Below are 72,089 nucleotides of genomic sequence, written 5' to 3' on the forward strand. Positions count from 1 at the left end.
GCTAGTCATATCCTCCAGTTCCCTTGCGTGGATCCTCTAAGTTGCAGAGGAGGTAATACAACAGCAACACACCTTTTTTTGGAGACATTAAATTTCTCAGTGAATGTAGTATGGCAAGTATGAATGGAGTTTATAGAATCAATGAAATTTCAAGCAAAGTGCAATGGCAGATGTATGCCCAAACTCCATGACTCTGCCAATTCCCTCCCTCACGTGGTTGTATGGAAATCAAATGAACTTTCAAAACAATTGCAATATGAGCAGGTGTTGTGTGATGCAACATGGCTGGTAAAAGTTTCCCCTCTTCCAGTACGTGGCGTGGTTGGAAAGGTCATCGATTCCCAAGTAATTGTAGAAAATCACCATTAAAACTTAGGGAAAGGCTTAGAAATGCATTACCAGGCAAATGTATTTATCCCACATTCATTGGGAAGTGGGGTCTTTTGATGTTTATAAGAAAGGCTTCACACATTCAAAATGTCAAAGCCACAAAAGGCTTTTGACGGATGGTGCCCATTGGGCGTCCAGGTGGACCCTACGCACGTGGGTGCAGATCCCAAGGTGACTAAAGGAGGCTGACAAGTGGCGATAGGTGGACCCCAGGCAAGAACGGATCCTGAGGCAAGTGAATTTTGTAGACAAAGGATGGTTTAACTAGTGAGCAAGTTCAGGACGATCTGACGGTGCGTGCGATTTCATAGGCCAAAGATACTCGCCAGTTAAAGTCCGCGAAATGGCAAAAAGCTCAGCGATGGTTAAAGACCCTACAGGTTCAAGAGATTAGATGGCTCATGCAACTTCACGAAGGAAAGAAGCTCGCTAATTAAGGGCTATGAAATGGAAATAATCCTAGGCCAAAAATGCAGCAAAAGTGAGGATGTAAAGATCGAGCATGTCCGTGAAGATCCAACAGCTCATGTGATTTCGGAGCCCAAAGATGCACGAAACTTACCCATTGCGAAATGGCGAAAGCTAGGTGGTAGTATGACATGGCAGTCAAGCAGGCGGGTCCCATCCCAGTGGCACATAGGTGGCGATGATGTGGCACACACGTGGCGTAGAGGTGGACAGACAAGTGGCAGTGACAAAGCAGAAACATGGCAGATGGATGAGGTGTCATCTAATATGGCGCCCAATCGATCCCATCAGCCAATTAGGTACCGCCACCTGGCAAGGCATCAGGTCAAAAAGGAGGCCAAAAATCAAAATTAAAATCAGTTAAATGTATAGTGCAAACTATATTTAAATTGAAAAATTTAAATGATTATGCACACATATATGATTAATTCGCCCAGAGGTCCATTTTTGGTCAAAATGGCAAGTATAATATATCGCTGAAAAGCTCTCAAGATGAGTAATGCAGATATGGAGTTAATTTTAACAAAGATCAGATATTTTGGGAGCAGTTTTCATGGGAATGAAATTCAGTTAGAGAAAAGGACACTTGGCAATTTCGGTTGCAGACCTAATCTTTTGCCCTCTCCTTCTTATTCCAATTTTCTTCTCATTGTAAGGGTTCCAGAATTTTGGAGAAAATGATCCAGATTTTCATGGCTTCCATTTCTGATTTTCTTGACCCAAACATGTAAGGTTTTATGGATTTGTTCAAGGTATAGATATTACAATGCAGAATTAAAGATGTGTTTTCTAGTTGCAGACTTTACTTGTGTCAGGCACGAGTAATTTCCCACAAGCTTGTCTCTGTGATATGTTTTTTCATTATTATGAATTCAATCCTCAAGGAGGATGAAATTTGTCAATTTCAAGGAGGTTGTGTGATTGTTTGTGGGTATCCTTCAAGGAAGGTTTTAAACTTTGTAATCAGTCATGAATAATGGAATGTGTCCCAGATTTGATGATTTTTGTGAGTGGAACTGAGTAATACTTTAATATAAGGTGTTAATGCAGAGATATCATTTGAGGAGAACCAATTTGTGACTAGGGTGCATATTTGCAGTTCTGTGTGTGACTCTGTTGCCCAATGAACAAGGCACTAGTCTTGCAAGTTTGAGGATGTTTTCAGATCAAATATATTAAAAGATAAATCTATTTCCCTTTATGTTTAGGGGTTCATGTTCCATTATTTCCAAGCTCTATTTCATCTTATTGTTTGTACAAATTCAGCCAATCTGTAGTGTTTCCTAACCTGTTGAGCTTGTGAAATGATCTATTTGCTTCATTGATGTTGTCATGGTGAGTAAATGAGTTTAAATTTTATGCATCAAAAGGGTGTCCCCCCCTAGGTCTAGCAGAACCTGAAGTGTAGGAGGATCATTAGGATCCTAAGTTATGTTGACCAAGCCCTGAAGTGTTTCATTGATTGAGATTGGCTATCTCATAGATAGATTTGCAGGTGTCCTTGGGTTAACCAGATTTGGTGAACAACAAAAATGGCGACTCTGCTGGGGAATTCCTAAATAGAAATTGTGTAATTTCATCCAGTTAGTCTATCCATTGTGTATGCACAGAGTTAGAGAACGTTCCTTGTTCTGGATCTGTATAATGATGTGTTATTTCATGTCATATTTTATAAAGGAGTAATAGTAAATTCAATGTTGAAAGTTGTAAGAAGTTCTTACAGCTGTGTGCAAACTTTTCCCTGATTCCTTATTTGGGTGGCGACTCTGTGGTTCATACCAGTGTTAAATAGCCTAGAAGAGTGTTTATTGCAGTGAGATTGAAAGAGAAACAGAGAATATAAATTTGTGATTGAATGGTATTCTACTGTTCAAAATGTCCTCTATGCAAGAGGTGGCGACTCTGAGGTAAAGACGGCACTAAAATGTGAAGTAAATCTTTAGATCTACAAGTCTTACAGCTGAAAATCTCTAGGTATTTTCAAAGGTTTTAAATGCAAGATATCTCTTCTAAAATTTTGAATGTGTAATTTAGTTTTCCCATTAAGTGAACAACACTAGTAAAGAGGGAAAGAGAGGTTTTCAAATTAGTTTGCATATCTATTCTGCTGAAATAGCCAGTGTTCATGTTCTTCTGTTATAGTATGCAAATTTGGGAAATATTTTTGTCAAGCAATGTTATGACTAGATCAGTATGATGATATGTGCTTGAGAGTTTCGTTATTCTACACAAGATTGCATAATTATTTGTGGGAGTAGGAAGAAATATGTTGTGAACTTTTTCAGCCCCAACTATTTCCACATATGGCCATGCTTAGTGAAATGTCACAACCATGTAATAGGAAGAGTTTCAGTATGAAGTATTATGCTGCTCTAAACTTTGAAGATATTCTGGGTTACCCAAATCCCATACCCACAAAAATTAGAAAATATTTGCCCATATTCAATGGGAAGAAATCAGAATCAGCATGTCAACATTGAAAAGATTTTCAGATTTGATAGGAGAATTTGAAATTTGCCAAGAGGATGTGTGCATGAAGTTGTTTGTTCAGTCTTTGAAAGAGGATGCGAGGGATTGGTTTTCTTTTTTGCCAGTGAATTCTATTACCTCAAGGGAAGAATTGATTTCAGATTTCATAGACCAATTTGGTGAAAAAGTGAGTGATTGTGATTTACTGAATGAATTCACTTATATACAAATCAGGGAAGATGAATTGGTACCAACATTTAATATCAAATTTTCACAAGCTTTGTCTAAAATTTCTAGAAAGTATAAAATTGATGATAAAGTATGTTTGGATGTTTATATGAGTGCATTTGATGAGAAGATGAGTTTCTTATTGAGAAACAAAGAACCCAAGACTTTGTATGAAGCGTTTAACACAACTAGGGATATGGAAAATAACTTGAAGTATGGGATCTCGAAGAGATTCATGTTTGTTGTTGTTTCATGCCAGAGTACCTTCAATGGTGAAATACCATGTGAAGCTGAGCAAATCATTCCTTGTCTACGTGCATCAAGCTTTGCAGTTCCAAATGGTTTTGTTGATGCATGTGTTTCAGATTTAAATGAGAGTCAAGAACCTCTACTGTTAATGTCGGTTGTCTCTCATAGTAATGATGGAATGATTAGTGGGTGGTGTTGTGAAAATGTTGATACAGAGGTAGATATATACAAGGGATATGTACCATTTGATTTATATGCCGGTTATGCTGATTATGTGATTGCCAATTACCAAGTGAATCATGCATCTCCCAAGATTAGTGATGATGAAAACAATGATGGTGATGACCATCGATCTTTACATGTTGCTGATGTATTTGATGTTGAAATACCAAATACAGAGGGATTACCAAGTGTTGTTATTTGTGCAAGTGAAAATGTGCAATATGATGAAAATCAGAGTTGTTTGGTGCAAAGAATAGTTGATCCTCACTTAAACGTTGATAATGTCAATTGTGTTGAAGATGAAGTTAAAGTATTTTCAGATTTCACTTCTTATAATCATGTTGATGATCTTTCTAATTTGAAAGTTATGCACAAAGTTAATTTAGAAAATCTCAATGGTACACATGATTGCAATGAAAGTATAGCACACATGGATGGACAAATTTTTACGGAATCTCATATGGAACAGCAAAGTGCAAAGCAAGCCCAAAAGATTGTAGAACTTAGGAAAGCTCTTGAAGTTGTGGACAAGAAGGTTCAAATGTTGGAGAGCCTTCGAGTTGTTAATGAAGACCTTCTGCAATATGGCGAAGAGGATTCTTCAGAAAAGGACTGTGAACTGAATGCTTGTACACTTGATGAACAACATGCTGATCTAACAGATGGTTTTATGACAGAAAATTTTAGTGAACATGCTGAAAACTCATCAAATGAAGTAAATGGCAGTGATATTCATCTTTGTTCTTTGGCTGATGACGAGTATTCTATTGGTAAAGAAGATCAATTGTGGCAAGATAAGTATGATTATCTTGATTTTCAGAATGATGGTCATAGGATGAAATCTTATGGATGTGAAACATGGAACACTGAGGATTGTTCCAGCCTAGTTTCAATTTCTTCTTTGTCCAATGAAGATATGATGATAGGGCAGATGGTATCTTTAGCAATTTTACTAATGTTTTATTCAATGTTGATATAGATACGGACCAACCACTTTAGTGCCATAATGTTCATAAAGGGATTTTTCATTTGGTTTCTAACCCTTTGTATGAAAAAATAAATGATCAGCCAGATGTTGTAAATGATGAACCAGTCCGTAATGCCGATGAAATTCCAAATAGTAGTAGCATGTGTTGTAAAAAATTACTTCATGTTGAAGGTAAGAGGCATGGATTGTGTGATGATTACTCCAGACCACAGATGGAAGTTTTTCGGGTGGATATAAGTTTTAATGAAGAAGATTTAGCTGAGGATTTTCTTCAGCTAGAGGTATGCATTATTCTTCATGAATGGGATTTTGAGAATGCAGAGGTTTTGAGCTTGATGAACAAGGATGGTAAAGAGTGTGATCAACATAGGGAAGTATCACATCTGAACCAAAATGTTTATGTTCCTTGTTTGCATCAGTTGGTTTGTAGTGTCCCTGATTCTATTGATTTAAATGATAATAAGGTATGTGCTGATGGGAATTACAATGTTGAGAATGAATGTTTTACTTTTGAAGTTCAGCATGATGATGTCCTTGCAAAAGATAGAATTGATTGGGATAGTGAAATGTATGGTATCTTGTGGGAAAGCCTCTTTAGTGAGTTGTCTCATGGTTTTACTTTTGTTGAGATAGTATCCGACCGTAAAGTTCAGAATCAAACAAGAGGTATGCACGCCAATTGTTATAGTGATGAGATAAAAGAGGTTGATTATAATGATTATGCTCAGTTGTTACTGGAATGTGCCTTTGTTTGGATCACGATATCAAGAGATGAAAATCAGATTTTTGACAGAGGTAAATGTTGAGGATAAGTAGAGCAGCTTATGATCAGTTGTAAGTATGTTTATATATTTTGTACAGTTGCTTTGCTTCAATTATGTGGTTTTCAATAAAGTGCCCTGCTGTTTGGGTAGAATAAGGAAGCCCTATTTTTGAGAAGAGAAGAGATGTGATCCATTTTTGGGTGGTCTGCTTAACCATTGATTCTAGATTCTTGTGTTGATCTTGCAATCAACCATCCCCAGTTAGAGCCACTATTGGGACTCATTGAAATTGGGTCAAGTTTAGAGGCCCATTTCAAAATTTTGCTCTGCATGTCAGAAAGGCACCTAAATGAGTTAGATTGAATGGCCTAGTTGGAGAGGGGGTAAAATGGAGCCAGTTGATTTTCAGAGGGTAAGGTTAGAGAAACATTTCCTACACCTTTCATTTGGCCTATGTAGTGATGTGCAACTTTCAAAATTCAATTTGGATCATTTTACCAGGTACCCATTTCGAGGGGTGAGCTGAAAGTGCATTTTAGGCACAAATGCAGATTTTATTGAGTAGCCTACTTTGAGTGATTGCATATTTTTCCCTATTAATCGTCATGAATAATTTCAAAATGGATTGAATTTTATGCATAAATGTGAGTTATCTTGCAAATTTTTAAGTTTTCATGAATCCGTTTGCTCAGTTTTTGAAGATCAATCCATTTACAGTTTGTGTGGTTTGACTAGTCCTTGTTTCAGCTGCTAGTTGGAGCATTGTTTCGCATAAGTGTAAAAGTTACCTCAGTGAGTTTCATGTCACAACATTTGCTCCAGGTTATTGTTGGTATGAATGTTGAGCTATGTTTCAAATTTCAAGCCCTTGCCAATCCGTTTGATTAGTTTTCAAAAGGGTTCATTGAGCCATCATTTTCAGTTATCTGTACTTTCAGTGCTATATCAGTTAAAGTAGCCATTTTCACGAGTGCATTATTTGCACCCAGTAAGACTTTTGGTCGAAATGAGAATTCAAAGATTTAATATGTACTTCAAAGTACCTATGTTTCAAATTTGAGGGTCTACGGAGGTCGTTTGATATTTTTGAGAAAGGCATCATGTGTTGCCAGAACATTGACTTCATCAGGTCCACAGTGTCGACAAAGCCAGTTGGTCATTTTCATTGATTAATATCTCTTCGCTCGGGACTCATCTTGAGAAACCATTTGGTATAATTCATGCTTGTATATCAGAGTACACGCTTGTTAGATGGCAAGGTCCAGAAAGGTGTTTTGACCACTTTGAAAATTACGTCTTCACGGTTAAATGCGAAAAATGTGCCATAATTGCCTGAAGGTTGCAAAATTCAGTCTGATGATCCAAAAATGTTGCCGATCATTTCCAGAGGTGTGTTTGAGGTGTTTGAAGCATTTCGAAGGCCAGTTGCATGAAAACAATTTTTTTTTTAGTCGGACCCACTTTGGGGCCCGACTTGGCTCATGCCTTTGCAGTGTTAATTTTAAAGGAAAAGTGTTCTACATGCATGACAATGCATATCAATGTTAGCTTGGTTTATTTCATGATCCTGTATGTTTTGGTTGATATGCATGGACAAATCAGAGAATGATTTCATTACCAATTGGACAGTGAGGGAGGCAGTGAAAACAAATAGCAAATTCAATTGCTAGGCATAAAGCCCAGACAACTTTATTTCCCCTGTTCGTGGTGCAATGAGTTTGAATTGATGGAAGAAGATGCACTTTGTTTCAAGCCTGAGAAGGGCCTGAAGTTTTTGTGTTCTATGGACAGATCAGATGTTCCAAGACATTATTTGAAAGGTACAAGCATTATTGTCCCAGAACCAGGTAATATCATGGTCGTTCTTGTAGTTTCTACTGTGAATGGGGCAAGGGAAGATAAAAAGTGGCCATTGTGCATTGTATTTGAAGATAGGGACAAAAACAAGTTGTACTTGTTTTTTTGACTCCACATCTATCCTCCTCCGAAAATATTGCAGATTCGTTTTATTTGAAATGTAATTCCTTTTGCAATGGTGTGGTCTTTCCCTCTTGTCGTGGATGGTGCAGAGGCCGTTAGAAAATTTTAAAAAATGCTATTGGTAGTTGTGGGCCAAAACCCATTTCCCTTGTTAGCATCCTTTCCTCCCTACTAGTAGAAGGCATTGAAGCTTCAGCAGAATATAAAATGTTCTCACAACAGCAGCAACTTCCTCCCTACATGGAAGCTAGTGGAGGGTGGAGAGATTTTAAACCAAGTGGAAATTGTTAGCTAGCATGGGGTTTTCAATTTTTTAGAAGCTCCCAAGTGAATGCAAATAGAAAAGGAGTCTTCCTCCTTCCTCCCTATGTGGCTATTTGGAGGCCACGTTAAACATTAAGGAAATGAAATGGGTAAAAGGCAAATGCCACTCCTCCTCCCACGTAGATTTTGGAAGGTGTTAAAATTTCCAACTAATGCAATTTGGCAATTAAATGCCAGTCATATCCTCCAATTCCCATGCGTGGATCCTCTAAGTTGCAGAGCAGGCAATACAACAACAACACACATTTTTTTGGAGATATTAAATTTCTCAGCGAATGTAGTATGGCAGGTATGAATGGAGTTTATAGAATCAATGAAATTTCAAGCAAAGTGCAATGGCAAATGTATGCCCAAACTCCACAACTCTGAATTCCCTCCCTCACGTGGCTGTATGGAAATCAAATGAACTTTCAAAACAATTGCAATATGAGTAGGTGTTGTGTGATGCAACATGGCTGGTAAAATTTTCCCCTCTTCCAGTGCATGGCGTGGTTGGAAAGGTTGTCAATTCCCAAGCAATTGCAGAAAATTGCCATTAAAACTCAGGGAAAGGCTGAGAAATGCATTACAAGGCAAATGTATTTATCCCACATTCGCTAGGAAGTGGGGTCTTTTGATGTTTATAAGGAAGGCTTCACACATTCATAATGTCAAAGCCACAAAATGCTTTTGACAGACAGTGCCCAATGGCCACCCAAGTGGACCCCACATGCGTGGGTGCGGATCCCAAGGCAATCGAAGGAGGATGACAGATGGCGACAGGTGGACCCCACATAGGAACGGATCCCAAGTTAGGTGAATTTTGCAGATAAAGGATGGCTTAACTAGTGTGCAAGTTCAATATGATTCGATGATGCGTATGATTTTGCAAGCTGAAGATGCTCACCGGTTAAAGTCCATGAAATGGCGAAAAGCTCAATGATGGTTAAAGACCCTGCAGGTTCAGGAGATCGGCTCACGTGACTTCGCGAAGGAAAGAAGCTCGCCAGTTAAGGGCTGCGAAATGGTGAAAAGCCCAGGCCGAAAATGCAGCAAAAGTGAGGATGTAAAGATCGAGCATGTCCGTGGTGATACAACAACTCGCGTGATTTTGGAGCCCGAAGATGTACGAAACTTACCCATCATGAAATGGTGAAATCCAAGTGGCAGTATGACATGGCGGTCCAGCAGGCGGGTCCTATCCCAGTGGCGTATAGGTGGCAATGACATGGCACACATGTGGCGTATAGGTGGATAGACAAGTGGCAGTGACAAAGCAAACACATGGTGGATGGATGAGGTGTCATCCAATATGGCACCTAATGGATCCCATCAGCCAATTAGGGACCGCCATGTGGCAAGGCTTCAGGCCAAAAAGGAGGCCAAAAATCAAAATTTAAATCAATTAAATGTATAGTGCAAACTATATTTAAATTGAAAAATTTAAATGATTGTGCACACATACATGATTAATTCGCCCAGAGGTCCATTTTTCGTCAAAATGGAAAGTATAATATACCGCCGAAAAGCTCTCAAGATGAGGAATGCAGCTATGGAGTTAATTTTAATAAAGATCAAATATTTGGGAGCAGTTTCCATGGGAATGAAATTCAGTTAGAGAAAAGGACACTTGGCAATTTTGGTTGCAAACCTAATCTTTTGCCCTCTCCTTCTTATTCCAATTTTCTTCTCAATGTAAGGGTTCCATAATTTTGGAGAAAATGCTCCAGATTTTCATGGCTTCCATTTCTAATTTTCTTGACATAAACATGTAAGGTTTTATGGATTTGTTCAGGATATAGAGATTACAATGCAATATTCAAGATGTGTTTTCTAGTTCCACACTTTACTTGTGTCAGGCACGAGTAATTTCTCACAAAATTGTCTCTATGATATGTTTTTTCATTATTATGAATTCAATCCTCAAGGACGATGAAATTTGTCAATTTCAAGGAGGTTGTGTGATTGATTGTCGGTATCCTTCAAGGAAGGTTTTAAACTCTGTAATCAGTCATGAATAATGGAATGTGTCCCATATTTGATGATTTTTGTGAGTGGAACTACGTAATGCATTAATATAAGGTGTTAATGTAGGGATATCATTTGAGGAGAACCAATTTGTGACTAGGGTGCATATTTGCAATTCTGTGTGTGACTCTATTGCCCAATGAACAAGGCACTGGTCTTGCAAGTTTGGGGATGTTTTCAAATCAGACATATTAAAAGATAAATCTATTTCCCTTTATGTTTAGGATTTCGTGTTTCATTTTTTCCAAGCTCTATTTCATCTTATTGTTTGTATAGATTCAGCCAATCTGTAGTGTTTCCTAACCTATTAAGCTTGTGAAATGATCTATCTGCTTCATTTATGTTGTCATGGTGAGTAAATGATTTTGAATTTTATGCATCAAAAGGGTGTCCCCCCTAGGTCTAGCATAACCTGAAGTGTAGTAGGATCATTAGGATCCTATGTTATGTTGTCCAAGCCCTGAAGTGTTTCATTGATTGAGATTGGCTATCTCATAGATAGATTTGTAGGTGTCCTTGGGTTAACCAAATTTGGTGAACAACACCTTACATACTATATTTTGAGGTTTGATAATCTTAGGTAAATCTCTAACTGCCTTAGTAGTACTGATCTTCACCATGCAATCAAAGTTTACATGACAAAGTCTCTTATGCCATAACCAACTTTCATCAATATGTGCAATTAAACATGTCTTTTCATTGTTATTCAAATGAAAGATATTACTTCTAGTTTGATTACCAGTTGCAATTTCCAAACCAGTTCTATTCATGATTTTGCATTTTCTGTTTTTGAATTGTAACTGAAATCCTTTCTCAACTAATTGACCAACACTCAAAAGATTATGCTTTAATCCTTCAACATAGTAAACATTGTCAGTGTTATGCTTACCATCAAGAGATATTGTACCCTTACCTTTGATTAAACAAGCTTTGCCATCTCCAAATCTCACTAAGCCTCCATTGTATTCTTGAAAGTTCAAGAATTTACCTTTGTCTCCTGTCATATGATGTGAGCATCCTGATTCAATGATCCATTCATCCTTTACTTCAACTTTAGCTGCCAAGGCCTGTTCTACTGTTTGAGCAGTAGGTGTCGGTTGATCTTCTATTATAGCAACAAAAACCCATCCATTATCTACTAGATCCTCATTAGAATCATTAGTCACACCTTCATTAGCAATGTAACAAGATTTGTCTTTATTCTTCTTAAATCTGTATCTTCAATATTTAGGGTTAGGCTTGTATGTTCTTCTAGCTTCTTCTCTTAATCTAGCATGTCTATCAGGGCATCTCGAAGCCATATGACCAATCTTGTTACAGTTAAAACATTTAAAGGGTGCTTTACCTTCATACTTACTTCCAACTAGACCTTTAGGCATTTTACTTGCAAATAGTGATTCAAGTTCTTCAAGTTCTTCATTTTCTTTCCTTATTTCTTCAAGTTCTCTTGCATAAAAGGCTTTCCAATCAGGTTTGTCAAATGATGGAGTAGATGATGTTGATACTTTAAAGGCCAAATCTATCTTTATAGTAGCAACAAGACCAAATTCTTCAATTTCAAAAGCTGAAAGTTTCCCAATTAATGTATCCCTAGTTACTAATGTATTAGGCATTGTTCTTAACTCATTTATAGCAGTGACTTTCATTTTATATGCTGGTGGCAATCCTCTTAAAACTTTTGAAGCAATTTCATCCCTACTTAAGGTTCCTCTACAACATTTAATACCCAAAACAATCTCATTTACTCTTTCCATAAAAGAAGAAATCCTTTCATCTTCTTCCATTTTCAGATGTTCATACCTGGCCCAGAAGCTTTCAAGTTTTGCAATTTTGACTGTGGAATCTCCTTCATTCACTATTTCCAAATGATCCCAAATAGCTTTAGCAGTAGACCTATCTGATAGTCCCATGATTTGATTATCTGATAATGTGCTCAAAAGTGCTTCTCTTACTTTGCAATCATTTTCCTCATCTTTAGTCAAGTTGGGTGGAGTGGGGTGACTCTGAGTAGGAGCAGTATAACCATTCTTTGTAACATCCCAGATGTCTTTTCCAATGCAATTTACATGTGTCTCCATTCTGATCTTCCATATGCCATAGTTGGTTCCATCAAGTTTAGGACTGTCCTTCTTGAAATAGTTAGTAGACATTAAATCTCCTCAAGCTGTTAAACTTTTGCAAAAAAGGACTATGCTCTGATACCAATTGTTAGATCCCAGAGACAACTGAGAGGGGGGGGAGAATCAATTGTCAAATAAATTCAAACCAAAAACAACTTAACCAACTTAATGCTTAATACCGGTAAACCAGTTCAATATATCGGTAGACAGTATTAACAATTTAATTGCTATATCGGTAAGGATTAGTGCATGAAGCATAAAGACAAAGTCATCCACAACACATAACACCAATATTTGTATGTGGAAACCCTGTAAGGAGAAAAACCATGGTGGGAAACCTTACCCACAATGAGATGATACTACTGTAGATAGTAAGTGTACATAAATGGGGTCTGCACATGTAGAAAGGCCAAGCGCCTAGAGCTCACTACTCAATCACAAAATGGGAGTCACACTAACTACAGTTGGATGGTTAAATCCAATAAGAATGTACCGCACAAAATAGCATCTTCATATGTCAGATTCTGTACCGATGTAGTTCTGATTGTCTTCACGAAAACCCTTCTTCAATCTTCAAATGATGCTTGTGTGTATAGCTCTGCTTATTCTCGCATATACCTTCACACAATCCTTTTTCGCATTCCACACCTGATCTTACAAATAAGATCTTACATTTATACCATAACCTAAGGCCAATTTTAGTAGGTTAGCTCTACAAGATATTACAATAAAAACAATTTACAAACAATACAATATCCGATGCAATAACTGATTGAACATGTTGGCTTAATGCATTTACAACAATAATTAATCATCTCCATAGCGTGTCATGCTGATCTGGAAAAGATAAACCTACCAGTGTAACCCTGGACCTATTTGCCAGTAACAACAAATATGCGAATGCTAATGTACCAATAAACAAAACTCCAAAACAAAGTGTCCACACAATGTCTTCGACATAACCAAGTGTTTTCCATATCATTCCAAGTGTCAGTGATCATTATATCTTGCCAGTGTACCAGACACCAGTGACTGTGCATGAGTCACTTGCTTGCCGATGAATGTTGTTGATTCTCCAAAGTGCTAGAGTTGATAAGCGTTTAGTAGGTGTTGGCATCAATGACAAAACCATACCAAAATACCAACACCTGCAATTCCTGCATCACCAAGCCATGCATGTATATATATATATATATTCAATAAAAGTGTTAGCTCGGGGTCAGTAACACATAAATCAAATTAACAACTAATCATACATAAGAATTAATGTGTAATCAACATTCATTGTTACACACATAAAGCATAATACTTGAATATAATTTCATAACATGGTATATCAACCATCCAAGTAAGCCACTAAAAGCCAACCAAGGTCAAATTGGGTAAAAAAGAGTCTGATCAAGGAAGGGGTACTTCTTATCAAATCCACATCAACATCCTGAGAATCTTCTAGAAGCCACACCGGCACTACTTATCAAATCCATCAAAAGATCTTCAATAAAGTTCTGCCAGTAAAACCCTTACCGATAACCAAAAGGCTTACTAGAAAATATGATAGCTTCTGGATCATCAAATCCTGAAACAACTGAATGAGATATGCATCAGAACCACATGAATAACCAATCCAAACCATTAAGAAAAAACAAAATATATCAGAGAATATTGAAAACAAATCTCTCGATCATCATCAAAGTCCAACCACTCTACCGGAACCCAGTAGACAACCAAGAAGCTAGTGTTGACATCAATAACAAACATCACTGCAACACATAATCAATTCCTCCAAAATGCCAACAATCTCCCTCTTTTTCATTGATGGAAATACTACATGTGAAAAACATCCAAGTGCCAAGAAATGCCAAACAAGTCTCCCCCGATGCAAGATATCCAATCAAATGATATAACAATTTAGCTCTGAACCAAGAGACCAAACTACCTCTCTGAAACATATTTCTATTAAGGTCTATTTTTCACATGTATATCTCTCCCCCTTTGACATCAATGCCAAAAATCTAACATAAACATAAAAGAAAAATCATAAGTCCTTTCAACCACACAACTGAGTACTCCCCCTGAGTAGTAGCACCAACACATCAAAATGGAATGAATGATAGCTCTGATAATATATACCGAACTGATGTCAATCAACATCACTAAAGTCTCTATTGCAGAGGTAGAGACCCCAATCTATCTCTAAAGTACTCAAATAATTCCTTGGGAAAAGGTTTAGTAGATATCTGCAATCTGCTCTTTAGTGTTCAAATAAACCAATCTAACTTCATTTCCTTCCACATTTTCCTTCAAAAAGTTATACTTGATTGATATGTGCTTTGTCTTAGAATGAAATACCAAATTCTTTGATATGTCAATAGTAGCAGAGTTATCACAGTGAATAACTACCGGTTCATTATAATCTACCCTTATATCCTTCAACATTTGCTTCATCCATAGAACTTGTGTATAGTTAGTAGCAGCAGCAACATACTCAGCTTCAATAGTAGATAAAGAAGTACATGACTATTTCTTGTTGATCCATGAAACAAGTTTATTTCCAAGAAAGAAAGCTCCACCAGATGTGCTTTTCTAGTCATCAACATCTCCAGCCTAATCTGCATTTGCATATACAAATAGTGTAAACTCATCATTTTTAGGATACCATAGACCATACTCAATTATTCCTTGCAAATACCTGAAAATCCTTTTTACCACACTCTCATGATTCTCTGTGGGATCACTCTGATATCTTGATACAATACAAACTGCATTCATTATATCCAATCTAGTCATAGTCAAATATAAAAAACCTCTAATCATAGATTTATACCTTGTAGGATTTATCGGAGCTGATACATCTTTCTTCGTCAATTTCTTACTTGTAACCATAGGAGTACCAACCAGTTTAGAATTTTCTATACCAAATTTTTTCATAATCTCTCTAGCATACTTAGTTTGACCGATGAAAATACCTTTATCGGTCTGAGTAATATGCAAATCTAAGAAAAATCTCATTTTCACAATCATAGACATCTCAAATGCATTCTTCATATTATTAGAGAATTCCATACATAACTTATCCTCACCTCCAAAAATTATATTATCTACAAAGACTTCAACAATCAAAATTTCATCATCATTGATCTTATAATACAAGTTACTGTCAGCTCTACCTTTAGTGAAACTAAGCTTCAAAAGATATGTGTCCAATCTAGCATACCAAGCTCTAGGGGCTTGCTTCAATCCATTTAAATCTTTCCTTAACTTGCAAACCATGTTTTTGTCATTTGGAAGTGAAAATCCATCAGGTTGCTCAATGTAAACTTCCTCTTCAAGATCTCCATTCAAAAGTGCACACTTAACATTCATCTGATAAACCTTGTATTTCTTATGGGAAACATAAGAAAGAAATAATCTCATAGCTTCAATCCTAGCTACCAGAGAAAAAGTCTCATCATAATCAATTCCTTCCTTCTTAGAATATCCTTTACATACTAATCTAGCCTTTTCCCTCATAACTTGTCCATCTTCATTAAATTTATTCCTAAAAGCCTATTTAGTTCCAATAACATTCTTATTTTTAGGATGGGGAACTAAAGTCCATGTATTATTCTTTTCTATTTGATCTAATTCCTCTTTTATATCTTTCATCCAAAATTCATCCTTACATGCTTCAACTACTAATGCAATTTCAATTTGAGAAATTAGACATACCTCTTCAGTTACCAACCTTCTTCTATTCATCACTCCTTTGCTCTTGTCTCCAATGATCTTGGTTCAGTTATGATCATTTCCACTTCCTGTTCTCTCTCATAAGTTCTGATTTGACCTATGTAGTGTTGGCATTTGACTAAACCGGTAAATAATTGATTATTGAATGTGATTAAGAGATTGAGATTCATGTTTGATGACTAAGTTTTGTGTTTTCATTGATGGAAACAATGTTTTTGTAGTAATATAAGTCTTGCAAGACAACTGGTAAGACTTAACCGGTATAGGAGACAGTTTGACAGTCAACTGGTAATTAGACCTTCAACCAGTAAATAGAGGACAATGTTGCAATCTAACAACCGGTACAAGAATTTCATGAAGAGTTGGATGATGTGGTTTTAAAGCAGTGTTGGAGATAGGTATTTGAAGTTATATTCACAACTGCATTGGTAGATTCAACCAAATAAGAGAGATTTGATGTACAGAGAAGACAAACTAGTAGAACACTTAACTGGTAGTGATAAACTCAGTTAAATCGGTAAACCGACACAAGATTTGTTTTATTTTTATTTTTTTGGTCTGTGGCTGACATAAGTAAAGCATGGAATGTCAATTTGTCCATATTTGTTTTACCTAGGAAATTGTTCCAAGGTTGTAGCTGATTAAAAGTGAATATTTATAAAAAGTTTCATGAGGTATGAAGTCGGTGTGTGTAAGCATATGAGATCATTGGAAAATAATGCAAAAGTGATTGTGCAGTGATTAGGGAAGTTTTGTAATGAAGTGTTGTTGAAGTTTTGAGGATTTGAAGTGGATCTTATCAAACACATAAGGTATTACATGAAGATCTTTTCACTATTGTTTACCTAATAGTTTGCAGCAGCTAAATCCCCTAACAGGGTAGCTCTATATTAGAGTCTCAAAGCCTCTTGCGAGGCTGATCCTAATTGGTCATTTCTCCTAACAGGGCTTATCATTGAAATCCCTTAACCAGGTGACTATTAACCAGGTCTACTCCTAATAGGGCATATTTGTAAGACCTTAACCAGTCAAGATTTCTATTCTACATATAGTGAGTCTTGTGGGTACCAACTCCCACCGTGGTTTTCCCCTTTTGGGTTTTCCACGTATAAATTTCTTGTGTTATGGGGAATTTTCTTTATTAGGTGATTTCATATGTGGTGATATTTATTATATGTTTGATAATTTTTAAGTTGTTAAAGTTAGTGATTAGATTCTTATTGTTTTTTCTTGGACTGATTCACACCCCCTCTTAGTGCCTTATAAGTTCATCATGTACTGCTCATCCACCTTGACATTAGCACTCTCCACAATTCTCTGCAATATTTGGTTATTAAATCTATATGTTTTGCTTTCATTAGAATAACCAAGAAATATCCCTTCATCACATCTAGGATTAAACTTTCCAATGGAATCATCTCTTTTGATATAGCATTTACTACAAAAGATTCTGAAATACTTAACTGTAGGTGTATGACCAAACCATAACTCATAAGGTGTCTTACCAGTGTCTCCTTTGATATGAACTTTGTTGAATGTGTACACACCGTGCTCACAAATTCTCTCCAATAGATATTAGGCAGATTAGCTTCTATCATAATAGTTCTAGCTGCATCCAAGATTGTTTTGTTCTTTCTTGCCACAACTCCATTTTTTTGAGGTGTCTGTTGGCAATTTGATGGAATTGATTATGATGTTTTGTCACTGATGTCAACACTAGTTGCTTTGGTTGGTCTCGATAGGATGATTGGTTTCTGGTTGGTAAGATCATATTGATTTGGTATAATCCGGTATACTTTGGCTTAGATAATTGTCTTAGATCTTCTATTAATGCTATTCAGATATATGTTCAGTCATTTGGTATTGATTTGGTGATCAGATGCTATCTTATATGCTAGTAATCTTGATTTATTGATCCAGTGAGGGTTTCATCGATAGAGATTTATTGAAGATATTTTGATATTATGCATAAATGGTGTTGGTGCGGCTTCTAGAAGGGGTTTAGGATGCTGATGGTGATCGTGTACAAGCGTTGACTGATTGGAATCATTTCTTTAGCATGTGTGGACCCAAATTGGGTTTGGTACTATCTAGGTTATGGACCGACTTAATGTAACATGTTGTTGGACTTCTCGATGTGTTTTTAGGATGATATATAGGTTGGATGATTTTTGTTTGGCCTTAGGCTGACATGTTTTATAATTATATAATAGCTTTTATTGTCTGGGTGGCCGACCTAATTGTTTAAGGTCTAGAGTTTGTATATATGTGTGTGTATGATCTCATTATAGATCATGGTATGCAAACAAATAATGTAATAATCATTCATGCAAAGGATTTGGTTGATCATAGGTGATCGAGTCTGGTTTATGGAAGAGGTTTAAGACCTTCAATATTGGGCTTAACCAGAACTGTACTTAGACATAGGAGATGTTATTATTGCAGTTCATTCTTCCTCCTAGATTGTAGTCTGGATTTTTATGTAGTTAGTGAGACTCCTTTTGTAATGAGCAGTGTGCTCTAGGTTGTTGGCTTTCTTGCAAGTATAGGCCCCTCAATTTTTAATCACATACTTACTACAAAAATATTATCTGACTGTGGGTAGGATTCCCACCATGGTTTTTCCCTTTACTAGGTTCTCCACATACAAATATTGGTGTCATGTGGATGGTAACTATTCTCTAGCTGTTTCTTGTCTTAATTAGTATATCTATTATTTCGATAATTAGTTTATGTATTCTAGTATTGATCTTATGTGTTTTGGTAATAAAGTTTCAGTAATTTGGTGACAACTGATTCACCCCCCTTCTCAGTTGTCCTCTAGTTATTTGAACTATCTAACAATTGGTATCAAAGATCTATTCCTCTCTGCAGAAGCTTAACCGCTTGATGATCCTTTGGCATCTAAGAGTTCAAGTTCATCTAGTTCATGTGTAGTTGTCTTCTAGAGAGAAATTCCTAGGCTTGATGGAACAAATTGTTGAGTATGAAAGATTTAGATGGAAACTCATCTGAGATGTCTTGGTAAGGAAATCTGGGAGATCACTGAGAATAGTGTAACCCCTTTTAATTCGGCATCTGGAAATCCTCCTCTAGCAAAATTGGATAAGGAGATTGAGAATGATTATAGAGCTAGAGAATCCCTTTTGTGTACACTTTCTAATGAGAAAATAATGGGATTGACTAACAAATCAACAACAAAAGCTATATGGGACAAGTTGGAGACTCTAAATGAAGGTGAACCTACTATTAAGATTTCTAAACTTGATGGTTTCAAGGTGAGATATGAAAATTTGAAGATGGACGAAGATGAAAGGATTACTGCATTTATGGAAAGGGTAAATGAAATTGTCATGTGAATTCAATGTTGTGATGGATCTTTGAGTGAAGATGAAATAGTTTCTAAAGTTCTAAGAGATTTACCACCTACTTATAAGATGAAGGCTACTACAATTAATGAATTGAGAACAATGGAAAATACTTTTGTCAATAGGGATACCTTGGTTGATAAATTATCTACTTTTGAGCTTGAAGAATTTGGACCTTCTAGAGCTAGGAAGTCTGAACCTGCTTTTCATGCATTTACATCATCAACTAGAAAGAAAGAATGGAAAACTTTGTATGCAAAGGAGTTAGAAGACATGAAGAGGGAAGATGAAGAATTTGAGAAATTTGAAGCCCTATTTTCTAGAAGAGTACCTAAAGGACTGATAGGAAGTAAGTACGAAGGAAAATCACCCTTCAAATGTTTTGCATGTAATAAGATAGGTTATTTTGTATATAGATGTTCTGAAAGGAATTAAAGATTTGAAGAAAGAGGTAGAAGATATTTTAAGCCTAACCTTGAATATCAAAACAAGCATAAGTACATGAGAAACATAGATAAATTATATTACTTTGTTGATGAGGAAGGTGTGACTGATTTTGATGATGAACCGACACAAGACTCCGCTAGTGGTTCTAGCAATGGAAAGGAATGGGTGTTCCTGGATATCAAGGAAGATGATCCGGTAGTGGAAGGGAATGTACCTGAAGAAAAGGTCCTTGCTTCTAAAATTAAAGATAAGGATGAACAGGTAATTTATAGTGGATGTTCACATCATATAACTAGAGATAAAAGGAAGTTTCTATTTTTGCAATAATTTGATGGCAGTGTGGTTATATTTGGAGATGACAAAGCATGCATGATCAAGGGAAGAGGAACTATATCATTAGATGGTAAGAATAATACTGAATTGTTTATTATGTTGAAGGTTTAAGGCATAATCTTTTAAGTGTAGGACAGTTAGTGGTTAAGGGATTTCAATTACAATTCAAGGATGGAAAATGCTAGATCATTAATAGATCTGGATTGGAGATTGCTATAGGCACTCAGACAAATGGTAATATATTTCATTTGAATTCTTGTGAGAAGGCATCTTTTATTGCACAAACCGATGAGAGTTGGCTTTGACATAAAAGGCTATGTCATGTAAATTTTGATTGCATGGTAAAGATCAGTTCAACTAAGGTAGTTAGAGATATTCCTAAGATTGTGAAGCCCTATAATCCGATATGTAAATAATGTCAAATGGGAAAACAAGTCAAAACCTCTTTTAAGGGTATACAAGATAAATCTAATTATGCTCTTGATCTTATTCATACTTATTTGTGTGGTCCTTCTAGAATCAAAAGTTTTCAAGGAGATAGATATTTTATGCTAATCATTGATGATTAGTCTAGAATGTTGTGGGTTACTTTTCTAAGGAAGAAATCTAAGGCTTTTGAAAAGTTTAAAATATTTAAAGTTAAGATTGAAACTGAGACAGGATTGAAGATTAAGTTCTTAAGGTCAGATCATGGTGGAGAATTCACATCCAGTAAGTTTAATAACTTTTGTGAGAAGCATGGCATAAGGAGACAATTTTTTGCTCGTCGGTATCTCAGCAGAATGGAGTTGTGGAAAGAAAGAACATAACTATCTTTGATGCTACTTGAACCATGATGATGGAAGCTAATCTACCTCATATCTACTAGAGAGAATCAATGAGCACAATAGTTTATACATTCAACAATGTTCATATCAAATGAGAAACCTATAAGACACCTAATGGGCTATGGTTTGGCAATACACCTATAGTTAAGTACTTCAAAATCTTTGGTAATAAATCTTATATCAAAAGAGATAATTTCATTGGCAATTTTGATCCTAGATGTGATGAAGGAATATTCTTGGTTATTGTAATGAAAACAAAGCATATAGATGTTATAAAAAAATATTGCAGAGAATTATGGAGAGCGCTAATGTCAAGGTGGATGAGCATAATAGAAGTCAAATAAAAACCTATGAGGAAAAAACTGGCAGTAGAAATGATCATAATTGAACTGGCAACACCTTTATCAGAATACAATGCTAAACCAGTTACTTTGGCAGTATAAAAAAATTGAACAGTAACTGAAGATTAGGGAAGAGGAATAGAGAATCAGAAGACTCCTAGGTATGTAAGGTTGAATCATTTAGAAGATCAGATCATTGGGGATAAGAATAAAGGAGTGATGACAAGAAGAAGATTGACAACTGATGAGGTATGCTTAATCTCTCAAGTTGAACTGGTATCAGTAACTGAAGCATGTAAAGATGAATGTTGGATGAAAGCTATGGAAGAATAATTAGATGTGATAAAAAATAATAACACATGGACTTTAGTTCCCTGGCCTAAAAATAAGAATGTTATTGGAACTAAATGGATTTTTAGGAATAAACTAAATGAAGTTGGACAAGTTGTGAGAAATAAAGCTAGATTGGTTTGTAAAAGATATTCTAAGAAGGAAGGAATTGATTATGATGAAACCTTTGCACCAGTAACTAGGATTCAAGCTGTAAGATTATTTCTTGCCTATGTTACACAAAAACTACAAGGTTTATCAGATGGATGTTAAGTGTGTGTTTTCTGAATGGGGATCTTGATGAGGAAGTTTATATGATAAACCCAATGGTTTTTCACTTTCAGATGATAAAAATATGGTTTGCAGGTAAAACAAATCCTTATATGGATTGAAACAGACACTTAGAGCTTGGTATGCAAGGTTGGACAAATATGTTTTAACACTTGGTTTCACTAAAGGTAATGCTGATAGTAATCTATACTATAAAGTCACTGATGATGATATATTGATTATTGAGGTCTTTGTTGATGACATCATTTTTGGAGGTGAGGATAAGTTGTGCATGGAATTTTCTAACAATATGAAGAATGAATTTAAGATGTCTATGATTGGGGAAATAAGAATTTTCTTAGGTAACTTGTAGATTACTCTGTAGTACCCCTACTAGTTTGAACTCATTAGATTCATATTTTATTATTGGTTGTTTTTTAGTGGATACATTACCATGACATATTATTCAAATTTTTATGACATTATGCTTTATTTGGAGATGAGATGTATAATTTATTTGTAGTATTTTAGTACATGTGATTTATGGCATTTTATTTATTATTGCTATATACTGACATTTTACTTTATTTATGCAATGTGGAATTATATGTTGTGTGTTTGCGAGTGTATTGGATGCAACGGGACAATTTTCCTTCACTCATTTCTGTGAGATAGGGAATGTCGCAATTCTCTTTCATCGGTGTGTATGCCGTGTTTTATATATATATATATATATATATATATATATATATATATATATATATATATATATATATATATATATATATATATATGCATGTGTGGTTCGGTGATGCAGGATATTGCAGGTACAAGTACCGGGTAGGTACGGGGTATCGTCTCCACCTGCCTTCACAGGTTTGAGTGTGCCTTATATTTTCTGATGGAAGTGGAGGAGATAGTAGTTGACCCTATTTTACTAAGTTACACTCGTATGAGTGTCGTCAGTTAGTCATTTTGTTAGTTAGTTCGGTCTTCCTATTTTGTCATTTTATCTTTTATGGGTAATTGCTTGAGATTTGTTTAATTTGAGTGTTTTATTGGATTTAATTTTATGAATTATCTTAGTATTGTATTGTTTATGCATTGAGATTATAAATTTAGTTAATTAAAGAAATTATTAAATTAAGCTGCATGGTATTAAAAATATATTTTTATTTTAAAAATAAATTAGATTAATTATATTTATTATTTTCTAAAGTTATAATTAAATAAATGAATAAAAAATTAATTGGAATTAAAGTATTGTTTTAATTCTTTATTTAGAAAATTAATTAATGTGCATGAGAAAAGAAAAGAAAGAATAATGTTTTTTAATTATTATTATTGCATGTGTTAAACTTAGAAAATAAAATAAAAAAATTACTATTATTCTAAATTTAGGTTTTTTGTGAAAAAGCAATTGAACCTAGAATTTTAGTTTAAATAGGGGTTAGGTCTTTATTTTAGGGACACACAGGGACACACAGGAACAGGTCAAGAATTTAGGTGAAGAAATTTTATTAGAAGTTATTGAAGGGATTATGCCTCTTCTACAAAATTCTTCCAGGAAAGCTATACCAGGTTGGATGATTTCTTAGTTTTGTGTTTTATTAAAAATATTTCTATTTTTCTCTGCTTGATGTGTATGTAAAATAATTGTCAAATTCAAAACCCTCTTCTGGTGAATTCGAGTTTTGTTTGAAAATTCATGCCTGATGTGTATTTCTTGTTTGTGGGAAGAATGTAATTTTGTGAAAATTAGGAAAATTATTATAGAAAATTTGTCAAGTTTTTATGGTGCATGGAAATTGCATGATTTAGGAGAAAGGGTATTTACCTGAGAAATGGTTTTAATTACCTTAGGAAAATAAATTTAATTACATATTAAATTTATTTGGGTTAATTAAATTTTAATATATATATATATATATAGTTCTTTTTATTATTTTACTTAAATTCTGTGAAAAGAGAATTATTGAAAAAAAAAATATTGTTTTATTATTACTGTTAAAAAAATCTGTTTAAAAAAATATATAAAAAAAAATAATTAAAAAAAAAAAAATAATAATTTAAAAAAAAATTTAATTTATGATGTGGGGAGGCTATGCCTCTACCCATGCAACTTTACATTGGTAGTGCTACTGCCATAAGGCAACAACACTACCCAAGGGTAGTGGCTGCTGCCTTAGGAAAGCAGTACTACCCAAAGGTAGCGTTTACTGCCATAGGATAGTAGCACTACCTAAGGGTAGTGTTGGCTGCCTATGGTAGCACCGCTACCTTGGTAGCCTTTGCAAGTTAAAAGATTTTAATTTTAATTTTTAATTTTAGGTTTTAATTTTATTTATTATTTTATTTGTTATATAGTTTTTTTTAAAATAAAAATAAATAAAAAATAAATAATAAATATTAAATAAATAATAATAAAATAATTATAATGTGTTAATATATATATATATATATATATATATATGTATATTTAAATAAATATATATGTATGTATATATAGTTATTTTATTTTAATTGTCAATTTGAGAATAAAGAATTTAGAATTTAGTATTTTTATAATTTTAAATTCGATATACATATTGGAAATACAATAGGAGATTAATATGTAAATTTATTTTAAATCTTTTTGGACGAATGACAAGATGGATGTTTTTGGTATTAAATAGTTGTAAATTCTTGTTATTTGGAAATTCGTAAATTGCATGTTATTTATGCTTTGGCTATTTTTAAGGAAAGATTGCCTGTAATAGGATCTTGTGTATATTTTGTTCTCAGTCAAGTTTTATTTCATTGCAATTTTGGTTAAATTGTCATTGTGTCCTATGTTATTATTTCTCCTAGACCAGGTGTTGTTGTATAACCTATTTGATATGAGCCATTGTGTGTTTTTGTCCAAATGGTCAATCTTGGGTTGGTATTTGTGTATCCTTCACCTGTGCTTGTCAGGATTGTTTATGGTTGCCTGTTTCGCCATAGAGTTCTCGCAGAGAGAAACATTTCCTGTTAGTGTCCTAAGAGAGAGAGTGGCTTTCGAGTAGGGGCCATGCCCGAAGTGGATGACAGGATAACCCGTCGAAAATTAGTTAAAAAGTGATAACCTAATAATTGATTAGGGGGTCGGTAGATTAAATCTTAATTAAGATAATTGTGCCTCAGGCATAGGTGAGTGCTTGTACAGGGCTCAAGATGTTATGAGAAGGCCTAGAATGGCAAACTTACCACCTTGTCTTCACAAAAGGATTGGTAGGGTCCGCATGAGACTTAGTTGGAACCGAAGGCTCGGGAGAGGTTACTAGGAGAAACCCAAGTATGGGGGCTAGGACCTATGGAGGCTGTACCATGGTAACCATCAAGCTAAGTGATGATACTCTCTTCTTGGAGTCACTAGTGTTTTGTGAGTTGTGTTACATGGATCGTTGTAGAGTCTTGTAGTCCTTTTGTACTTGTCTTACTTTGCTTGCTTGAGGGTTTTCTACTATCTCCTAGCACGGTGGGGTGGTTCCATTTTGGGATCACATGGTCGGGTGGTAGTGCCACTTCCCATCGAATGTTCTGGATTGTATCTTCAGGCGAGGAAAGGCTTCGCTGGTGTTTCTTGGTTCATGGTTTATGTACCAGCTCTTGTTCGAGATCATTGTTCAGTTGAGACCTTGTGATCATTGTATCAGACTTTTATGTAATCTTGATATTGTATCTTTGTAACCAATGGTATTATTGGAAGCCATGTAATTATGGATATTGTAATATTATTATGTCAGTGAAATGAATATTATTGTTTTGATCTTATGTTTAAATGGTTTATGGAAATTGGATACATTGGAACTCTTTTATTTCTTTATTGTGAAATTTGGATGTATGTGTAGTTTTAAACTTAAGTATTCAATTTATCTAATTAAATGGATTAATTGTGGTGTTAATATAATCTATGAAATTAATCTTCGTTGGTTACCCTTAGGAAAATTTATGATAGACTTCCATTGTGTTGTTAAACATGCAATGATTATAGTTAGTATACTTAGTCTTTAACAAAAAAAAAATTATTTCACCCTTTAGTTGCCTAGTTGTGTTGTTTTCCTTTAGGTTCCTGGTGGGGCATTACATACTTAGACTGATAAAGGTATTTTCATTTGTCAAACTAAGTATGCTAGGCAATTGTGAAGAAATTTGGTTTCGATAATTCTAAACTGGTTGGTACTCCTATGGTTACAAGTGAGAAATTGACAAAGAAAGATGAATCAGCACCGCTAAATCCTACAAGATACATGTCTATGATTAGAGGTCCATTATATTTGACTTAGAATAGACTAGATATAATGAATGCAGTTTGCATTGCATTAAGATATCTAAGTGATCCTAGAGAAAATCATGAGAGTGCGATGAAAAGGATTTATAGGTACTTACAAGGAACATCTGAATATGGTTTGTGGTATCCTAAAGATGATGACTTTACTTTATGTGCATATATAGATGCAGATTGGGTAGGTGATGTTAATGATCGGAAGAGCACTTCTAGTGGATCTTTCTTTCTTGGAAAGAAACTTATTTCACGGATCAACAAGAAAGTGTCATGTACTTACTAGTCTACTACTGAAGTTGAGTATGTTGCTACTGCTACTAACTTTACACAATTTCTATGGATGAAGCAAATGTTGAAGGACAAAAGTGCATTACAATGAACCGGTAGTTATTCACTGTGATAACTCTGCTACTATAGACCTATCAAAGAATATGATATTCCACTCTAAGACAAAGCACATATCCATCAAATAAAACTTCTTGAAAGAAAAGGTGGAAGAAAATAAAGTTAGATTGGTTTATGTGAACACTAAAGAGAAGAGTGGAGACATCTTCACTAAACCTTCACCTTAACAATCATTTGAGTACCTCATAGACAAATTAGGGGTTTTGGCCCCTCCAGAAGAAAACTGATTGATGCTATTTAGCATCAATCCGGTATGCATTATCAAAGCTATTATTCATTTTAGATTGATGTGAAGATACTACTACTAAGGGGGAGTAGTTAGTCTTGTGATTCAGTGGTTTATGATTTTGCTTTGATATTTATGTTATATTTCTGGCATTGATTTTAAACATTAGGGGGGGAAATTTGCAGAAATTAATTGTGATATCATCTACAGGGAGAGTATGAATCAAAACTTCATTGCTATATTCTTGTGTGGGAGAATTATTTGGAATTTCTTGGCACTTGGATGTTCATCACCTGTAGTGTTGTCATCAATGCCAAAGGGGGAGATTGTTGGCAATTTGATGGAATCGATTATGATGTTTTGTCATTAATGTCAACACTAGCTACTTTGGCTATTTACCAGTATCTGGTTGGTCATGATGGGATGATTGGTTTCCGCTTGGTAAGATCATGTTGTTCTAGTATACTATGGTATACTTTGGCTTATGGAATTGGCTTAGATCTTCTATTCATTCTATTTAGATAAATTTTCAGTCAGTTTGTATTGATATAGTGATTGGATGCTATCTTATATGCATGTAAGCCTGGTTTATTGATGCAATGAGGGTTTCACCTACAGAGATTTGTTGAAGATATTTTGATATTATGCATAAGTGTTGTTGGTGTGGCTTCTAGAAGGGATTCATGATGCTGATGGTGATCATGTTTGAGCCTTGACTAATTGGAATCATTTCTTTAACGTGTCTGAACCTAATTTGGGTCCGGTACTATCTAGGTTATGGACCGGCTTAATGTAACATGTTGTTGGACTTCTCGATGTGTTTCTAGGATAATTTATGGGTTGGATGATATTTTTTTGGCCTCAGGCTGACATGTTTTATAATTACATATAGTTTTCTTTTTCTGGGTGGCTGACCTAATTTTTAAAGGTCTAGGGATTGTATATATATGTGTATGATCTCATTGTAGATCATGGTATGCAAGAAAATAATGAAATAATCATTCATGCAGAGGATTTGGTCGATCATAGGTGTTCGAGTTAGGTTTATGAAAGAGGTTTAAGACCTCTGATAGTGAGCTTAAACGGAACTGAACTCAGGCATAGGAGATGTTATTATCACAGTTCATTCTTCCTTCCAGATTGTAGTCTGGATTTCTTATGTAGTCAGTGAGACTCCTTTTATAACGACTAGTGTTGTCTAGGCTACTAGCCTTCCTACAAGTGTAGGCCCCTTAGTTTGTAATCACATACATACTGTAAAAGTATTATCTAACTTTTGGTAGGCTTCCCACCATGGTTTTTCCCTTTACTGGGTTTTTCACGTATAAATCTTGGTGTCATGTGGATGGTAACTATTCTCCAATTGTTGTTGATGCTTAATTGGTATATCTGTTATTTCGGTAATTGGTTTATGTATTGTGGTAATTGGTTTATGTATTGTGGTATTGTGGTTTATGTCTTCCAGTAATAAAGTTTTAAATGCTTAAGGTTCCAATCATCTGGTGACAAATGATTCACCCCCCCATCTTAGTTGTCCTCTAGTTAATTGAACCATCTAACAGTGTCTAGGGTGCAGACAACTGTCTCCTAATGCCATTTTTCTCACAATAATTTTTAAATTAACTAGATGTGAATTCACCACCCCGATCAGATCTTAAGCTTTTAATCTTAAACCCTATCTTTATCTCAACCATAACTTTAAAGATCTTTAACTTTTCAAAGGCTTTAGAATTCTCCATTAGAAAAGTAACCCAGATCATTCTAGAATAGTTATCAATGATTAGCATGAAATATCTATCACCCTAAAAACTTCTTATTCTAGCAGGACCACACAAATCAATATGAATAAGATCAAGAATATCATTAGATTTGTCTTGTATACTCTTAAAATAAGTTCTAAATTGTTTACCCATTTGACATTCCTTACATATCGGATTATAAGCCTTCACAATATTAGGTATATCTCTAGATGCCTTAGTTGAACCGATCTTTACAATGCAATCAAAATTCACATGACACAACCTCTTATTCCATAGAAAACTCTCATCAATATATGCAATCAAATATTTCTTCTCACTGGAGATCAAATGAAAGATGTCACCTTTAGTCTAAGCACCGATTGCAATCTCTATTCTAGATCTGTTGATGATTTTGCATTTTCAATCCTTGAACTGTAATTGAAATCCCCTATCCACCAATTGTCCTACACAAAAAAGATTATACCTCAAACCTTCAACATAATAGACATTATCAATGTTATGCTTGCCATCCAATGATATAGTTCCTCTTCCTTTGACCATACATGCTTTTTCATCTCCAAATCTAACCACACTACCATCAAATTCTTGCAAAGATAGAAACTTCATTTTATCTCCAGTCATATGATGTGAACATCCACTATCTATCACCCATTTATCTTTGTCTTCAACTTTAGTAGCAAGGGCCTTCTCTTCATTATGAATAACAAGTTCCAGAGCATCTTTTTTGATAGCTAAGAATACTCATTCCTTTCCATTGCCGGATCCACTAGCTAAATCTTTTGTCGGTTCATCATTAGAATCATCAGTCACACCTTCCTCGTCTACATAGTAGAATGTTTTTTCTTTGTTCCTCCTATACTTATGCTTGTTCTAATATTCATGGTTAGGCCTAAAATATCTTCTAGCTTTCTCCTAAAATCTTGAATTCCTCTCAGGACATCTAGATGCAAAATGACCTATCTTATTACATAAAAAACATTTGAAAGGTGATTTTCCTTCATACTTACTTCCTACTAGACCTTTAGGTACTCTTGTAGCAAATATGTTGGCATATGATAAAACAGTGTTAATATATGTTGTCATTGATGTCAATAAGTGCTCTAGAAGGATGAAGATTAGAAGATGTTTTCATTAATGTCCAAGCAAAGGAACCGGTATGAACCAGTATGTATAGAGAACCAGAATGGAAAGGACCGGTATCGGGGTTCACCAAGTGTGACTACTGGTTAATAGTCTTAGTTCAGTTCTAGGTTTACCAGTTTGGCTTATGTAGAGAAATCGAAGATGTTCTGTGACCTGATAGGTAAGGAATAAAATACCACGTCAGCTATGTGAAAGACTGAACGCATTAATTGCCCACCTTGGGAGTGTGCGTTTCTTTGATCTGGTAGGTGAAGAGCACATGATGGGTTATTAATTTGTAGATGCAGAATGATTTGTGATCTGATTAAGATCATCTATTTCTATGCAATGGGTTTGGATGGCCAGGATTGGACCACTTGTAAGTAGATGGTCAGGATCGAACTATTTTTGTAAAATTTAGGTTTAGGGTTTATGCTATTGACCAAGTCATTATCTATAAGGTCAATGAGTTGTGATTCTATAGGAATTGGCAAAAGTTGTATGTGTGTTCACATAATCGGAGATTGGATACTTGGCAAACTTGAGAGAGAAATATGAAGAGTATGATTGCAGAAGAGAAGAACTAAAAAGGATCTGCCCTAGCAAGGTGTGCTAACTTCATATCGGTATTTTACCTTTTGCCTTCTAACCACTTCAATAGATGGAAAATCCCTTGACTGGGTAGTAGGATTTTCTGTAATTCCTTTAACCAGGTGGCTCAAGATCATTGTGTTATTTAAATCCTCTAGCAAGGTAGCTCTTAACAAGGTTTCAATCCTTAACCAGGTGATCCCTAATGGGATCGGTTCCTAATAGAACCTTATTGTAAAGTCTTTAAATGGACTAGGCTCCTAATAGAGCGGACTTCAAAAGAGTTCAAAATAAGCTTGTGGGTATTCATCCCCATCGTGGTTTTTCCCGATTGGATTTCCAGGTGAAAAATCTGTGTGTTATGGGCTTTGAGTTTTTCATGTGATGATTGTGTGATTCTGATTATGTCTAATATGCATGAAATGTTAACTTGACTATGATATCATTCATACAATGCATGTATGATTATATCTGTGAAGTAATATTTATGATTTGAGAGCTATCGATTGTTGTCTGAAGCATTTTCTATTAATTGGCATATCTATTTAGAGTATTTTTCTGTAACCAATATTACTTTAGTTAAGTTGAGCAGTGATGATAACCAATTGTCTGTGTTTTGATTTATCAAAGTGTTAAAGCAGAAGTTTTTACCTATACTAATTCACCCCCCCCCTCTCAGTAGCGGTTAGGACCTAAGTTTCTCAACATTATCTGTCAATTGGTATCAGAGCACATCTAGGTCCTCAGTGAATAAGCTTAACCACTTGAGGTAAAAGATCCCATTTTAATGATGAAGAGGGAAGGTCCTAAGTTCAATAGGGACAACATTAAAATATGGAAGAACATAATGAAGATATATATCAAGAGTCTGGGTGCCCAACAATGGAGTTATTTTTAAAATGCCTATGTAATCCCTACTAGCACTCTAACTGATGATCAGAAAAGAGAAATACAAGAAAATGGGCAAGTCATGGAAGCCCTTATTAGTAGCTTGTCCAATGTAGAGTTCATTGATGTACAAGAAAAGGACAATTTGAAAGTGGTATGGGACAAACTAGAATCTATTTATGGTGGTGATGAACATGTCAAGCAGGCTAAGAAAGAGAGCCTTAGAGGAAAGTTTGAAGATATGAGAATGGTTGATGGAGAGACCATTCAACAGTATGGAATTATAATCAAGATAGTGGTTGGAGAAATCAAGAACACTAGTGGAACAGTTGATGATGCTAATATTGTAAGTAAAGTCCTGAGAACACTCTTACTGATCTATGCAATCAGGGTTGCCACTATTCATAAGCTAAGGTCTGTTGACAAAACCAAGGTATCTTTAGACTCTATTATTGCAAAATTGACTGCATATGAATTAAATAGCTATGATGGAAGTGTTTAGAAGACTGAGTCAACCTTTAGAGCATCTACTTCCACCAAACCAACCAGAAAAGGAAAAGAGGTCAGTACCAGTTATGAATCCAAGCCAAATAGAGATATGGATGATGAGGAGATTCTAATGGAGTTTGAAGCTCTTCTTGCTAAGAGACTTCCAAAAGGAACCAAAAAATACAGAGTTAAGCTTCCTTTGAAGTGTTTTTCCTTCAATAAGATAGGACATATAGCTATTAACTATCCTAACAATGACAACAAGGATAAACCAGAGAGGTTTAGGAAGTATAAAGGAGCAGGGAGAAGAAATTGCCTTGTTGTAGTGGATGAAGGTGTTACCGATGAGGAGTCTGAGGATGAAGAGAATGAGGACATAGTATTTATGGCTATCAAGGAGGAGTTGTCTGATCAGAAAGCCCTTGTCTCACATATTGACAACTCTAACAAGTGGATCATTGATAGCGGGTGTTCTCATCACATGATCGGTGATCAAAGAAAGTTTCTGTCACTTGAAGAATATTATGGTGGTGTTGTCCAGTTTGGCAACGATGCACCATGCATGGTGAAAGGAAAAGGATCCATCTCACTTAATGAAAAGAGTAGTGAAGATGATGTCTACTGGCTGGAAGGCCTTAGGCATAATCTCTTGAGTGTGGCCTAGCTAAACGACAAAGGACTTATACTAGAATTCAAAGGTGGAGTCTATAGAAAAATTGGAAAGAATGGAGAACTTATTGCTACTAGTAAGAAGACCAAAGGAAACTTGTTTTAGTTGAATGCCAAAATTAGTCAATGCCTGATGGAAAAATTTGATGACAGGTGGATATGGCACAGGAGACTTTGTCATGTAAATTTTGACAATATTATAAAGGTTAGAAAAATCAAGGCAGTAAGAGGAGTGCCTTTGCTAAACAAACCAGAGAATGCTTTGTGCAAAGAATGTCAACTTGGGAAGATGCCTTCCTCAAAATTCAAAGGTAAGTCTTTTTTCTCAGAGAACTTACTTGATCTAGTGCACACCGATTTGCGTGGTCTGATGAAAACTAGAAGCATTCAGGGAGATTGGTACTTCATGATTCTTACCAATGACTACTCAAGAATAATGTGGGTCACATTCTTGAAAGACAAATCAGAGGCATTTGAAAAGTTCAAAGCCTTTAGAGAATTGGTCGAAAAGGAAAGCAGTCAAAGGATAAAATGCTTGAGAACCGATCAGGGAGGTGAATTCACTTCTGATGAATTCAACAAGTACTACAAGGAGAATGGTATTAGGAGGCAATTGTCTACCTCTAGGACACCACAACAAAATGGCATAGCAGAAAGAAACAATGAGACTATTATTGAAGTTGCAAGAACTATGTTAATCCAAGGAAATGTTGCTCACACATTTTGGAGAGAAGCAATGAGCACTACAGTCTATACCATGAACTGGGTACTCATCAAGAAAGGTAAAAACAAAACCCCCTATGAGTATTGCACTGAGAAGACTCCCATTGTGAGTTATTTCAATGTGTTTGGTAGTAAATGCTATATCAAGAGAGGTGAGCACCTGAGCAAGTTTGATGCTAAGTTTGATAAAGGAATAATTTTGGGATATTCCACAAAAAGAATATCTCTCAAATGCTACAACAACAGGACTCGGAAAAATTTTGAGAGTATCAATGTCAAGGTTGATGAATTTTCTGAGAAGCCTGTGGAAATCGACAGTGAGCAAACAGAAGATGAATTGGGTTTAACTTTCTGGGAACTGGTTAAGAAAGAAACAAGCAAAGACCTCAATGTTTCTATACCGATGGAATCTTTAGTTGGTGAAGAAGTAGATCAAGCTAAAAATGAAGAGGAAAAGAAAGCAGAACCTACTACAGTCATCCGTAGGTATGTAAGACTACATCATGATCCAAAGCAGATCATAGGAGATAAAGATGTAGGAATACTTACAAGGAGAAAGGTGAAAGAAAACTCTTGCATTTTTTCAAAATTTGATCGTAAGACCTCTAGAGAGGCACTTACCAATGAGACTAGATAAAGGCAATGGAAGAGGAGTTGGACCAGATAGAGAAGAATGCAATATGGTCCTTGGTACCCAGACTAGAACACAAGAATGTCATTGGTACCAAATGGGTCTTCAGGAACAAGCTGAATGAAGAAGGCACATTGATAAGGAACAAGGCAAGAATTGTATGAAAAGGATATGCTCAGGAAGAAGGAGAAGACTATGGAGAGACCTTTGCCCTAGTGGCTAGATTGGAAGGTGTCCTAATGCTACTTGCATTTGCAGCATTTAAGGTATACCAGATGGATTTCAAGTCTACCTTCTTGAATGGAATCCTGGAGGAAGAATTGTATATTGATAAACCAGATGGGTTTGCTTTGTCAAGAGACAGTGAAATGGTGTGTAGATTACACAAAGCCCTGTATGGACTAAAACAGGCACCAAGAGCATGGTATGAATGGTATGAATAGTATTTTAGAGAACAAATGAGGACAACAACATCTACCTGAAATCTAAAGGTGATCAGATTCTGATATGTGAAGTATTTATAGATGATATAATCTTCAGTGGAAATGATGATACGAGTCATGCATTTGTAGATGAGATGAAAAAGGAGTTTGAGATGTCTCTGATTGGAGAGATAAATTTTTTCATTGGTCTACAAATTCAGTAGATGAAAGAGGGTATCTTCATTACCCAGTCCAAGTATATCAAAGAGGTATTGAAGACCTTTGGCATGGAGGAGAGCAAACCAGTTGGAACACCGATGGTGACCGGTTGCAAACTAACTAAGGAGGATGATACAACGTTAGTAGATGAGAAGGAGTATCGATGAATGATCGGTAAGCTACACTATGTGGTGCACAACAAACCAAATATTGCTAATGCAGTGGGCATTATGGCCTATTTTTAGACAAGTCCAAGAGAGTCCCACTTGGTAGCAATCAAGAGCATTCCTAGATATCTAAAAGGGACAATTGATTATGGATTGTGGTATCCATAGAATGGTGATTTTGATCTCAAAGTATCTACTGATGCAGATTGGGCAGGTAATGTAGATGACCAGAAGAGCACAACTGGTGGAGCGTTATTCCTTGGTGGAAGACTAGTCTCATGGACGAGCCAGAAGTAGAGCTATATTTCCTAGTCTACAGTTGAAGCAGAGTATGTGGCAGCATTCATGAACTGCACTCAGGCAATATGGATGAAGCATGTACTGAATGACTTCAAAGTGTTAATATCTAAACCAGTGAATATTTTCTATGATAATACTAGTGTAATCAATATTTCCAAAAATCTAGTATTGCATGCTAGGAAAAAGCACATTGAGCTCAAGTATCATTTCTTGAGAGAAAAGGTTCAGAATAAAGAGGTTGTATTAGAACATGTTTCCATTAAGGAGTAGTTAGCTGATATATTCACTAAGCCCTTATCAAAGACAACATCTACCTATTTGAGAGGTGAATTAGGGGTTCTGCCCCCTCATGAAATACATTAAAGATGTGTTATCCACATCAATTAGGTACTACCATGTCAGATCTTACAGGATTGATGTCTTGAAGGATGCTACTCCACATGGGGAGTAGCATAGTGAATATTGGAAGCTTGTGCCTCCACTTTGGCATTGCTGTCAAAGGGGGAGAAGAGATTTGATGATGCAGATATATGAGGGAGAAGATATATGGCAAAGTACACACTGACCAATCCAGATGGTGTTAATGGTGATCATTTTAAATTGAACTAGTATATGTTACTGAGCAATGATATACTGAGTATTTCCATCAGTGCAAAAGGGGGAGATTGTTGGCATATGATGAAGTGGTCGTAATATATGTTGTCATTGATGTCAATAAGTGCTCTAGAAGGATGAAGATTAGAAGATGTTGTCATTAATGTCCAAGCAAAGGAACCAGTATGAACTGGTATATATAGAGAACTAGAATGGAAAGGACCGATATCGGGGTTCACCAAGTGTGACTACTGGTTAATAGTCTCAGTTCAGTTCTAGGGTTACCAGTTTGGCTTATGCAGAGCAACCAAAGATGTTCCATGACCTGATAGGTAAGGAATTAAACACCACATCAGCTATGTGAAAGACTGAATGCATTAATTGCCCACCTCCGGAGTGTGCATTTCTCTGATTTGGTAGGTGAAGAGCGCATGATGGGTTATTAATTTGTAGATGCAAAAAAGCCTCAATGATGTAGAATGATTTGCAATCTGATAAAGATCATCTCTTTCTATGCAATGAGTTTGGATGGTCAGGATTGGACTGCTTGTAAGAAGATGGTCAGGATCGAACCGTTTTTGTAAAATTTAGGCTTAGGGTTTATGCTATCGACCAATTTCTTATCTATAAGGCCGATTAGTTGTGATTCTATAAGCATTGGCAAAAAATTTATGTGTGTTTGCATAATTGGAGATTGGATACTTGCCAAACTTGAGAGAGAAATCTGCAGAGTATAATTGCAGAAAAGAAGAACTGAAAATGATCTTCCCTAGGAAGGTGTGCTATCCTCAGATCGGTATTTTACCTATTGCCTTCTAACCACTTCAATAGATGGAAAATCCCTTGACCGAGTAAGCTTTAGCAGGCTTTGTTGTGATTCCTTTAACCAGGTGGCTCAAGATCATTGAGTTATTTAAATCCTCTAGCAAGGTAACTCTTAACAGGGTTTCAATCCTTAACCGGATTTTATAGCCATCCCTTAACTGGGAGATCCCTAACAGGATTGGTTCCTAATAGAACCTTATTGTAAAGTCTTTAACTAGACTAGGCTCCTAACAAAGCAGACTTCAAAAGAGTTCAAAATAAGCTTGTGGATATTCATCCCCATCGTAGTTTTTCCCAGTTCGGTTTCGATGTGAAAAATATGTGTGTTATGGGCTTTGAGTTTTTCATGTGATGATTGTGTGATTCTGATTAAGTCTAATATGCATGCAATGTTAACTTGACTATGATATCATTGATACAACGCGTGCAAGATTATATCTGTGAAGTAATCTTTATGATTTGAGAGCTATCAATTGTTGTCTAAAGCATTTCTGTTAATCGACATATCTATTTAGAGTATCGTTATGTAACTGGTATTTCTTTAGTTAAGTTGAGCGATGATGATAAACGGTTGTCTATGTTTTGATTTATCAAAGTGTTGAAGCAGAATTTTTTGCCTATATTGATTCACCCCCCCCTCTCAGTACTGGTTAGGACCTAAGTTGCTCATCATTATCCATCAAAATAGGGCTTCAAGTTTCTCAAGCTCTTCATCTTATTTCTTCATATCCTCGAGTTCTTTTGCATATAGTTCTTTCCAGTCACTCTTGCCGATTCATGATGTAGATGCATGAAAATAAGATTTTGTCTTTGCAACTCCTTGAGGACCAAATTCTTCAAGCTCAAAAGTAGATAACTTCCCAACCAATGTATCCCTTTTAACAGAAGTGTTAGACATTGTTCTGAGCTCATTAATTGCAGTAGCCTTAATCTTGTAAGCCAGTGGCAAAGCTCTCAATACTTTACAAACAATCTCATCTTCACTCAAAGATCCACCACAACATTGAATTCCCATGACAATTTCATTTACTCTTTCCATAAAAGTAGTAATTCTTTCATCTTCTTCCATTTTCAGGTTCTCATATCTAACCTGATAACCATCAAGTTTAACAATTTTAATAGTAGATTCACCTTCATTCATAGTCTCCAACTTATCCCATATAGATTTTGTAGTTGATTTGTCTGTTAATCCCATTACTTGCTAATATGAAAGGGCACTCAAAAGGGCTTCTCTAGCTCTACAATCATTTTCAATGTTCTTATCTAAGTCTGTCAGAGGAGGATTCCCAGATTCCGGATCATAAGGAGTATAGCCTTTCTTAGTGATCTCCTAAATCTCCTCGCTAAAACATCTCCCATGATTCTCCATTAGAAGCTTCCATACCCTATAATTTGTTCCTTCCAAGTATAGGGTTGTCCTTCTAGTAAGCAAATGAAGTTGAATGATTATTCACCATAGGATCTTCCTCAAGCAATTAAGCTTTTGCAAAGAGGACCAAGCTCTGATACTAATTGTTAGGATAACCAGTGGACAACTAAGAGGGGGGTGAATCAGTTTTTTAACTGATTATGAAACTTTAAGCACACAAAACATTTTATCGGCATGCATAAACCAAACAGAATAGCAGATATATCAATTAAGCATAAACATAAACCATAAACCAAATACCATGCATCCACAACACATAACACCAAGATTTGTACGTGGAAATCCTAGTAAAGGGAAAAACCATGGTGGGAAGCCTAACAACAGTCATATGATACTTCTATAGTAAGTATGTGATTACAATAAGGGGCCTACACATGCAGGAAGGAACATTGCCTATAGTGCACTTCTCATCACAAAGGAGCCTCACTGACTACAAAAGATATCCTGACTATAGTCTAGAAATAAGAATGAACTGAAAGTATAACATCTTCTATGCCTGAGTACAGTTCTAGTTAAGTTCAATACCAGAGATCTAAAACCTCTTACACAAACCCAAAACCTCTGCATATGATTACAACTTTATTCGCACACAGATAGTCCCATAACCCATGATCTACAAATAGATCTTACATCATATAGATATGAACTCGGGACCTAAACAAGTAGGTCAGCCACCTAAAAGGTAATACAATAAATCCATTACAAAAACCAAAAACTAATGATAACCCAAGTTGGCCTAAGACCAAAAAAACATAAACCAATCAATAAATCCAACTAGTAACGCATCGAGATTATCCGACAAAATGTTACATAAACCGGTCCATAACTTAACATAATAGAACTAGACCCAAAATAGGTCACCATAAGCCAAATGAAATACCACCAATCAACTAGAAGATAAACATGATAACCATCAACATCCTGAGAACCTTCTAGAAGTCACACCAATACCACTTATCAAATCCATCAAAATATCTTCAATAAAGCTCTATTGGTATAACCCTTATTGGTAACCAAAAGGTTTACTAGAACATATGATAGCTTTCGAATCATCAAATCCCAAATAGATTGAATGAGATACGCATTAGAACCACATGAATAGCCAATCCAAACCATTACCAACAACCAGAATATACTGGAGATACTGGAAACAAATCTCCTAATCACCATCAAAGTCCAACCACTCTACCAGAACCCACTAGACAACCAAGAAGCTAGTGTTGACATCAATGAAAAACATCACTACAACACAATCAATTCCTCCAAAATGCCAACAATCCATAGCATTACTAAGAGACAATCCACAAACAGAAAAATAATACTAGGTGAATCATATCCCATCCTCTCCTTTCTAGTCAAAGACACCTTGGAGATGGAATTTCTAGTTAGAGACATCCCGAAAAAGATAAAAGGATGTCATGAAAAGATAAAATCAAAAGAAAACCAAGACTTGACACTAAGACATAATGAAATATTCAAGTTGTTTGTGTTTCTTTCCATATATGTTAACATGTTTGATTTGGTCACAACGTTGTTATCCTGATAAAGGACATATATTGTTGAAAACCATATTGTTGCCAAGGTTTTCTAAAAGATTTGTTATGTTGAAATTCCACTGCTTCTTGTGTCTCATTTGAAACTGATCGAATCCATGAAACTGATACTTTATTGTGGATTGGTGATGTAAATGAATTTTTACTACAGATTGTGTGTGAAAAGAATGAGGAATGAAAAGATAATTCTCCTCAAAACATGTGATGCTCAGGGTACCACTTCCATTACTAGACTTAGGATTTTTCCCCAGTTACAAATTGGACCCGAGTCATTATGGAAGGAGGGGGAAAAGAAAGGTTTATTATGAATGGCTAAGAAATATTAGGTAGATAAGTAACAAGACATGATGGGAATGGGTAAATTTATTATGGAAGGATAGGTTGTGAGTGTGTGCAAAGTGAAAGGATAAGATTGAATCCTGAAAGAGAGAGGAGCAATGTCTCTACACATGGAGTTCGTAACCCGATTTTCACCATGGTACTTGTCCAAGGCACCGCCGAAGTGGTTTTCACCGTTGGACGAATTTATTTCTCTTTACTTATTTTTTTTATTTTTTATTTTTTTTTGTGTCCCAAGGCACCTATTTGCCAGGTTCTTACCACGTAATTTTAATTTTTATGATTTTTTTTGTATTTTTTATATTTTTATATTTTTTTGTATTTTTTATATTTTTAATTTTTTTGTATTTTTTATATTTTTTGATATTTTGATATTTTTTATATTAGGATATTCTAAAGAGCTATGTGTAAAACTTGCAAAGGTGCATGTTGTTGATAGGATCTTTCAAAGGTTCTCCATCTGGTGTTGAGAGTTGATATGCATCTGATCCATAGATTGTTGTGATGATGGAATAAGGACCAAGTCAATTTGGTTAGAACTTGCCCTTCTTCTCTCTGTCTTGTTAATTTTTGGGATTCTCTCTCAATACTAAGTCACCCACCTCAAATTTGTGAGACTTGACCTTATGATTGTAGCTATGACTCATTCTTTGTTGATAAGCCTTATGATGATTAAAAGTAGTGTTAGATAGTTCAAATAAATAGAAGACAACTAAGAGGGGGGATGAAGCAGTTGTCACCAAATTACTGGAACCTTAAGAAATTAAAACATTGTTACCGGAACACATAAGATCAATACTAGAAGACAAATATATTAATTAAGCATAACCAACAATTAGAGAATAAATACCATCCACATGACACCAATATTTGTAGGTGGAAAACTCGGTAAAGGGAAAAAACATGGTGGGAAGCCTACCCACAGATAGATAATACTTTTGTAGTAAGTATGTGATTACAAATTGAGGGGCCTATAATTGCAGGAAGGCCAACAGCTTAGAGCACACTGCTCATTACAAAAGGAGACTCACTAACAACATAAAAATCAAGACTACAATCTGGAAGGAAGAATGAACTACAATAATAGCATCTCTTATGTTTGAGTATAGTTCTAGTTAAGCTCAATACCAGAGGAATTAATCCTCTTGCATAACCCCAACTCAATCACCAATGATGGACCAAATCCTCTGTATGAATAATTAATACATTATTCGGTCGTATATCATTCCATACTATTCCCTTACATGATCTACAATGAGATCTTACACATATATATATACAAACCCTCGACCTTAAATAGTTATGTCGCCCACTAGAAAATAAAAACATATTACATAATTATTAAACATGTCAGCCTGAGACAAAACAAAAAATATCCAACCCATAAGTCATCCTAGAAACACATCGAGAAGACCAATCAACATGTTACATTAAGCCAATCCAAAACCTAGATAGAATAGGATAGGTTCGGATCTAATTGCAACACCACCAATCAACTGGAACATGAACATGATAACCATCAACATCTTGAAACTCAACTAGAAGACGCACCAACACCACTTATGCATAATGTCAAAAGATCTTCAATCAAGCTCTACTAGTGAAGCCATCACCAGATCAACAAACTAGGCTTACCATCATATAAGATAGCATCTGATCACCAAATCAAAATAAACTATCTGAACATGTATCTGAGTAGCTTGAGTAACAGATCTAAGACAATCCCATAAGCCAGAGCATACCAGAGTATATTAGATCATCATGATCTTACCAACCAGAAACCAAACATCCTACCAGGACCAAAAGGATACCAGTAAATAGCCAAAAATAGATAATGCTGACATCAATGAAAAAACATCAATGAAACACATAATAAATTCCTCCAAATGGCCAACAATATCCCCCTTGGGCATTGATGGAAACACTATATGTGAAAAACATCCAAGTGCTAAGAAATGCCAAACAAATCTCCCACATAATAATATAGCAATGAAGTTCTGATCCACACTCTCCCTGTAGATGATATCATAGTTACATTCTACAAATTTCTCCCCCTAATGTATATAACCCTTAAGTTTTTCACTTGAATAGTTCTCTACCTTTGACATCAATGCCAAAGATTTGACATAAATATCAAAGAAAAATCATAAACCACTGAATCACTAGACTAGCTACACCCCATGAGTAGTAGCATCACCAGATCAATCCAAAATGAATAATATCTCTGATAATTCATACCAGACTGATGCCAAATAACATCAATCAGTTTTTTGTCAAAGGGACAAAAACCCCTAATCTGTCTATGAGGTACCCAAATGATTCTTTAGGTAAATATTTAGTGAAGATATCTACAATCTACTCTTTAGTGTTCACATAAACCAATCTAACTTCATTTTCTTCCACCTTCTCCTTCAAAAAGTTATACTTGATAGATATGTGCTTTGTCTTAGAATGGAATACCAGATTCTTTGATATGTCTATAGCAGCAAAGTTTTCATAGTGAATAACTACCAGTCCATTGCAATGCACTTTTATGTCCTTTAACATTTTCTTCATCCATAGAACTTGTGTACAATTAGTAGCAGCAACAACATACTCAGCTTCAGTAATAGATAGAGAAGGACATGACTATTTCTTGCTAATCCATGAAACAAGTTTCTTTCCAAGAAAGAAAGCTCCACCAGAAGTACTCTTATGGTCATTGACATCACCTCCCCAATCTCCATTTGTATATGCACATAAATTAAAGTCATCATCTTTAGGGTACCACAAAACATATTCAGATGTACCTTGTAAGTATCTAAAAATATTTTTCACCACACTCTCATGATTTTATCTAGGATCACTTTGATATCTTGATGCAATGCAAACTGCATTCATTATGTCTGATCCAGTCTGAGTCAAATATAGCAAACCTCCAATCACAGACTTGTATCTTGTAGGATTTATTGGAATTGATTCATCTTTGTTTGTCAATTTCTCACTTGTAACCATAGGAGTACTAACCAGTTTAGAATTCTCCATACCAAATTTCTTCAACATTTCCCTAGCATACTTAGTTTGATAGATGAAAACACCTTTATCAATATGAGTAATCTGCAAACCTAAGAAAAAATTAATTTCCCCAATCATAGACATTTCAAATCCATTCTCCATATTTTTAGAAAATTTCATGCACAACTTATCTTCACCTCCAAAAATGATTTCATCAACAAAGACCTCAATAATCAGTATACCATCATCAATGAGTTTATAATATAGATTAATATTAGCATTACCTTTAGTGAAACCAGGCTTTAAAATATATTTGTCCAACCTTGCATATGAAGCTCTAGGTGTCTGTTTCAATCCATATAAAGATTTCTTTAACCTGCAAACCATGTTTTTATCATCTAAAAGTGAAGAGCCACTAGGTTTCTCAATATAAACCTCATCATCAAGATCGCCATTCAGAAAAGCACACTTGACATCTATCTAATAAACCTTATAGTGTTTATATGCAACACAGGCAAGAAATAATCTTACAGCTTCAATCTTAGCTACAAGTGCAAATGTTTTACCATAATCAATTCCTTCCTTCTAAGAATATCCTTTACAAACTAATCTATCTTTATTCCTCACAACTTGTCCATCTTCATTTAGTTTATTCCTAAAAACCCATTTAGTTCCAATAACATTCTTACTTTTAGGTCGGGGAACTAAAATCCATGTGTTATTCTTTTGTATCTAATCTAATTATTCTTCCATAGCTTTCATCCAACATCCATCTTTACATGCTTCAGTTATTGATACCGGTTCAGCTTGAGAAATTAAACATACCTCATTATCTACCAGTATTTTTCGTGTCATCACTCCATTGTTCTTATCCCTAATGATCTAATCTTTTGAATGATTCAACCTTACATACCTTACATACCTAAGAATTTTTTGATACTATTGGAGTAATTGGTTTGGCATCATGTTTCGGTAAAGGTGTTACCGGTTTAGTTATCATCATTTCCACTTCTAGTTCTTGCTCATAAATTCTGATTTGACTTCTATTTTTCTCATCCACCTTGACATTAGCACTTTCCATAATTATTTTTAATCTCTTGTTATAACATCTATATGGTTTGATTTCATTAGAATAACCAAGAAATATTCCTTCATTACATCTAGGATCAAACTTGCCAATGAAGTCATCTCTTCTGATATAACATTTATTACCAAAGATTATGAAGTACTTAATTGTAGGTGTATTGCCAAACTATAATTCATAAGGTGTCTTACCGATTTATCCTTTGATATGAACTCTGTTGAATGTATAAACGGTTGTGCTCACTACTCCTCTCTAGTAGATATGAGGTTGATTAGCTTCTATCATCATGGTTATAGTAGTATCCAAGATAGTTATGTTCTTTCTTTCCACAAATCCATTCCATTGAGGTGTTCGAGGAGCGAAAAAATTTCTACTTATGCCATGCTTCTCACAAAAGTTATTAAACTCACCGGATGTGAATAATCCACCATGATCTGACCTTAAGCACTTACTCTTCAATCCTATCTTAGTTTCAACTTTAGCTTTCAAGATTTTAAACTTTTTAAAAGCCTCAAATTTCTCCCTTAGAAAAGTAACCCATGTCATTCTAGAACAATCATCAATGATTAGCATAAAATGTCTATCACCTTCAAAACTTTTGATTCTAGCAGGACCACACAAATTAGTATGAATAAGATCAAGAACAAGATTAGATTTGTCTTGAATACTCTTAAAAGAGGTTCTAACCTATTTTCCCATTTGACATTCTTTGCATACTGGATTATAGGGCTTCATAATCTAAGGTATATCTCTAACTGCCTTAGTTTTATTGATCTTTACCATGCAATCAAAATTCACATGACATAGCCTTTTATGCCAAAGCCAACTCTCATCAATTTGTGCAATCAAGCATGTCTTCTCTCCAGAATTCAAATGAAATATATTGCCTTTTGTTTGAGTATTGGTTGCAATCTATAATCCAGATGTATTAATGATCTTGCATTTTCCATCCTTGAATTGTAATTGAAATCCCTTATCCACCAACTATCCTGCACTGAAAATATTATGTCATAAACCTTAAACATAATAAACATTATCAGTATTGTGCTTACCAACTAATGATATATTTCATTTTCCTTTGATCATGCATGCTTTGTCATCTCCAAATCTAACTAGACTGCCATCAAATTCTTTCAAAGATATAAACTTCATTTTATCTCCAGTCATGTGATGTGAACATCCACTGTCAATTACCCATTCATCCTTATCTTCAATTTTAGCAGCAAGGGCCTTTTCTTTAGGTACATTCTCTTCTAGTGCTGGATCATCTTCCTTGATATCTAGGAACCCCCATTACTTTCCATTGTCGAAACCACTAGCAAAGTCTTGTATCGGTTCATTATCAGAATCAGTCACACCTTCCTCATCCACAAAGTAACATGATTTATCTTTGTTTTTCTTGTACTTTGCTTATTTTGATATCCAGGGTTAGGCTTAAAAGATCTTCTATCTCTTTCTTCAAATCTTGAATTCCTTTCAGGACATCTAGATGAAAAATGACTTATCTTATTACATGCAAAACATTTAAAAGGTGATTTTCTTGTTGGCATTGGGTTGTCATTGATGTCAACCAATATTATAGGTAGGCTATCGGTAGAGGTATGTCATATAGTATGAAGAAAAGTATACTAGTATGGTCAAAGACAAATAAGGGATTAAGAAGATGAACCAGTTTAGTGAAAGAAGTTGCTGAGACTATCAGTGATTTCACTGGTATGATGTGAGATGCATGTATGTGTGAGCATGTTGAGTGATAACCGATCTGGGGTTTGGCTACCTATTAATGATGAAGAGGCAGAATGTTAAAGTAATCACAAATCACTAGAGGTGAAGATGTGCTACCGGTATAGTGTGAACTATTGGTTAGCAGGAGGAGAAGGTCTCACCGGTAAAGGCATGTACCGGTATGAGTTTTCTGAATGTTCACGTATGAATTGACTGTGTGTCGGTGAGATAAGTGATTCAATGTTGTGATGCCATGTGGAGATGAGGTGGAAAACATGCAAAGGTTAGTGAGGCCTCCATCGACATGGTTGTTGAAACAGCTAGTCGACATTAATAAAATAGCCAAAAATCATGGGATTGTAACTGATTGATGTGGCTCGAGGAAGAAATAATAACAAAGGAAGATTAAGGAGTAGTTGGCGCTAGGATCAAAGCAAAGAAAATTAGATTGCAAGAAGATCTTGAGAAGGAAATAGTTGAGCTTTTTAAGAGTCGACAAATTTCAAGGTAGAAAATCATGTATGAGATTGCTATCTTTAGCAAGTATGCATTGGATAATAAAAAATGTGTACAGATGAATTCCTCAAGTACAGGTGATCGGTCCAAGATAGACTAGATCGGATCTCATGTAGATTGTGTTGGGTAAAGGAAAACCTAACCACTCCAAGTTTGAATTGTTTCTTGGCAAGAAAGCTCAAGTTTAAATATGATGACTTGAGGTTGTTGTAGGTGCTACTGTAGAGCGAGGACAAGTGTAAATTTCTTGTCTAAAATAAAAAGAGATAAACTCCTCAACTATTTATGAGTGAAGATCTGACTGATAAGGAGAGGTAGTATAAACTAGTGTAGGAAACAATTGGTAGAGTGTGCATTAATCACAAAGGTGAAAAACTGGCAGAGGTTGTGCCTGATTAAGACCAATTAAGTGTGAGTTGAAGGTGAAAAGATATTGTAAGAGGGGATTTAGAGAATTTATCAGTAAAGTCAAGTTGCAGAGTGGGTGGAGAGAATACAAACCGGTAAGGGAGAAACCTATAGAGGAGAATATTGAAAGGTTGTGAAACTTCATTTACAACAGTGATTTCATTTGTATATCTGAGATTCATATTGTTTTCACTAAGTTGTAGCTTAGTGGAGGGGTTGTAGCTCCTTTAGGTTGTAGCCTATAAATTATGCAAGGGTTGGTGCTCCTTTGAGTTGGTGCTTATAAATCTAGGGGTTGGTGTTCCTTGGGTTGGTGCCCTAAATATTGTAATCAAAGTTTCATTGTGAGGCTAGACTAGAGTAGAAGATCTCCAGCAGGTATTTTCACCGATGTTTTTCCCACACTGGTTCTTTTCACACACTTTACTTGCATTTTTTAAGTTACCGGTGAACATTCAGCCTGCCCTCTACTTTACCGGTATCTCTCTATTAAAGAAAAAGAGTTTAAATCACTAATTCACCCCCCTCTTAGTGATCCATTGTGTCCAACATTTGGTACCAGAGAAAAAGTGTCCCATTTTATTAAAATCATTCTCTATCTTGGGTAGATCATGTTAGGTGTTCACAATGGAAAGAAATAAATCTTCCTCCTTAAAAGCTCCTATGTTTGATGGTGTCAACTATGCCTTTTGGAGTAGAAGAATGGAAACCTATTTGTCCTCTCTAGGTTGTGATGTGTGGATGTCAGTTGTAAATGGATATACAATTGCTAATAATCCCCCTAATAGTCTAGATGCTAAGAGGGAATATGAGAACAATGCTAAAGCTAAGAGTTCCATTCTTAGTGGGTTTTCCGATAATGAGTTTGTTAAAGTCATGCATTTCTCCTCTAACAAGGAAACATGGGATAAGCTACAAAAGATTTTTGAAGGTGATGCTAAAGTCAAGGAAGCCAAGATGCAAACATTGAGAGCACAACTTGAGGCTTTGAAGATGAAAGATGAGGAGAAGATAGCTAACTATCTCCAAAGGGTTGATGAAACAACAAATACCATTAGAGGGATTGGAGAAGAAATAAAAGATGAGGTGGTAGTGAAGAAAGTACTTAGATCTCTTACATCTAAGTATGATACAAAAGTCTCAGCAATAGAAGAAGCAAAAGATCTAAAAGTCTTTACAATGGATGAGTTGTATGGCTCCCTAACTGCTTATGAGATGAGGACTACTAGTATTGATGTTGTGAAGAAAGAAGTTGCTTTCAAGACTTCAAGAAAAGGAAAAGAAGAATCTTCTCATGATGCAACTAGTCAAGACTTTGATAACATCATGTAAAACTTTGTCAAAAGGCTCAAGATAGGTTCAGGCAAATATAAAGGCAAGCTGCCTTTGAAATGTTTCAACTTTCACTAGTACATTCGGAGCTGATTTCTGACAGCCGTTTGTCGGATTTTTGATGAATTTTTGTTGGAGTGTCAACAAAATCCACCATCAAAAACTCGACGTCAGATTGGTCGATGATGCCATGCCCATCAGAAATTCAACAATCCAATGGACTCTACCGATGGTCAAATAAGTCATTGGTCGAAAGCTTGGTATTCGTCATAATTCCGATGATGATCATTTTTATAAAAAAAATAATATAAAAGAGCCATCGAAGGAAGGAAGTTTTTTCAATTTGTTTTAAATCCTAAGGGGTTCAGGGTTTAGGTTTTAAGTCACTTCAATACCTGAGAAAAGACCTTTTGGTTTCTAATTTGGCATTACTTTATTCACTTAAGCGATGGGTCCATTTATCATAAAAGTGTTCTCCCCTTGTCATTTACCTAGGTGGTCCCTTTAAATATTTTATTCTTGTTCGCTTTTAATCTGCCTTTTCTAATGTCCGTCAGGCCATATAAGTATCATGCGATTTTTTGTTGATCTGATGGCCCGCATTGATTCATGACCAAAAAGTGCTCAAAACTTAGTTTCCACGAAGAAGCGAAAGGTGAAGGTGGACCCGACATATAGGTTTGGACCAAAGCTAAACACAGATCAAGTTTCATCTGATCGGACAGACAACGTGGTTTCATGAGATCAAGCTGAATGTATTTTAACCTTCACGAAGTGGAGAAAGGGTTTGGCGGGTCCCAGAGATAAGCGATCTTCTTTGGTTAAAGAATGATGGGGTTGGAAAAAGATCAATGGCTTCTTGTTGTTTCGTGGCCAGGAGATGCATGAGCTATACCTTCAATGAAATAGCGAAAAGGTGGAGGGTCCTGCTAAGAGTGGTAGTAAATGTGGTAACTCTAGTTGGCGATGACATGGCAGTGACAAGGCACTCAGTTGGTAGTATGTAGTGGGTCTGGGCAAGGTTGTCATAAAAAGAGTAAACAATGAGCAAGTTCTTGAGATCTAACAGCTCGTGTGAATTCGCGAAGATAAGATGCTAGCAAGTTAGTCATTGTGAAGTAGCGAAAAGGCCGATGGGCCCAAGGGACATGCATGGCATGAAGTTAAAAGTAGATCAGGTCTATTTTGATCTAACGGTTCTTGTGGTTTCGTGGCTGCAAGCCAAATGAAGAATAATGTTCGCATAGTCGTGAAAGACAGGTGGAAATCACATGGAGGAGTGATGTGGCATAATAGCTACTACTTTTTGTATAGCTTTATAGTAATGTGTCGAGTGACACGTGGTTTAAAAAAGTGGTCGAGAGCCCACCTAGGTGTAACCGGCAGTTATGTGGGAATAGTAAAAGGGAACACATGGCAAATTAAGGGTGGAACCAAAAGGAGTTTCCAGGGCTAATGGCTGACTGCCATGTGGTGTTTATTAACCAGATAACAAGTGGGGTATGTAATTCCTAGATAAAGGGCCCACTTAAAAGGCATTCATCTCAAGATTGATCCAATGCTTCTCATTGTTTCATGACCCAAAGATGCCCGCAACTTAACCTCAGCGAAATGGTGAAAACCATTAGCCATTAAGATGAGGTACTGTTAGTTAAAAGTATTGACGGTCCCAGTTGGAGTTAAAGGCCAGGTGATTTGAGTTTGATCTAACACTTGGCGCGGCCTCACGAAGGAAAAGTGCATGACTATTAAACTCCGCGAAGTGGCGAAAAGGAGGTAGGGCTCGACACTAAAGCAAAGAGATTAAACGGAGATAAAGGTGATGTAAGTTCTTGAGATCCAATAGCTAGCGTTGTTTCATGAAAGAAAAGAGCACGGGTTTTATGTTCTGTGAAGTAGCGAAAGAGTGAAACAGAGGAAAGAGTTAGAGAAATTATGACCCGTTGGAGCCAGTTTTGAATTCGATTTGGCGAATTTAATTATGAAAAGAAAGCTGAAGCATGCGGAGTTATTTTCTAAAACCTTAAATACCAACTTACCCTTTTCAGTCCACATCAACTTGATTGCTAAGTATTGTTTCATCGAAGTTTGTTGTAGAGCGATTTTCTTGAGGTGAATAATCAGTTTTCTTGTGCTTTTCTTGATAACTCTTGGTTTGTTCTCAAATACTACTATGTGAATTACTTCATTAGAGGTCTGTGTTACCTTCTAGTGGTATAATTGTTTGACCAGAATGGCACCTAGAAGAGAATTTATAGGGAAAGTGAATTACCAGGACCGAAATATCAGTGATGATTTTTTAGAGCAATTAACCATGTCCACCAATGTTGGGGCTAAGGCCAAAGAGCTAGTACCTAAGAACCCTCGTCTAAAACTTGGAGATGGCCTTTATGATAAGGGTAATTGGTTGAGGGACCCTGAAATAGGATTGTCAGGCTTAGGACTCTTCAAATTCAGTTTTGGGCAGAGGAATTCCCCAGCTCCTTTGAATGGCATATGGGAGCAGGATGTAGGAAAGCTTGTGGTCCCAAGTGTTTTTATGGATGTAGATCTGTTAGCCTTGATTGCACAGAATTATGACTCTATGGTAAGATGCATCAGGAACATAAAGGGATCAGTCTTGATTGAGATAAATGAAGATGAATTCATGAAAGTGTTTAAACTCAGTGAGTCCTCCAATTTGTTAGAACCTATTGACTTTGAGTTGTTAGCCCAAGTTTACAACACACAAAGGGATCATCTTAGAAGTGGCCCATTGAAAGAATTCTTTGTAAAGATAGGGGGGTTAACAGTTGTAGGCCCCAACACAATGGAACCATTCTCTCTCAACCTAATCACTCTGAGAGCTAAGGGTATGTATTGGGCATTATGCCAAATTTTTTGAGAGGATGCTGAAAAGAATATGCCAACCCATTATATGTTAATGATTGGACAAATTCTAAACCCCTCCCTAGCAATAACATTTGATTATGCCTCATACCTTACTGATGCAATTCATAAAGGGCTAGAAGGAATAAAAAATGGTAAGATGGATAGGCCATTTGGATGGTACTCCATGTTAATGCATATGTTTCTGTTCAAAGGGGCTAATTATTTTGGAAAAGAGATGGACCTGATTAAGGTCAAGGATAAAGAGGAGATGCCAGTGCAATTGTGGAGTACTATTCTATCTTGCGATAGAGAAGATGCAAGTTATTTAAAGTTTGATAGATGCTTTGCAACTAAAATTAGGATTCTTCTATGCAGAAAACCCTAGAATTCCTAAGGCTCTTTTGGAGTTTCTCAGACCAAAGGAGTTTGTAGAGGATATCAAGATTGTTCACAATTGGGGAGACATATATTTGTACCTTGTGTCTACTATTTTTAGAGTGTTTGGATTTAGAGGCACCACCTTTTTACTACCCTATTAGGTCCCATTGAAGATAGGGATTGCAGAAGTCTTGAGACAAATTGGGGGAGTACAAGAAGGAGAGCTAACCAATAGAGGTAAAGGGATTATTTTCCCAACTATTACCATGGCTCACCATTTTGTGATCACTAAGGGTGGATGGAGATTTTTTGAAGAATTCTTTAAGCCATATAGGTTGTCTACTACAGTGTCAAGATTTGTAGACCCCGATGATTTTTTCAATGGCATGCTCAAAAAAAGAGTAGTGTGTAGAGGTAGGCCACATCAATTTCAGTTCCCAAAAGATCTAATTAGAAATGAATTCAACTTAGATGAGCAAGAACTGATGAAGGAGAAGTGGGTGGCATATAAGAAAGCCCTTGATTTTATCCATCAATTTGACATTGGCTATGACCCCCTTTCTAGCTTCAATCCATTTGAGGAGAAAATAAAATTCTTGATTCTTTATTTTGAAGATCTCATTCAGACCTTAAAAGAAAAGAGGGAGGCCATAATGCAAAATGAGCCTGATAAGGCTAAGATGGTATTGGCTAAGCCTACCTTTTCTAGAGATATCCCACATGGTGACTATGTAAAGCACAAAAGGTCAAAGTACACTATGATAATGCCAGTGACACGTGAGCCTTCCACTTCAAAAGGGAAGAGGAAAATTGAAGATGTCATTGACATCTAGGATTCCCCTAAGAAGAAGAGAGTGGGAAAGGAAATTGAAACTGATGAGCCTCAATATTCTCCATCTTAGTCTCCTATCCACATTGGAGATGAACAAGCTGTGGCTGAACAATTATTGCAGTTAGGGAGTCTCGGTGAGATTTCCTATACCTATGAGGAGACCCAAGAGGGGATGCGTGAAGAGCCACCTAATGCTGAAATGGATCTCACTGATGGTGAGTTAAAGGGCCAAGAAATGGACCTTACTGTTAAGCAAGCTAGTGAAGAATTCCTAGCTGACAGTAATTTTGTCACATCAGGATCTTTTATACAGTTTCTATGGAAGCAAAATATTGATCAATTCAAGACTAGATGTGAACAGAGGAAAAGTGAACAGCCTCCTAAAAATACAACTTAGGTAGAAGAAGAGGTTAAGAAAGAAATGATGGAGGATTTCAAAGCAATCACCCCTGAGAAAGGAAGAGAAATGGTAGCAAAGGCTGATGTGTTGATTGTCCTTGAATAGGATATAGCTGATGCCTTAGTGCTTGATGCAATGAGGAAAGAAACAAAGCCTATGGAAGGAGTGACATTCAACAAAGATAATGTTTCTCTTGTCATGTGGTCTTTAAAGAAGGATGAAAACAAAATAAGGAAGGATGCATCAGATTCTAGCCTCTTACGAGGCATGATAGTTAAAAGAGTCCAAGACATAGGGGTAGTGGAAGCTGCAAGCACAGTCCTAGAGACTACAAAATTCAATGTTGCGGTGGCAGAGAAAGAGGAACAAGAAAAGGATAATCTCCAATTGAATTTCGAGACTATTTTAAAAGCTTACACTGATGCTAAAGAAGGAATAGCCAACAAAGACAACATAATTGCTAGACTCTAGAGTAAACTAGTAGGTCAATATCATCCCAATGAATATTCTACACTCAAATAGCCTCCTCTCTAGCAAGAACCCCTCCTACTAGTCCCATCATTGAATATCCCCCTTCTCCTATGCCTTCTAGTTCCCAATTACCTGAAAATGTCCAACATGAGTTGGAAAAATTAAAACAAGCTCAGACATTGTATGCAAACAAATATGAGGAGAAGGTGAAAGCCACCATCTTGAAGTTTGCTAACTCAGTCAAAACCTCCAATGTATACATAAATATGAAGAGGATTCTTTAGATTTTGATCAAATTGAGAGAAGAAGAAGCCACTTTGGAACCAATCTTGAATAAGTGGGTGCCTAGAGGTAAAGAGTTAGAGCTCATGTGTTCTTCCCATGCAGATGTAGAAGAGAATGACAATCTAAGGTCCATATGTGAGTTTATAAAAGAGATGAATATTCTTTCAGTGGAAGGAGAAGGTATAAAAAGAAAAGCCCAACTTTATAGGAAAGAATATTCAAATCATAAATTTGAAATGTTTCCAGGAGGTTTCATTGGTCCTGTCCAGCTAAAGGAAGAGAAGACTTGGTTAAAGGAGGTGGACCACAATTTGTCCCTATGGATCAATCAGATTATTAGTACTGATGACACATCCTTATTTGTCCAAACAATTAAGGAAATTGAAAAAGTGAAATCTCATTATGGTTTCATAGAAACAGAGATTGGGCATGTACGAGTCACTTGGAAGTGGCTAGAAGATATGAAACAAAAGATTGCTAGTTTTACTTGGCCTAGTGATGATGTGTATCAGGAGTGGAAAGATAACTATATGGGAAAGAAATAAGATGCTCGGGAGAAGTTATAGGAGGTTGCAATAGAACAAGAAGTAGAGGAAGCCGCAGATGCTAAAAAGGACTTATAACCGCTTCTTGAAAACAACCAGTTGTTTGTAACAAACTTTGTTTTGAAGGGTCTAAAGCTTGTATGCATCCACACTATTATAAATGGATACCAGGACTCCTGAAAAAATGATCACAAGTAATTGTAAGAAAATGCTGCAGAAATTTATCTAAACTTTTTTCTAGTCTTATGGAGAATACTCTAAGTTCTGTAATATTTTCTCAAAATTAATATCAATATATAGACTAGAAATAGTGTATATACATAAATGTGCATATCAATCATAGGGAAACTCATGTCAAATGTACAACTCAATACAATAAATAATCTTAGTTTGTAGCCCTATATCATCATAATGTAGTCCTTGACCAAGTATGCATACAAGAAACATCTAGTTCTATTAAGGCACAAGCATCAAAGTCAGAGGTTATGACAACTAGTGAAAAACATCAAGAGCAAAAAGTTTAGTCTCAAGAATTAGGAGTTGTAATAAAAAAACTTGCAAGGATGAGGCATATTCATAACTTTTGCAGTCCCACCTTGGATATAAACACTAGAAGTAGCTCATATTGTTTGTGTACAGACAAGATAATATGGGAGTTCATTATACCCAGCAACTCATGGTGTTGTTGTTCATGTTGGCTCTGTTGGACCTTGCAATTAAGATTCAATATACATTATTCAATAAGATTAACTATGCAACATAATGAAATATTGAAAAGTGTGTTACCTTGTTGAGCTTCACTTGGTTTTGAGAATAGTTTAATATTCTCTACTTAACAGGGCCAACCACATGAAGGTGGAAGCTCATTTGGCCCCTGCCCCCCCCTAACATCACTCTAAATTCCCTGTTAACATCTTATAACATGCATTCATTAATTCTTTCTACCATTAATAAAATATAGCATCCATTCATTAATATCACATAACATTCATTAACACATAACATTGATTAACATTAATTAACATGCAACATTCATCAATATTAATTAACACATATCATCCATAACCATTAATTAGCACATAATTACATTCACTAACACATAAAAATCAGTCATTATCAAATAAGTTAGATTACAATCATTTCTTTCTTTGTTTTTTCTTTGAAGCTATGAAAAGACTAAGTGGAACATCAGTGTCTTCATCATTTCCCCCCTCTGTAGATGTTCCACCAACTGCTCGTGATCTCAATGTATGCCTAGTCCTATACTGAGGACGAGGACACTAAAGTGAAGGAGAGTCCTCTGCAATAACAAAGAAATGGGTTAAATTAAAAAAAAAAAAATTATTGTTACAAGTATTTCATTAATTTAGAGAACATAATTGTTGTGCTCTTTACCTGGTGAGGCCACATCATTTTGTGTAGCCTCAACCTCAACATGCTGAACACTAGGGTCCTCTTCACCTGAGTGGGGAACATCACGTTCTTGAGGTTGTGTACCCAGATCATGCTCCACTTGCTCACCACCGACTACATGCTCTAAAATATTAATGAGAAAGGTTACATTAATTACTAATCTAATTACAAATTAAGATGTTTAATTGTATTAATAGCTAAATAAATAAATTTGAATAGCAAATGAATACCTCCACTACTGGGATGCACATCCGGACCTTCATGTGTAGGTGGTGTTTCACAATTAGCAGGCTGCATTCTAATGACATGCACATTGTTATCATTGCTTGCTTATTTAAAACAAATATAGTCACTTTATGTTGGAACTCAACATCAATTAGATTATTGGTAAAGTATTCAATTTGAAACAACTTCCATTTAGCATATTTACTTGTCTGACGGATGCACTCGAATGTTGTGTATGCCCACTCAATTCTCATAGCCGATCAGCCATGACTGAATAGCCTTGCTGGTAGGCAATTCTCTTGTCATCTTTTGTGGGTGCTCTATTTAATTCAGAGCCCTGCATTTTTGCTTGGTACTGTGAATTTTGCTTGCATTGTTTGATAAAAAAAAAAATTTGCAATTTATTAATATTTTGAGACAATATGGGAGTTTACATGAGATAATTACAATTCATGTAGCAAGTTTCATGTAACCACCAAAGCCGAGTTTGTGTTGCCCGTGCTTTTCTTGCCTTGCCTTGGTTGCCTTTGATGTGTCACTCAGCCTATAAAAAGTTTGAAATATGTTAGATTATATAAATATAAAGAGTAATTAGTTAGTACATAATTACATTCTTAATAGTATCTCATACCTTCTTTTGGCATCTACTAGTGTATTTCCTTTTTTCCTTTCAACTATCTCCTTGGGATCCAAAATCAGGTCCTTCCAGTCCCTCTCTGGAATCATGGGGGGATGCTCGTACTTTAGGTTCCTCTCCAAATGGGTCCTGTATTGGTCCCTCACATACTTTAGATATGTGCTAGCTTTTTCAAGGAGCTTGGTTTTGTCAAAGGTGTCATTTCCAAACCACTCAACCGTTTGGTTTGTCAATTCATCTTTTAACCTTTTTTCTTGGTCATTCCACCTTTTAAAGAAAAAACAAACCTATTAGATTCAGAAATGAACTGAAGCTACATTTATTACACTTCAAGAAATAGATCAAAGGAAAAGTATTCTAGCAATGATATGAAATCAAAAGTGGATAAGGGTTAGTTCACATATGATGTACCACCTTTTACATATGGTGTGCCCAAATATCTGCAATGCAATGTCACTAAGATGTTTATAGAAAATATCATTACCTGCAAAAAATTCATGGAATCAATATTAGTCCAAAATGAGTGATCATAAAGTAAATTACAATTAGAGTATATATAATAATAATTTAAAAGTACCTGGAACCTTTTGTATCTTTAAGGGAAGCATTTCTTCGTCGCTCACCACGAATGTGGCCTGCAATGTTCCCGTACTAGCAATACAAGAAGATCTAGGAAACGATGCTATGTTATCAGCAATAGTTGCCTGTGGCACATCCTCATGTGCATCTCCTCCTACAAAAAATGAATCCACTATGAAATGGCATTAGAATTCAAGAAAGAATGCTTGAAGGGAAATAAACACATGATAGATAATAGAGCAAAAGAGGGATCTACCAATAGTGGGCAGGCCAATATGACATGCACTAGAGGATGTTTGAATGCTGCGTGTTGCCAACATTGCAATCGATAATATAGGTGAGGGTGACCTCTGATGAGGCGGGTATCGACATTTGCACAGTAACATTGACAACACCTAAAGAATAATACATTAAATATATCAAACATTAAATATATGAAAAGTGCAAGAATTGTAAACAAGGATGAACCTTTATTTTGAAAATTGATAGTATCAAGTATGATGTGTTTTGGGTACTTAGAGTGATAAGCCAAGCAAGTGATAATACAAGAAAATCATCATCACCTGATCCTGCAACACCCTGATTGTAGGAACAACTTTCATGAGGGAGGATAAATTGCTGTAAAAACAATATGTACATATTTTAGTTAATGACATAAAAAGAGAATAAAATATAAACCATTATTGAACTTTTGTTATAATTAAAGCTTTCATTACTACTTAATTGCAAGTTTTTTGTTGTCTTATACAATAATTCCACCCTCTATCGTATCTCATCAGTGGTAGGATGCACGGCTGCGAAAGCAACAATCTATTTTCTAATTTTTATAAGAGGCATTTTAAAGAATTTCACAAGGTCTGTGGGATCTTCAGTGTCATCATTGCTTAACCCTAATGATTCCACATCCATAGAAAGGTGCTTAGGTACTACAACTCCCTTTCCCTTTCCCTTTCCCTGAACATCCATCTATGTCAAGAATATCATTAACAATTACAAAATTAGTATAAATCACTAAAAAAAAGAACATAATAATGTAACAGTTTGCTTCTACCTAATTTGTACAATTACAATGAGGTTTACCTGCTCGGTAGAAGTGTCACAAGGTACATTGCTATCTGCGATATGTGATAGATCCATGTCAGTCTATGACAAAGGAAAAATATAAAAAATGTTAGCGAAATTACAACATACACAACATGAACAACATGAAATTTGTAGACAAAAAGAGTATTAAATAATAAAAAGATGTTGTCATCAAAATCATTGTAAATTTTGTAATTCCTTACCTTTACTTTATGTAGACTATGCAGGATCCTCAACTAAATGGTCACATAAATAGTCACATAGCTAATAAACAATCCAATTTCCATAAATAAACACAATTTAAAAATTGTCACATAAATAGTCACACCCCCTATCTCCATCTCCATATTAAAAGGTGCATCATGAATTAATTATGTAATGGCATTATAATTCAAAATAGAATGAATTAATTATGTAAAAAAATTCTATCAAGAAGTCAATATTCAATAGATAATATACTAATTGCATTCCTCATACATTTCATTCCTCATCATCATGAACATCAAGGTCATCATCGCCATCATCATCATCACCATCATCATCATCACCATCATCATCATCATCATCATCATCATCATCATCATCATCATCATAATCATCATCATCATCATCATCATCATCATCATCATCATCATCATCATCATCATCATCATCATCATCATCATCATCATCATCATCATCATCATCATCATCATCGTCGTCGTCGTCGTCATCGTCATCATCATCATCAATGTCTTCGCCATCATCATCACCATCATCACCACCATCATCATCATCATCATCATCATCATCATCATCATCATCATCATCATCATCATCATCATCATCATTATCTTCTTCTTCTTCTTCTTCATCATCATCATTGTGAAACTATCCATCATGATCATCATCCACTTCATCTTCTACTTCTTCGGTATCTTCTTCTTCCATCACATTATACTTTATTGGCCTTCCTCTTGGATCATGTCTAACAACAAATGACCAACTTGGTTTATGTGGAACCTCTAAGTAAAATATTTGCTCACATTGGCTCGGAAGAACATAGGGATCATTCCCAACTGGTTCAAATGACCTTGTATTTAGTATTATAACACCATTATCATGTTCAATAATAGTTCTATCAGGATCATTTTTATTCAATTGTAGCCTGTATCATTTGATGACGAACAAAACTAATTTGAAGGAATTAAAGTCACACTCAAGTATATCATCCAAAATTCCATAGTATCGATTTTGAGACTATTGAGGATGAATGTCATTTCTCAATGAAATATTTGTCACCTCAAAGACTGGAGTGATGCCAGAATCACAATTTTTCTTCATGTCATCCAACTTTTTTATGCAAAATTTATGACCATTGTAGCACATAGCATTGTGGTGTTTGACCTGCGATATGTCAAACATGTAAAATTTATTGCATTGTGAGTTGATAAACATATGGGTGATTAATAAATTTATACGTACCTGTTTATCTCTTAAACCATACGCTAAATCAATTTCTCTTTGCATAACATTGGAATCTCCATTACGATGTGCTTCTTTATCCAATGAAGGCACACCTTCCCATGTTAACGTGTGTCTAGATTGTTGACAATATTCAATCCATACCATCATCCAATGAAGATTGTTTGCAATATACAAATGTAGTGCATCCTAATCTCGACCAACTGTACAAAAAATAAATGGTTGTCTTACAATCGATTTATTTTGAAGATTAAGAGTTAATTAATTACAATAACATCATATAATTACCTCTCACTTTCCTCAATCTACCTTTCCCCGTCAAGTACTCCCCTTCGAATTTGTTAATGGTGTTGGGATCCCAAATGCGATCCACATGGATCTTTGCTGCAAACTTAGGAAGATATTTAGAAATGTACACCATAGTTTGGTATACCATATATCCCTCCACCATAGAAGCCTCAGGATGTGCTCTTTGTCGAACCAAAGCCTTCAAAAATTTCAAGTGCCTCTCAACTATCCACATTGACCTAGTGTGTACAAGTCCACACAATTCAATCTCCTCAACTTGGTGTATGAGGTAGTGTTCTTGTGCATTAAAAAAAGTTGGAGGTAGACACTTTTGCATTTCACACATTAAATGAGGAATTTTTCTCTTCCAATATTTTATATCGTCTTTATGGATTTCTTTACATGACAACCACCTACAAGGTATTCAAGATGCAAAAAAATATATTACATAAGAAGTAAAACAAATCGCAAATATAATATCTATACAATGAACTAAACAAATATCACTACTTACCTCATGTATTTTCCAAGATCATATATGACTTGCTTGACATTATTGTTGAAGTTGTCTGGGAGATATAGAGGTAGAACATACTGCAACAATTATAAAATTATCTTTTCATTTTTTTGTAACATAATGAAAAGTACATGTACGCTCAGTACTTAAATACATACTAAAAACAAAAGAACATGAATTACCTTAATGAAGGTATGCCAATCATGCGTTTTCATCCCTCACTTTTCTTTGATATGAGATTGTTTATGTTCGCAGCAAATCCTGTGGGAAAATGATTTTTTTGTATGACTTCTTTTATAGCATTTCTTTGCTGGTCCATTAATAACCAAGGAAGCTCACTTATATTAATCTGGTCTCCATGGCTATTTGATTGAATGACATTTATCATTGCATGATTGGAATCCTAAATGTCACTGCATATTTGGACAATTTTTTCTTTGTCATGCCTTCCATCCAATATTTTCCATAATGTCTCTTTCGATACTTATGATTTTTGTGGAGAAAGTTCCTATACTCATCAAACACCTGCTTTCCTAAACTTTTTGAATGATGAGATTTCATCTTTGGACCACAAACAGGACATGCAAATTTTCCCTTTGTTTGAAGACCTACAAGATAATGTATAATTGGATTAAATATGATAATTTTTTGAATTATAATGTTCATGCACAACTTAAACAATAACATACCACAAAAATGTGTTAGCCCCGAGGCATCATGTATTGTCCATAGAAGCATCGCATGGAATTGAAATTGTCTTTGTCCTATTGGTCTAGAGACGTCATACATAGTGACACCATTCCATAACTCCAGCAACTCTTCGATAAGAGGCTTGATATATACATTCATATCTTTAACTTGGTACTTACCTAATCGAATGAACAAAAACATTACATAATTATTATGACCATTTTACTGCAATATTTATAATTAAATTTAGACGACTATATTTAAATGATAAAATACCTAGAACAATCATTGCCAACATTATGTGCTCCCTCTTTATTGACATCCATGGAGGAATGTTATTGTTGATAACAAAAATAGGCCACACTGAGTAAACAGATCTCATCTCTCCAAATGTATTGACACTGTCCACTACCATTGAAAGCCTAAGATTACGAGGTTCTTCTTTAAAGTGTGGCCACTTTTCCTCTATGTCCATAAATGTTGAACCATCTGTAGGCATTCAAATAATGTCATCTCAACTTCTATTGCATGCATGGTAATCCATAAATTGTGCCAAGCTAGTGCACTTGAATAATCGTTGCATACATGGAATAATGGGAATATTGCAAAGAACCTAGCGATGAACCCTTTTTGTTATTTGATCTGTTTGATATCTATTGATATGACATTTAGGGCATTCAGTTCAAAATTCATGTTGTTTGTGATATATAATATGATCTTTGGGACAAGCATCTATTCCTTGATACTCCATTCCAATATCTTTCATAACGACAGATAATTCTCGGTATGAGCGAGGTAGAATATTTGATGGTGGTAACAAAAACTCACCTATCAATCTACAACAACAAAATATAATTTGTTATAATAAATAATATTAATGGTACAACATGATTCACAGTTTATTATGACATATATGACATGCCTTAACATATGTGACATTGTTATGTTGGATAAACCATTCATAACCTTCAAGTTCACCAACAACAATACAGTGGAGAGAAGAGTTGCCTACGAGCCTTCATAAAGGACCTCAAATGCCTTCTCAAGTAGAGGGACATCATGAACAACATCAAGGTCATCTTCATCATCATGATCAGCTATGCAAGTACTAAATGAGTCATGGATCAATGTATTTGTACCATCATCTTTAATTGTGTTTTCTGGCTCATGATCATCATCTTCCATGGGATCATTATCTTCATCTTCAATATTCACACCTCCATGTTCTTCCACTTTGAAAACCATATTCTCAGGGTTGTGTTGATCCATACCATGTGCTCTGGGGTGCTCAACCTTTATAAAATTGATATACATAAATAAACTGTGATCGTGATCTCATCATCACATGATTTATTATGTATATAAATTGTCAAAATGATATAATGAAAAACTTACCAATGGATGATAATCATGTCCACCTTCAATGTGACCATGCAGCCTACAATTGTTCTTCATTGTTTTGATTAGAAGTCTTCTAGTCTTTAACCCATTACAAATTTTGCACGGACAATAACATTTTCCATCACCTTTTTTTTTCAAGTTAGACCACAATCTAGCAATTGTCTCCTTATTTTGTTGTTCATTGATATTGTCTGACATGGTCTTTCTTCACAGGAAAGAAAATAGAAATTATTGTTTGACATGGTCTTTCCCTCAGGAGCTGGCAGATCCTGCATCCATACTTTAATTTTATTTTCTCAAAAAACAATCCTGAAAATCCATGCATTGAAAACAACTTTTTACACCTTTGTTGGTTGTGGTGGCGTCACAGAGAGTTTACATCAATAAATAAAGAACATGCCAATGTTTTTAATGCAGCAGTAGAAGTATATCTCTTATTCAATATCTCTAGTGAAACCCCCATGGTCTTTTGTTGGAGTAGAATTTGTTATATTCTAGAAAGGGCCTTGTCCTTTGTTGATGGGATATTCATCTACCTCAAGAAATAACTGTTCTTTTCTCCAACAAGAAGTGGAACTAAATGAAGATCTAGCACCATGAAATTAATCCTCAAAAGGATTACTATAGTTAGTTTTGGTAGATAATGATCTGGGTAAAATACTAATGTGGCTTTATGAAACATTATGTACTAGCTTAGCATACTTTAACAACTTTGGTGCGACATGCTACATCCAATTAAGTCTCCATCGGTATCTCTATTGTGTTTATGGATTGGGATTCAATGTACTCTTTTTATACACATATTTTACTTTCAACTGAGGAGGTTTGTATGTACTTACTTGTCTTTCGATTGTATCCCTATTTCAATAATTTCTTCTATCAACAAATTATTTGTTGTAAGTTGTACAAGTGGAAGCTTGAACATGCCTTCCATGCTAGCCTTGTTGATATGTTCAACACCTTCTTGTGCAACAAATCTTTAGAACTCCATTTTTCCAAATTGAAGAGTGAGTAGTAGGGACAATCTAGGAAACTTACAAAGGTTTTGCAAGAGAGATAAATAGACCTAAATATTATGGCTTAATAATGATCAATAGGTAAACAGATAAGAAACTCTCAATATCAAAATGACTTTCTCAATTGTCTTTACTAGAAATGGATAGATCTGCTAATAATTGCTTTATGACTGTATGTCAACTTTAGACTCAATCCAAGAAGAGCTATAACTAATATGTGATATCTAGATTTATGATCTCTATAATATAAAAATCCCATAATTATGTTTCCACACATGTATACCACAACACAAACATCATGCTAGTGTTCAGCCATAACAATTGATATCCTAATTATACAATGTGAAATATGCACATAACTATGAATAAAGATTAAGAAAAACAAAGAAAGATGCTTATTGCAAACATAAATGACTAATGGACAAGAATTGAATTTGTTGTAGATAGTTTTGAATATCAAATTCACTTATTTGTGTGCATTTAGTAACTCATGTACTTGTGGCCAACCATTTATCTCTTTCGTAAATTAAACACTAATTAATAACATTAAATGGCTAAGTAATTATGTTTTAGTTGAAATTGAAAATAAAATATTTTATTTTAGGACAACTCACACTATTTCCTATCATATTTTAGACTCTCGGTTTTGTTAGTAGTGGTTTGATGTCTTTGGAGTTGATCATTGCATTTCTTTAGTTACGTTTGCCAGCCTACTCCTAGCCTGTGCCAAAATGGGAGCTTTAGAATGTTAGGTCCCGAAGACAACTGAGAGGGGGGGGGGGGTGAATCAATTGTCTAATAAATTCAAACCAAAAACTAATTAACCAACTTAATGCTTAATACCAGTTAACCAGTTAAGTATGCCGGTAGACAGTGTTAATAGTAAATTGCTATACCGGTAAGGATTAATGCATGAAACATAAACATAAACTCATCCACAACACATAACACCAATATTTGTATGTGGAAACCTTGTAAGGGGAAAAAACATGGTGGGAAACCCTACCCACAATTTGATGATACTACTGTAGATAGTAAGTGTACATTGTAGCGTAGAAATTAGGAATCATCAAAGCAAGTAAGAAACAAAACACTAGACAATCAAAGCAACATCATAAGAGCACTTATTGCAAATGAACCTAATTCCAAAGCACATTCAATAGAGGCATAAAAACAAAGCATCTAAAAGAAAATATAATGCAAACCATATAACAATTCGGATGCTTCTTCCATGCAGCTCCATTGTTGTTCTTTCCTCTTCAATGGATTTGTGGATCTCACCTACAAGTGCACACACAATTGAAAGCAAGATTGATGAAAGGCTCAAGAGTACTAGAAGCGTAAGTTCGGTAATTTGATAGAAATTCAGATTCATGAAGGATTCGAAGGGTCAAGGGATTTGATTGAAGAAAATCATCCAATTTATAGAGAAATTGGAGAAATGAACAAATTAGCATGATAATGATTCGAATGGAAATTCAAATCAAGAATAGCAAAATTATGACATATCTATGACAAATTGCTATGCAAGGCTTATGACAATTCATGACAAATTTCTATGTCAAGAATTTATGACATTTTATGACATTTTATGACAAATTCTATGACAAATTTCTATGTCAAGAATTTTATGACAAATTTCTATGTCATTGCCATAAATTTAGGAGAGAAATAGGTGGAAATTGAATTTAAGAATTAAGAAATTAGGAAATTAGAAATTAGTGAATTAATCAATAATTTTTCATTTATTAATTAATTCACTCACAAAGAGGAATAATTAGCCAATTAAATGAATATTTAATTGTAATGAGAAAACTTAGGATAAATAAGTAATTTATTAATCCTAAAGGAAGAAATGACACACAAGGTTAAATGATTAAATCATGAAACCCTAGAAGACAAATTAGAAATGTGAAAATGACAATTAGGTCTTGATTGAAGATAATTAATGTCATGATTTTGGATTGATAAATGACCAATGCGACAAAATGATTTGATTGATAAATGCGCCAATTGACCAGGAACAATGACAAATCGATCCAAATTGACATAATTAAGACAGACAATGATCGATAGCAAAATGATCGCAAAATGACGAGATCGAAAAGAGGACAAAAATCGATAACAAATAGATTGCAAAATGACAAGATAATGACCACGATCGATGACAAATCGATCGCAAGATGACAAGATTGAATATGACAACGATCGATGACAAATCGATCATTAAAATGACAAAATTGAAGGATTGATGATAAATCGACAAGATTTAAAAAGAGGTCAAAACCCTAATTAGGATTGACTATGTCCAAAATGATGACAAATAAGCATGCTCATTGATGCAATAAGATAAAATCGATCAAAATCATGACTGGATAATGTTGTCGACAAGACCAAATTCGAGGACGAGATGATTGAAGAATGTAGAAGAATGACTCGATGTTCGCAAATGATAAAGACCAAGTGTGTAACATAGGAGAAATGTTAATGCGACGCAAAAACCTAAAATGAGGCAATGCGCAAATGTTAAAATATGACCTCGCAAGCGTTGACCATTTTTGGGTGTCTACATACATAAATGGGGTTTGCACATGCAGAAAGGCCAACAGCCTAGAGCCCCCTGCTCAATCACAAAATGGGAGTCACACTGACTACAGTTGGATGGTTAAATCCAATAAGAATGTACTACACAAAATAGCATCTTCATATGCTAGATTCAGTACCGGTGTAATGCTGATATGCTTATACAAAAACCTAACTTCACCTTCAAATGATGTCTTCATGTATATCCCTACTTGATCTCACATATACCTTCACTTAATTCTTTTTCGCATTCCACACTTGATCTTACAAATAAGATCTTACATTTATACCATACCCTAAGACCAATTTTAGTAGGTCAGCTCTACAAGATATTACAATAAAAACATTTTTCATACAATATAATATCCGATGCAATAACCGATTAAACATGTCAGCCAAATGTGTTTACAACAATAATAAATCATCTCCATAGCGTGCCATGCTGATCTGGAAAAGATAAACCTGCTAGTGTAACCCTAGATAACCTAGACCTATTTGCCGGTAAAAGAAAATATGCAAATATGAATATACTAATGATTAATTTTTCAAAACAAAGTGTCCACACGATGTCTTTGACATTACCAAGTGTCTTCCTTATCATTCCAGGTATCGGTGAACAATATATCCTACCGGTGAACCATATATCAGTAACTGTTGCATAGTTTACTTGCTTATCGATGAATGTTGCTGGATCTCCAAAGTAGGTGTTGACATCAATGAAAAAACCATACCAAAATACCAACAATCTCCCCCTTTGGCATTGATGCAAACACAAGATGGAAAAACCATCAAAGTGCCAAAATAGAAATACCAAATATAAAAACCAACAATCTCCATTTCTCCCCCAAGGAGTAACATGTGTTTATCCAAACATTAATTTTCAATACCAATCTCTCCTCAAAGGATAATGTGTTTTTCAAAATCTCTCCCCAAAAAGATAACGTGTTTTTCCATAGATATCTCTCCCCCTTTGACATCAAATGCCAAAGTCAAGTTCATACAAAATACTAACTACTCCCCCTGAGAAGTAACTTCCTCATCAAATACCGGAATAAAAGATTTATCTTTTTAATTCTATCGGTTGATGACAATCATCAACTGTCTAAGCCTCTACTGATGGTGGTATGACTCCAAGCTGATCTTTGAGACACTCAAAAGTCTCCTTAGGCAAAAGTTTTGTGAAAATATCTGCAAGCAGTTCTTTAGTATTCACATAAACCAGTTTTATCTCCTTTTCTTCAACTTTTCCCTTAGAAAATTCAGTTTGATACAAACATGTTTTGTTTTAGAATGTAATACCGGATTCTTAGATATATCAATTGTTGTAGTGTTATCACAGTATATAGAAATGGGTTGCTTGCATTTTACCTTTATGTCTTTCAACATTTGCTTAAGCCATAATAACTATGTACAGTTAGTTGTTGCTGCAACATATTCTGATTCTGTTGTTGATAAAGATGTACAACTCTGTTTCTTACTTAACCAAGAAACTAATCTCTTTCCAAGAAAGAATGCTCCTCCAATGGTGCTTTTTCTATCATCTACATCTCCTACCCAATTTGCATCTGTGTATGCACATAGGTCAAAATTTTCATCTTTAGGATACCATAATCCAAGATTTGTTGTGCCTTGTAAGTACCAAAAAATCCTTTTTACTACTGATTCATGATTTTCCCTAGGATTACTCTGAAATCTAGAAACAATATATACTACATTCATAATATCAGGCCTAGTTTGTGTCAAATATAGTAAACCTCCTATCATAGATTTGTATCTAGTTGGATTAACAGGTGTAGATTCATCCCTTTGAGATAATTTGTCATTTGTAGTCATAGTTGTGCTTACCGGTTTAGAGTTCTCCATCCCAAATTTCTTTAGTAATTCTTTCAAGTACTTGGATTGACTCAAAAATATACCTTTATCAGTCTGAGAGATCTGCAAACCTAAAAATAATTTTATTTCTCCAATCATAGACATTTCAAATTCTTCCTGCATTTCAAGAGAAAATTCCTTACATAATTCATCTTCTCCTCCAAAGATTATATCATCAATAAATACTTCAATAATCAAGATGTCATCATTAGTTACTTTGTAGTATAAATTACTATCTGCATTTAGTAAAGCCAATCTTCAAAAGATACTTATCCAATCTTGCATACCAACCTCTTGGGGCTTGTTTCAATCCATACAGAGCTTTTCTTAACCTACAAACCATATCATTGTCATCTGTCAAAGAAAATCCATTAGGTTGTTCAATATATACTTCTTCTTCAAGATTTCCATTCAAAAATGCACATTTAATATCCATTTGATAAACTTTGTAGTCCTTGTGAGCTGCAAAAGCCAAAAATAATCTAACTGCCTCAATTCTAGCTACCGGTGTAAAGGTTTCATTGTAATCAACTCCTTCTTTCTAAGAATATCCCTTACACACTAGTCTTGCTTTATATCTGACAACCTTACCATCTTCATTAATTTTGTTTCTAAATACCTATTTAGTTCCAATTACATTTTTATCTTTGGTTCGGGGAACTAATGTCCAACTATTATTTTTCTCAATTTGTCCTAATTCTTCTTCCATAGCTTTAATCCAAAATTTATCTTCACGTGCCTCATTGATAGATGATGGTTCAATTTGAGAAATAAGACATACCTCTTCATTTGCCAATCTTCCTCTTGTCATAACTCCTTTAAATTTGTTTCCAATTATCTGATCTTCAGAATGATTCAATCTTACATATCGAGGTGTCTTAGTTTGTTGTTGTTCTTCAATTATTGTGGAATCCTCTGATGATACCGGGGTAACTAGATCTTCATTCTGTACCGGTGGATTCAGTATAGGTTCATTTGTCACAATTTTTGTTGCTGGTTCAGAGTCTATATATCTTGAAGTTTCTTTGAATTGTTCATCAATCTTTACATTTGTACTCTCAACAATTTTCTGCAATCTTTTATTAAAACATCTATATGCCTTGCTCTTAGATGAATAACCATGAAATATTCCTTCATCACTTCTAGGATCAAATTTGCCAATATACTCATCTCTTCTAATATAACATTTACTTCCAAAAATTCTAAAATACCTAAGAGTAGGAGTGTTACCAAACCATAGTTCATGAGGGGTCTTACCGATTTCACCATTGATGTGAACTTTGTTGAATGTATAGACAGTAGTGCTAATTTCCTCTCTCCAATATACATGTGGTAGATTTGCTTCTGATAACATACTTATAGCTGGATCCAAGATAGTTATGTTTTTCCTTTCAACAACTCCATTCTATTGTGGTGTCTGAGGTGCTGATAACTATCTTTTGATTCCATTCACTTCACAGAATGTATTAAAGTCCTTAGATGTGAATTATCCTCCTTGATCTGATCTTAAACATTTGATTTTCTTACCAGTTTCAGTTTCAACCATTTCTTTGAATAGTTTGAACTTTCCAAGTGCTTATGATTTCTCGTTGAGAAAAGTAACCCAACACATTCTAGAATAATCATCAATAATTAGCATGAAATATCTATCACCTTGTAAGCTTCTAGTTCTAGCTGGACCACATAAATTAGTGTGAATTAAATCAAGAGCATTATTGGATTTTTCTGGAATACTTTTGAAACTAACTCTAACTTGTTTTCCAAATTGACATTCCTTACAAATTGTATTATGAGGTTTCACAATTTTAGGTAGATCTCTAACTGCCTTAGAAGTACTGATTTTTACCATGCAATCAAAGTTTACATGACATAATCTCTTATGCCATAACCAACTTTCATCTATATGTGCAATTAAGCATGCCTTTTCACTATTATTCAAATGAAAGATATTGCCTCTGGTCTGATTACCAGTTCTATTCATGATTTTACATTTCCCATTTTTAAATTGTAACTGAAATCCCTTCTCAACTAATTGACCAACACTTAAAAGGTTATTCTTTAATCCTTCAACATAGTAGACATTGTCAGTGTTATGCTTACCATCAAGAGATATTGAACCCTTACCTCTGAATGAACAATCTTTGTCATCTCCAAATCTTACTAAACCTCTATTGTATTCTTGAAAGTTCAAGAATTTACCATTGTCTCCTATCATATGATGTGAGAATCCTAAGTCAATGATCCATTCATCCTTTGTTTCAACTTTAGCTGCTAGGGCTTGTTCTATCGGTGGAACAGTAGGTGCCAGTTGATCTTCTGTTATAGCAACAAAAACCCATCCATTGTCTATTGGATCCTCATCAAAATCATTAGTCACACCTTCATCAACAATGTAACAAGATTTATCTTTGTTCTTCTTAAATCTGTACCTCTGATATTCAGGATTAGGCTTGTATGTTCTTCTAGCTTCTTCTCTTAGTCTAGCATGTCTATCAGGGCATCTTGAAGCCATATGACTTATCTTATTGTAGTTAAAACATTTAAAGGGTGCTTTACCTTCATACTTACTTCCAATTGGACCTTTTGGCATTTTCCTTGCCAATAGTGCTTCAAGTTCTTTGAGCTCTTCATTCTCCTTTCTAGATTCTTCAAGTTCTCTTGCATAAAAGGCTCTCCAGTCTGATTTGTCAAATGATGGAGCAAATGATGTTGATGCTTTAAAGGCCAAATCAGTTTTTATAGTAGCAATAGGACCAAATTCCTCAATTTCGAAGGCTGAAAGTTTTCCAATCAATGTATCCCTAGTTACTAATGTATTAGGCATTGTTCTCAACTCATTTATAGTAGTAGCCTTCATTTTATATGCCAGTGGCAAACCTCTTAATATTTTTGAAACAATTTCATCCTCACTCAGAGGTCCTCCACAACATTTAATACCCAAAACAATTTCATTTACTCTTTCCATAAAAGCAGAAATCATTTCATCTTCTTCCATTTTCAGATGTTCATACTTGACTCAGAAGCTTTCAAGTTTTGCAATTTTGAATATGGAATCCTCTTCATTCAGTGTTTCCAAGTGATCCCAAATAGCTTTAGCAGTAGACCTATCTGATAATCCCATGATTTGTTGATCTGATAATGCACTCAAAAGTGCTTCTCTTGATTTGCAATTATTCTCTTCATCTTTAGCTAAGGTAGTTGGAGCAGTCTGACCAGCTACAACAGTAGTATAACCATTCTTAGTAACTTCCCAGATGTCTTTACCAATGCAATTCAGATGTGTCTCCATTCTGATCTTCCATATCCCATAGTTGGTTCCATCAAGTTTAGGACTATCCTTCCTGAAATACTTAGTAGACATTGGATCTCTTCAAGTTGTTAAACTTCTGCAAAAGAGGACTAGGCTTTGATACCAATTGTTAGGTCCCGGAGACAACTGAGAGGCGGGGGTGAATCAGCTGTCTAATAAATTCAAACCAAAAACTAATTAACCAACTTAATGCTTAATACTGGTAAACCAGTTAAGTATGCCAGTAGATAGTGTTAATAGTAAATTGCTATACCAGTAAGGATTAATGCATGAAACATAAACATAAAGTCATCCACAACACATAACACCAATATTTGTACGTGGAAACCCTATAAGGGGAAAAACCATGGTGGGAAACCTTACCCACAATCAGATGATACTAATGCAGATAGTAAGTGTACATAAATGGGGTCTGCACATGCAGAAAGACCAACAACCTAGAGCTCACTACTCAATCACAAAATGGGAGTCACACTAACTACAGTTGGATGGTTAAATCCAATAAGAATGTACTGCACAAAATAGCATCTTCATATGCTAGATTCAGTACCGGTGTAATGTTGATATGCTTATACAAAAACCTAACTTCACCTTCAAATGATGTCTTTGTGTATATCCTTGCTTGATCTCACATATACCTTCACTTAATTCTTTTTCACATTCCACACTTGATCTTACAAATAAGATCTTACATTTATACCATACCCTAAGACCAATTTTAGTAGGTCGGCTCTACAAGATATTACAATAAAAAAAAATTTCATACAATATAATATCTGATGTAATAACCAATTAAACATGTCGGCCAAATGTATTTACAACAATAATAAATCATCTCCATAGCATGCTATGCTGATCTGGAAAAGATAAACCTACCGATGTAACCCTACATAACCTGGACCTATTTGCTGGTAAAAGCAAATATGCAAATATGAATATACTAATGATTAATTCTTCAAAACAAAGTGTCCACTTGATTTCTTCGACATTACCAAGTTTCTTCCATATCATTCTAGGTACCGGTGAACAATATATCTTGCCAGTGAACCATATACCAGTAACTGTTGCACAGTTTACTTGCTTACCGGTGAATGTTGCTGGATCTCCAAAGTAGGTGTTGACATCAATGACAAAACAATATCAAAATACCAACATAGAACAGGGTATGGACATCCATCAAAGCATAAAAGATAGAGGATTTTTGTCAGATGTAGTTGCAACTGCACAAAATGGATTTGTTGAGAAGGCTTTAGAAACTTTCAAGCAAATGTAATCGGTGGGTGTAAAGTCAAATTCCATGACCATTGCTACTATCCTCCCTACCTGTGCCAAAATGGGAGATTTGGAATAGGGTATGGACATTCATTGAAGCATAAAGGATAGAAAAATTTTGTCAGATGTTGTAGTTGTAACTTCCTTGGTAGACATGTATGCAAAATTTGGAAGCATAGACAAGGCACGTGAACTATTTGATAGAATGCCTGAAAGAAATGTTGTCTCGTGGACTGCAACGATTGCTGGATATACACAAAATGGATTTGTCGAAAAGGCATTAGACACTTTCAAGAAAATGCAATTGGAAGGCATAAAGCCAAATTCCACAACCTTTGCCAGCATCCTCCTTGCCTGTGCAAAAATGGGAGCTTTGGAATAGGGTATGG

This window comes from Cryptomeria japonica, chromosome 3, assembly GCF_030272615.1.
Source record: "Cryptomeria japonica chromosome 3, Sugi_1.0, whole genome shotgun sequence".
In the NCBI taxonomy this organism is placed as follows: Eukaryota; Viridiplantae; Streptophyta; class Pinopsida; order Cupressales; family Cupressaceae; genus Cryptomeria; species Cryptomeria japonica.